Source organism: Chenopodium album, chromosome 1, assembly GCF_948465745.1.
Source record: "Chenopodium album chromosome 1, dcCheAlbu1.1, whole genome shotgun sequence".
Lineage (NCBI taxonomy): Eukaryota > Viridiplantae > Streptophyta > Magnoliopsida > Caryophyllales > Amaranthaceae > Chenopodium > Chenopodium album.
Window position 1 is genome coordinate 19,531,650 of NC_137834.1, and position 72,089 is coordinate 19,603,738.

Sequence of the window (72,089 nt, forward strand, 5' to 3'; positions counted from 1 at the left end):
TTAGTGATCGTGGCCGCATGCGGTTTCCTTAATTGTGGGGATTGGCTAAGTAGTGGGGTTAGTGGGCGGTTGAGGTAACCACCCACGTTGTACCACTCTCCCTAAAATATCGAGGCAATTATGCTGAGGTGGCACGCGGCTAAGTATGGTTCCTAAAATATAGGAGCGTGATCTTAGTGGGTTGACTAACGGTTATCTTCACCAGACCTTTGACTGAGGTGAAACAGGAACGCGGTAAGCCACCATGGAGGTGGTTCCTGCACCAGATTAGTGGGGTGTGACAAAAAATGTGGGTAGTTATTATAAGAGGATAATGCCACGTCATGTGGAAGTTACACCACTCACGTACTTAGTGGCCTTGTAATGGGAAAACTAAGGGAGTGTGTGGTTACAACTAATCAGGCGGTTGAGCGCTACATATGCACACTGATGCATGTATCCTAAAATCTAGGAGCTTGGAATTGTGGGACTTGGAGATTACCAATTAGTAAATAGGATAATGCTGGACGTGGTTAACTCCCCTAACACGTGGTGAAGGTCAGATGTATCCAAGTAAGCATGCAATTAGTGGGCGATTATTAATTCATGGGTGTAGTGGCGTAGTTGGAAGCCATCCTATCCGATTAGGATTTATTCAGTACCTATAAATAGGCTTAGGCATTCATTTGTTGGGCATCGAATTTGGGAGCTCTAGAGATAGATTCTAGAGAGAGAAACTCCTTGTAATTTTTTAGCCACAAAATTAGTAAAGTGTTTACATTGTTGGTGCTTTGTCTCTAGCTTGTGTGTATTTGTTATTTGTTGCTTGATTGTTAGGTTGGTTTAGACTTGGTCTAGGTGCCATCACGGGAACCTTCTAAGTGCTTAACTTAGAAAAAAAGAACTAGTATATAAAGTATCCTGTGACAATTTGGTCCGACTTGCCGGAAGTGCAAGTAAGTTAAGCAACAAGATGAGACCCCCTCCTCCTCGTTCTAGAAAACCATCATGGTCTGTTGAAATTCCTACGCTCAAGAAGTTCAACTTCACTAGGGACATCCCCGAGAGCATGTTGGTCAAGTCCAAGGATGTCAAGCCTCACCGTGCCATTGCTGGCGAGCCGAGCGGTTGTGTTCCTCCTCCAAGGACAAGCACCCCTCAGCCCATAAAGGAATTAGAAGATCTTCTTTATCAGGATCCCTTGTATGCTAGGGTAATTACTTACTTGGGAGACTTTGCGGGTGAGGTGATGTACTCTAGTGACCCGTGGTTTTCCCTTGTGAATGAGAATCGTGAAAGGCTCGGGTTCAACCTTCAAGATCCATGGTCCTCGTGATGGGACCAACTGAAGTTAGAGAAGATGTTCTCTATGGATGACCATCAAGCGGAAGTCATGGAGAAGTGATGAAGCCGTGTGTGGGATGTTAGCAGCAACTTCATCTCACACGCTCCTTCCCCGAAGTTAAAAGTGGCGTCCGTTACTAATTGCGTGCCTTGTAATGTTATTGTTTCCAATGTAGGTGGTTGGATCGAAGATCCACCAGTGCAGGTGAATAAGGAGAATGTGATGCCTAAGAAGAGGTCTAAGAAGCTGGCTCAGGCATCCAACCTCATCAAGGTTGCAACCAATGTGGTGGAAGTAATCAACCTCGATGACTCCGAGGATGAGGGAGTGGACGATGTTGCAACTAAGTCCGTGGGTTCACCTTGTTTGAAGGGGAACTACTTTAGCGACGATGAGGGAAACATGGTGATCCCATCACCATAGTAAAACCCTACTTGTGCATAGCCTGAGTACAACCCAAGGACCCTAGAGTACACTAAACTCAAGCTAGAGTTTGGTCTTTTTGGTCCAAGGTTGTAGAATATCCTTTGTCAGGATTTTCTATCTATTTACATTAGATGTTGCTTATAGTGTTGTATTTTTATTTCTGTTTGGTTTATGTTTACTTCATTATGTAAATATGCACTATGTAAATTACCATATTAATGAAAAGAATATTTTCTGTTTATTACATTGCTTACTTTCATGGTCAAAGTGCTTTATCAGATAACTCACTAGCTTAATTGACGGATTGATTTAAGCCAGATTTGGGCATTGGGTGCCACTCCACTCTATAAAAACTAACATGAAACTAAGCAAGTGTAATACTGCGTGACGTGGGTAATAAGTCTTTAAAAGCAACGAGGTCCCTTGCAAATCACACTTGAAACTTTGATAATTCTAACCAAAATGGGGGACACCCTACATTTCGGTTGGCAGTTAATCTTGGCGTTACACTCGATTCTTGAAGTGATCGGTGGGGATGTATAAGGAACGATTCTTATGATAAGGCAAGACCCTTCCCGACGCAACCCATACGCGAAGTTGTTTAACTTTGCAAGCTTAAATTGAAAAGATGAGCAAGCTAAGGAAAGCAACACAAGTCCCAAGTGGTTGGGCGCATGGTCGTTGAGTACCAAGAAATTTGGAATGTCAAAGTTCTTGTTTGAACTATGGGAACCTCTTGGTTTAGAGGGGAGATGGCATCGAGGCACCCCAACCTGAGCGTTGCACCCATGCTAGGCTTGAGGCTTAAGTCATAGTGAGAATGATTCTCATGCCGGACATTTTGGTTCACCCTTGAGAAGGGTTCTGCATATAGCAAATCCATGGATAGACCTTGGAGTCTAGCAAAGTAGTGCCATTTTCATGCTAAGGGCAATGCATGGAGGTGAATGTGGGCCGAGGACGATGTTCTTGTGGCCAGATATATGTTATCCTTGCATAAAAAGCCGGGATCAGGGGTGAGAGATCCCTTTAATGACCTCAAATGGTCATAGATGCCTTGGTTGAGCCTACGACTAGCCAAGGATACAAGCTAAACAACCTGTGTGCTCCATGCAAGGTTGATAGCATTGAGGCGAACAGAGTCTTAAACCTTCAGATTATGCTATGTGATAATCTTTGATCAGATAAGGGTAAATCTTAGATTGCGCAAACTTGGCAGACTATTGGAGTCAAACACTCGTGAGCTCGAAAACTCAAGCTCAAACTCGACTCATCTCGTTAGGTCAAAAGTAAGGCTCGAACTCAAATGAAGCTCGACTTGTGCTCAATTTGAGCTAGTCTCAAGCTCGATTTGATTTCAAGTTGGACTCAATAGCATGTCCCAATTTATAAAAGCCCACACTAATTATTGATTATAATATTGTATTACTTTATAACATTTCTTATTCATCTGGCCATATTCTTTTTCAAAACTTCAATGTGGAAATGCGGGCTTGTAATAAATCTAATACCATTAGTGTTCTCTTATATATCTCTCATTCTACTCTACCTCATTATAATTTTTTATATGGTACAAGTTGGGTAACATCATATTATTATACAATTAGTGTTCTCTTATATATCTCTCATTCTAATCTACCTCATTATAATTTTTCAATGAGGTACAAGTTGGGTAACATCATATTATTATGTGTAGGGAATAATTTCAAGATTTTAAATCCCACTATCTTGAACCCCACTGTGATCATACACTAAAGTACGGTGGCGTCCAAAAGGGAAGAAGATAGAGCAAAAGAGTCGCCAACAAGTTTTTTTAGGAACTTGTAAACCGTTCACGAGGTGAAGGTTACACCCCTTAACGATCCAAGAGATCGTCAACTCCATAAGGTCTTGAACCAAATAAGGGTTCGGGGATGAAGGTACAAATCCAACCTAAAAGAGATTGAACCTGCCCTAATAATAGGCCTCTACTTTATTCTGATCGTATTCATGTGCGCTTTCTAACTAAAATGCAATCAATAGAATTAACCCTAAACTTGTTTATCTATGTTGGTTGAATATTAATGCACAAATAAACTATTATTGGCGATCACTTGAAATTATAATCATATTAACCCTAAACAAGATTATTAATTATCTTATTAATCGTGATTACAGGTACCAATTTCCTTTAAACATGCATAAAAGGCGTGATCAAGCAATAACAATAAAATAATCAAGCAACATAATAAATTATCAATATCATGAATAATAAAATTATAATCATAACAATAATAATCATAAATAAAATAATCATCATCAAGATAATAATAATAATAATATTCATAATCATCATAAATTATAACAATTATAATCATAATCATGTTCATGTTAATATCAAAGCATAATAATAGCAAGATCCTAGGCATGATACTAACAAGTTAATAACAAACCCTAGCATGTCACTAAGCAATAAAAATCAAATCTTTAGCCCTAACATGATACTAACAATCATAAATATTAGGAAGAACATAGGAAGCATCACAACAATCATATTTAATATTAAAATTACCTAAGACATGATACTAGGAATATCATAATAACAACATAAACATGATTTCTACATCATAATATCAGTAAATCAATAAAGTACTTACTTTGATGCCTCGTACCTCTTTCTAATAACAAAATACACACGTTAGTAACTTCAAGGAAAATAATAAACAAACAATTAAACTAAATAATTGAAAGAGAGATTTGGGACCTAACCCTCAGAAATTAAAACCTTTCACGTCTAGGGCGAAGGCAACTTCGAATATGGCTAGGTGTTTCTAGATCTTGTGAATGCGGAATTTTGTATGAAAAAAGCAAAGAAAGAAAGAATTGAAAGAATGTTTAAGAGAGATGAATGAAATCAATTGGTGAATGATAGATGTAGATGATGATTGATGAATGAAATCCCTTGGTCCCTGAAAACGGAGTTTTTAATACGATATTTATAGAGAAAATCAGCCAAAAAGATAAATTAAACAAAACAGAGTCTGACACTCAGAAAACAGAGCTGGCGCCAACCCTGGCTAGCTGGCGCCAAGCACCAGCACTAGCGCCAGGCGCCAATGGCTAGCGTCAGGCGCCAGGCCTGGTTTCAGGCGCCAAGGCCTGGGGTTAGACGCCAAGCCTGATTCCAACGCGTTTTCGAAAATCTGATAAGTTTACCGTACTGGAGGATAAAATAATATAATTTCCTCGAAAATGATATTTGATTTTGATTAAAACTCTGAAATGTCAACAAAAGGCAATTTATCAATGCTAATTGAATTAGGAATGAAAAGAACCTTCTAGAAGAATCTGGAAGACTAAAACCATTCCTTATTGCATTAGGAATGATAAATCATATTAGGCCCTCCCCTAGATCATTGGGCGGTACATAAAGCTCAAACCGGGCCCAGTTTAGTAAATTGGCTATAAGTTCCTCAATATTCATCGGAATTGGGCTTATAATATATCGTTGGAAAGGTCTTTGCAAGCCCCATCCAACTACACTACTATTGGACCCATATCATGGAACAACCAAACTGGATTGGCTATTTTTTTTAAAACAAGTTTTCAAAAACAGAAAGAAGAGAAAAGAAATAAAAACTATTCGCAACACTAGACCTTTCCACACTTTCGTTTCATTCGATTATGATTCGATGTGAAAGGTACTCATCACTGGGTTTGGTTTTGGGGAGACACAAATCGGTGTCTACATTATGTTTATTACTTTGTACAATTATTGTATTATATATTAATACACATATACATACCATCAACATTCTGATACACATAATATTTAATAACCAACAACCCTAACATTATTTTATTACTTATACAATCTGAATTTGCTTTATTTTCTTAAAGAATTGTAATTTTTGAATTAAGTAAAGTAATAGTATGTTTTTAGTTAGTTTAGTATTCTTGTATATGATATTGTGAGTACAAAAAAAAATTATATGGTTATTAGTAAGCTAAGACTTAATTAAGAAATTAAGAGAATAAATTTTTAAAATTGTTTGAAGTATAAAAATATTTTAGAAACAAATGTTAATTATATCTTGCTTCTCGACTCGACTCACTCGACTCGGTAGAGTTCCGAGTCGAGAGTTGACCAATCCTAACCTAATATAAATTTTGAGAACTCCTAAAATGCGTCAAATAGGCGCTTAAACAGATAAATTTCTATAGAAAATCCGTAAAGCGTCAAAATCATATATTTTCCAAAAATTTGGATCTGGCGTGCCATGAGAGATATGGTACGACACGCCAGTGTTCATTGTGTGACGCTAGCTTGCGTTGCGTCAAGGTGATCTTTGCAATGTCACATCACTTTCTTGCATTACGTGGTGCACTTATTTATTACATGGCGTATGTTCAGAAATTCTATCCTATTTTCCGACTTCGATCCTATATATTTCGTGCGATGTCTAGGGTTAGATTCAAAGTTCATCACCATTTTTTTGGTTCTCACATTCTAAATTTCTCTCTTTTCTTGATCTAATTAATTATAATATTTCTCTACTCTTCCTACAATAATTGTTCCTAGACATTACTAAAATACTTGAAGCTCTGTCAGCAGTCCACAGTATGAAAGGTTGATCAAACTCGAGGGTTTCAAATCTAAAGTTTATTCTACAATTAATTCAGCAATTTTTTGTTATGCATCATGTTTAGGGATTGATTTTTAATTATTAATATCATGTTTAGGTGCTATATTTATCATGTTATTATTAGGCACAATGTCATATTAATAATTATATAGTATCATGTTTAGGATGTTGTTTATATACTAACTATACTTTATATTATAAAATTCACCTTTTGTTTCCCATCCTATTATTAAATTTCCTAAAACATTGCACAATACCTAGTGTTGTATTTATTACAAAACGTAGTGAGTACTAAGTATAAAAATGGCGCAATTAATGTGCAACTTTCTAAAAAGAAAAATAGTGCAATTTAAAAAATGGTGGCAATATGTGTTATGAAAATGGCTTAGCGATTAACAACTGTAGACACCTAATTGTGTCTCCCCAAAAACCAAACCCAGTGACGAATAACTTTCACGTCATTTGACTATCGAACAAGGTGAAATGTCAAAAGTCTTGTGATGCGGTTGTTTTAATAAAAATACTTCTTTTTGTTTTAGAAAAAATATTTCTTTTCTTACTCTATTTATGAAAAACGTCCAATATAGTTTAGTTTAATCTATGATAAGGGTCCAATAATGTTGTAGTTGGATGGGTTTTGAAAATACCTTTCCAACGATATATTATAAGCCCCGATGAATAATGAAGAAGTTATGGCAAAAATACTAAACTGGGCCCAAGCCGGATTTTACCTACGGCCCAATGATCATGTAGAGGGTCCAAAGGTTTAATCCCATTTCTAAAATAATTAGGATTAATTAGAAGCTTCTATGTGTTTCTAACATATCTTAATTATCATTTTTAGAAAAGATAAGATCAAAGAATTCGAAATTCAATCAAACTTCTATTTTTGAGAGTCCTTGTTTTGTGCTAAATGAAAGATGGTCAGAAATTATTTTCTTGCTTTATAATATTTTACCAAATTTTATATGGTTGAATAGATCTTGAAACTATCTTCCCAATGAAATATTATAATATTAATTCCGAGATAAAACGAAAAAGATATGAAAGAAATACGAAACTCTATCCAATACTAAAACTCTTCCACTATTTTGACAATAGCTTTAATTATATAAACGATTTTAATCTGATTTTAATTGGGTTGGAAAGTAGACTTCAAGAGCTTTCCAACGACATATTATAAGACTTATTTGAACTTCTGGATCAAAAGATATGATAAAAACAAAATCCACAAAAAAACTACCCCAACGCCAAATAACAACCTTGTCGCCAAACGACAGAGCTTGTCGCCATGCGTGATCCCTGTCATTTCCTGACAGACTCTGTCGCGCGCGACAGCTCTGCGACAGGAGCTAATTTTATTCCGATTCAAATTCTAACTCTTTTCTATCGTTTCCGGACTATTTTCTCTATAAATAGGAGTCATATTTCCCCGTTTTTAAGCATTTACAATCATCAACAGTCTCTTTTTTTTCAATATATAAAAGATAGAAGCTTATTCTCTCTCTATTCTTTTTCTAAACCTTTCCCTTTTACAAGATTCCACATTCACAAGTTCTAGACACACCAGCTAAGTTCGAAGTTGCCTTCGCCCTAGACGTGAAAGGTTGATAATTTCTGAGGGTTTGATCCAAATCTTATTTCAATTCTTTGATTAGATTTAATATTTAATATTTTCCTTAAAGTTACTAACGGGTGTATTGTTTCGGGGGTTTTTGTCCCTTGGGAGAGTTACAACACTGAGACTGGATTCAGCGAAGGACGCCTGTACCTGCAAAGCAAACGGACCGCCGGATGGTCGGTGCTCCGCCTCCGAAGATTAAGTTAGTAAGCGTTCGGTAAAAAACGTGCGGAAGTAAAGTTATCTGCTCGGATTCCAAGCTCAGGTCAAGTGCTGTCTGTTTTTTTAATATGACAGCTCTGTAGTAAGTGACGTATTGTCTCGTGTTGCGTGTATATTCTTGTCCCGTCATAAATGCGAGAATGTCCCTATTTATAGGGTCTTTTTGGAAGGTGTGCCCTCCCTAGGATCTGGTGACCTAGGGATTAGGTCACGCCGCAAAACGGCGCCTCAAGGTTTGGGCCCTTGAAGGCCGCCATTCCAGAGGCAATGCCTGAATGACATGTGTCACTGAGCCCAAAAGGCCTTTGGGCATCTTGTTGGGTGACACGCGTCGCCCTCTGATTGGTCCATGCTGGATCACCAGCCTTTTTAGGGCAGAGGAATGTCTGCCCTCCACGTGTCATCATCTCATAGGTCCAAATGACACCTTTACTGAGGACACGTGGCGTTTTCTGATTGGGCCACCTGGCCGGGTAAAAATACCCAAATCATTTGCCCCCCACAGGGGTCACGTGCATTGCACGTGGCACCTGTGACAGGTGTCTTCATATGACTGGGTGGATTTTAAAATTGCTTTTGGGGGGAAAAATTAGGGTTTCCCCTTTCTATAAATAGGAGGGTTTGACTTCATTTTCGTTTAGGTTAGCGATCAGCCGGTCACCGGGGACGGCTGAATCTAGAACTAGGAGTGCCGAATGCTCGTTTGAGAACTTTCCTTTAAGTACATCTCCAAATCCGACAGTCTCTGTGCATCTGTAGAACACGATGGCTTGAACAAAGCAGACAACAAGGAGATATAGGTCAGATGGTTCCTTTTACCATTCGGACAGTGAGACTCCAAATTCAGACGGCTCCATTAGGGTGCCAGCTAGTGAGATTTCTGAGCAGCCCCCAAACCCTTCTTCTGACCTTCCCCAAACTCCAACTTACTACTCTCCTTCCTCTTCAAGCGGGACCCCCAGTGATACTATACTGCGGGAAGCCGACAGTCAGTACCAGGCCGAGCCTTCAGAAGAGGCGTCGGAGGAGAGTCTAGGGGAGGACTCTGCTGGCCCTAGCCGGCAGTCCCCTAGCTCTGGGAAAAGTTCTGATGACGTTTCGGCCTCGTCATCTTCTGATAGCGCCTCTGTTAAGTTAGAGGAGGTCCGAGAAAAAATAGATACTGCAAGGGAGTCCTTGTCAGTAGAAAAGGGGGAAGGCTGGGCGGAGCCGAGTGCTTCCAGGCACTTGGAGCGCGCCCCCTACTATCACCATGTTCCGCAAAGCAAGCGGACCTCCATGACATCCGGTCTTGCCAATTTCAGGATCAAGACCGTAATGGGACATGGCTTCTCCTTGTCCGTCCCAACAAGGAGGATACTATAACCTGGCCCTCCCTGGCCAGTTATAAGGACAAAGCTTTCGGCTACTACGAGGCGGTCCTTCAGGCTGGTTTACGCTTCCCTCTCCATCCGGTCGTGGAGAGGATACTGGACGGATACCAACTGGGTATCTGGCAACTTGTCCCGAATTCATGGATAAATATCATCGGGTACGTTGCCTCCTGTGAAATGCTGGAGGTGGATCCCAGCTTTGAGGCATTCGCTCATATATACTATCTCAGCTGGAGGTGGCTTCTCCTTGTCTGTATTTTGTACAGGCGACACTAATAAAAAGACAAGTTGAAAATGAAGGCATATTCTCATTAGCAAAATTTGAAATGACAAAATTTGAGGTATTTACATTTGTACTTAGAAATAGTACTTTTTCAAGTTGTCTACATTCCAAGTTCCAGGCAGCTTCCTGTCGTCTGGTTCTTCCAGGCGGTAGGTGCCGTCTCTTACTTCCTCATATATTCGGTAGGGGCCTTCCCAATTTGGGGTTAACTTTCCCTGCTCATTCGCCCTACCGACTGCCTCCATTTTCCGTAGCACAAAGTCCCCCACTTTGAGAGGACGCTTGTGTACTCTTTTGTTGTAAGCCCATGTCATTCTCAGACGGTAAATCTCATGGCGCAAGGCAGCATTGCCCCTGCGCTCTAGAAGTGAGTCCAATGCCAGCCGCATGGCCTCCCAGTTAGCTTCTTCGTCATATAACATTACTCGAAGAGTCGGCTCATAGTGTTCAATGGGCAGGACAGCTTCTGCACCATACACCATGAGGAACAGGGTTTCTCCAATCGCCCCTTTAGCAGTCGTTCTGATGGACCAGAGGACGTGTGGTAATTCATCCGCCCAAAGACCACCAGCCCGTTCAATTTTCTTTTTTATCCCGTCTGAGATTAGCTTGTTGAAGGCTTCAACCTGGTCGTTTGCTTGGGGCCAGCCGACTGATGCAAAGAGGCTTGAGACCCCTTGTTCTCCCAGCCAAGTCTTGAGTTGAGGCGTCTCAAATTCAGGACCATTGTGAAAAACCATAGACATGGGCACCCCAAAGCGAGTGATAATATTCCTCCAGATGAAGGAAATGACGTCTTTTGTCTTGATGTTTTTGACCGCCTCTGCCTCTACCCACTTGGTAAAGTAATCCACAGCTACCAATATGTAGCGCTTGCCGCCTAGGGCCGCGGTGTAAGGCCCAAGTATGTCCATGCCCCATTTGGCAAAGGGTATTGGGCTGTGGATGGCCGTCAGGTCTGTGGCCGGACGATGGATGAGCTTGCCATAATTTTGACACTTGTCACACCTTTTGACCATTTCCATAGCATCCGACTCCAGAGTGGGCCAAAAATAGAGCCGCCTGGCCTTGGTAGCTAAAGACCTGTCGCCTATATGGGAGGCGCAGAAACCCGCATGTAAATCTTCGAGGACCTCTTTACCCTTTTCTGGTGTAACACACTTCAATAGGGGTTTCAAGAAACTAGCTTTGAAGTGTTCTCCTTGTCTCAGCTCGAAGTTTTCCGCTTTCTTCTTCAGAACAGCCGCCTCCTGAGGTGAATCAAGGAGCGTGTCGTCTGCAAGATAAGCCCGAATGCTGTCCATCCAGGTAAAGCTTCGGTCGAGAATTCCAATGGGGTCTTTATTAGATATACTTCTCTTTTCCATGACCTCCTAGAAGACCGACCGAGGCGTTTCACAATAGGCGGATGATGCTAGTTTTGACAGAGCATCCGCCTGATTATTTGAAGACCTGGGCACCTGAGTTAACTGAAACTCCTCAAGTGTACCAACTTCACTTTTGTCTGCCTACAAATATTTTATCATGGCCGGATGAGTGGCCTCGTACGTTCCATTAATCTGGGGTACGACTAGTTGAGAATCAGAGCAGGCGGCTATCTTCTTTGCCCCTACCGCCTTGCACTATCGAATGTCGGCCAGCAGGGCCTCATACTCGGCCTCATTGTTAGAGACCTGGAACTTGAACCGTAGTGCATATTCGTACTTATCTCCCTCAGGAGATTGACAGATAATCCCTGCACCACAGCCGTTCATAGTGGAGCTCCCATCCACATACACTTTCCAAACCTGGTCTGTATTGTCCGGTACAACCGGCCTTGTCATTTCGACAATAAAGTCGGCGAATGCTTGCCCCTTTATTGCCTTCCTTGGTTCGTAAGTAATTTCTAATCCTTGCATTTCAATAGCCCATTTAAGCATTCGTCCAAAAGACTCCAAGGTTGTGAGTGGTCGTTTGATCGGTTGGTCAGTATAGACTTCTACCGCATGCGCCAAGAAGTAGGGTTTTAGCTTCTTGATGGACATTTAAAGGGCAAGGCCAAATTTCTCAACCATGGGGTACCGAAGCTCTGCGTTCCTCAGAACATGGCTAATGAAATACACCGGGAGCTGGATGCCGTCTCTTTCAGCTAAGAGAACGACACTGAGGGCATGATCAGAGACGGCTAAGTACATGAAGAGCTTCTCTTTCGGCAAAGGGCTGACAAGCCTTGGCAAAGAGTGCAAATGAGTTTTCAGCTTTTGAAAGGCCGCCTCTACATCATCCCCCCATTCAAAGTTGGTGTTCTTTTTTATTGCCTAGAAGAAGTAGAGACACTTGTCGCCTGACCGACTGAGGAATCTCCCCAAAGCCACCAGGCAACCTGTTAATTTTTGCATTTCCTTCACAGTACGGGGCGACTGCATGTCGATTACCACCTGTATTTTCTCAGGGTTGGCCTCTATTCCCCTTTGGTCAATCAAAAATCCGAGAAACTTCCCAAACTCAACGCCAAAGACACACTTTTTTGGGTTTAGCATGACCTTGTGCCGCCTGAGTGTGGCAAATGTTTCTCGGAGATCAGCAAGATGATCCGCCTGTTGTTTGGATTTGACTATCATGTCATCAATGTATGCCTTTACATTCCTTCCGACTTGATTAATGAAGACCGTATTAATCGTTCGTTGGAAAGTAGCAGGCGCATTCTTCATTCAAACCAAACGGCATCACCGTATAACAGAACAACCCCTAATCAGTGGCGAATGTCGTCTTTTCATGATCTTTTTTCCACAGGGGGATCTGATGGAAACCTGAATAGGCGTCCATAAAACTCATCAAGGCATGTCCGGCTGTTGAGTCGACCAGACTGTCGATCTTAGGCAATGGATAACTATCCTTTGGACATGCCTTGTTGAGGTCTGTGTAGTCAACACACATCCGCCAAGTTCCATTCGGCTTTTTTACTAACACAACGTTAGCTACCCACTCAGGGAAATTGCACGGCCAGATGAACTTGGCATCTAACAGCTTTTTTACTTCGGCGGCTGCCGCCTGACTTCTTTCTTTGTCGTGGTTTCTTTTCTTTTGCCGGATGGGCTTCTTTTTAGGATCCACGGCGAGTTTGTGGACAACGAGATCCGGGTTGATGCCTGGCATCTCCTCCACTTCAAAGGCAAAGATGTCTTTGAATTCTCTCAGCAGCTGGTGAAGGCTTTCACCCAGCTTTGCAAATGCAACCGTCCCCACCTTAACCGTCCGCTCTGGACGGCTGTCGTCCAGAGGGATATCGATGTGTTCACCAACAGGCTGGGGACAGAGATCATCCGACCGTTCCCCGGTCAATGATTGCTATTGCTTTTCTTTTTTGACCACCACTGATCAGTCTTTCTTTTCTTTCCGACTGGTGGGGCCCGACTGGTGGGGCCGACTGTTCTTCCTCGACATCGTCGAGGTCGATCGTTTTCTTGCCCCGAGCGGATGCTACGGCCGCGGGCTTGACGTCCGAGAGGTAACACTCTCGAGCCGTCTTTTGGTCCCCATTAAGGGAACCGACTGTTCCATCATCCTTCTCATACTTGAGTAGCATGAGTGCAGGGATGATGACGGCCTTACACTCATTAAGAGTGGGACGGCCAAAGATGAGGTTGTAAGTTGTGAGCTCTTCAACCACTAGGAAACGGATGGTCATGTGTCGACCGTCTCCCCTGCTTCCCAGGCGGACTGGTAAGTCAATACGTCTGACTAGGTGCACAAGTCCTCCCCCAAACCCAACAAGGGTGTGGGAGACCTCCATCATGATATCCGGTTTGTACTTGAGATTGGATAAGCATTTGAGGCTGATGAGGTCAGAGGAACTTGCTGTGTCAATCAGAATTCGACCAACCAGCTGGTTGGCCACCTTGCATTCAATGACCACAGGGTCATCATGCGGCCGATGGACTTTGCCTTTGTCCTGCTCGGTGATGACAACTTTAGGGAAGGCGGATGTGCCTGCCGCATCCCCTTCCTCAACAGAGTTGACCATCATCCTCAGATGGTCCTTGGTGCCCCGAATGGTCGGGCCACCACCAGCAAAGCCGCCTGCTATGGTGTATATCGGCTCTTCATCAGTTTCGGCACTCACCGCAGGCTGATGAGTCTTTTTCTTGGACTGCCCTGGATTTGCCTTTGAAGTCACTTTGGACTTCACATAGGACTTCAGCTGTCCTTTGTTGGCCAGACGGTCGAGCTCCCGCTTGAGACTGAAGCAGTCGTTCGTGTCATGGCCAACATCCTCATGGAAATGGCAATGCTTGCTCTTATTCCGATTTTCAGCGGAACCTTTCATGGGAGTCGGCTTCTCAAGAGTAAGTCGATCCTTAATTTCCAAGAGGATGGAGCAGCAGTCCTTGTGGAATTCGTACCTTGGGACGTACGCTTTCCACTCTTTTTTCTTCTTCTGGGCCGGTTGATCAGAGTTATCAATGGCCCAGACTTGTTTTTTCTTTTTGCTCTCTTCTGGCTTAGGAGCCGGCTGAGCAGGCCGACTCTCTTTCTGTCGGTCGGACTTCTTATGGTCCGACTGGTTATTGGAGGAGCAGAGTTCGGTCGCCTGTATATAGGCTTCCGCCTCTCGCAAGGCTCCTTGCAGAGTAAAGATTTGTTTGCGGACGAGTTTGTACTTAAAAGTAGACCCGTCCTTCAGACCCTTAAAGAAGTCTATGAAAGAGACCTCATCAGACAGCCCATGAATCTGGATTCGGACCAGATTGAACCGCCTGACATAGGACCGCAAGCCTTCTCTATCTCCCTGCTGTACATTGCCCAAGTCAAGGCTTGTCTTTTTGGCAGGGATGTTCATAGAGAAGTTTGAGGCAAACAAGAACGCAAGCGTCTTGAAGCTGTTTATGCAACCAGCCGGTAGATTGCCAAACCACTGCTAGGCTATGCCCTTCAGGGTGGCTGGAAAGCAACGACACCATGCGGCATCATCCAACCCCTGTAGATACATGAGGTGGGTGTATGCTAGCAGGTGGTCTTCTAGGTTGAAGGTCCCGTCATAGGCTCCAACTAGAACATTTTTATCTTTAGTCGGCTGTACGACTTCAGTTATTTCCCTGGAGAAAGCAGAGGGTTGATCTCCAAGGTGTTGCAGCCTAAGCTGCCAGTCCATCGGCTGATAGCCGTATGCCGCCTGTCCTCCAAAGAGGGCATGCTTCATGTAAGGTAAAACCGGCGCCTGGTACAATGGTTGTGCCATGTACTGGGCCGACTGGATCATATGAGGACCAGACTAAACCCGTGGGCTGCTTGATGGGGTCTCATGTACAGACTAGGAACACTTCGCAGAGGTATTCCGAAAGCTATCATGATAAGTCGACGTTGAGGCCGACTCCGATAGCTGGGTCTTCTTCTGCTCAATGTATTGCCGAGCATCAGAGAATGTTTTCTTGCTACCATCCGGCTGTATGTGCCGGATGGCCTTTCTTGTGCCCGTTTATGGGAAACGGAGCCTGGTAAGATCAAATTGGGGCCGAATCTTCTCAGGGTGAGGAGTCGGCTGTCGGTCCCTGACCGACTTCTGTTTGCCAGCTGAGGCTGGCTTCTTGGCCGACTACTCCTTTCTAGGAGTAGGCGACTTCTTGGAGGCGAGTTGTTTAATTTCACCCTGAGACTGCTCAGGAGTCTCATTAGTTCATCTCGAGTGACGGGAGTCGATCCTGCCGCCTGGGAAGGATCACCCAGTCGCCCCGAGGGCTTCTTTGGCTGACCAGCAGTTTTGCTTGGCCCTGCCTGATCAGCGTGATGCTCCCGCTTTTTCTTACTGCGGATGCGTCTAGAGATGAGGGATCCGTTTGGGTCCACATAGGTTTCGACATCAGCGTCGTCACCCGAGTCATGGTCCGTCTGGACCAGTATGTCTTCTGGAGGCCGATTAGCCTCTGGATTCGGTACAGGGACTTGTGAAGCCATTTCAGAGGTACTCTCCCCACAGACGGCGCCAAATGTTTCGGGGGTTTTTTTCCCTTGGGAGAGTTACAACACTGAGACTGGATTCAGCAAAGGACGCCTGTACCTGCAAAGCAAACGGAGCGCCGGATGGTCGGTGGTCCGCCTCCGAAGATTAAGTTAGTAAGCGTTCGGTAAAAAACGTGCGGAAGTAAAGTTATCTGCTTGGATTCCAAGCTCGGGTCAAATGCTGTCTGTTTTTTGAATATGACAGCTCTGTAGTAAGTGACGTATTGTCTCGTGTTGCGTGTATATTCCTGTCCCGTCATAAATGCGAGAATGTCCCTATTTATAGGGTCTTTTTGGAAGGTGTGCCCTCCCTAAGATCTGGCGACCTAGGGATTAGGTCACGCCGCAGAACGGCGCCTCAAGGTTTGGGCCCTTGAAGGCCGCCATTCCAGAGGCAATGCCTGAATGACATGTGTCACTGAGCCCAAAAGGCCTTTGGGCATCTTGTTGGGTGACACGCGTCGCCCTCTGATTGGTCCATGCTGGATAACCAGTCTGTTTAGGGCAGAGGAATGTCTGCCCTCCACGTGTCATCATCTCATAGGTCCAAATGACACCTTTACTGAGGACACGTGGCGTTTTCTGATTCGGCCACCTGGCCGGGTAAAAATACCCAAATCATGTATTTTGTTATTAGAAAGATATACGAGGCATCGAAGTAAGTAATTACTTTAATTATTCTTTTGATGTAGAAAGCATGCTTAGATTATATTAATTCCTGGTATCATGTTAGAATGTTATTTATTGCTTTATAGTATCATGTTTAGGTTGCTTCTTATTCTATTTAATATCATGTTAGTATCATGTTAGGGATAAAGTTTTGATTTTAATTGCTTAGTGACATGTTAGGATTTGTTATTAATCTTGTTAGTATCATCCCTATGATCTTGCTAATATTATTATGCTTTGATGTTAATATGATGACGATGATTATTGCTTGATCACGCATTTTATGCATGTTTAGAGGGAATTTGTATTTGTAATCACGCTTAATAAGATAATTAATAATTTTGTTTAGGCTAATATGATTATAATTCAAGTGATCTCCAATAATTGATTTGTTTGTGCATTAATATTCAACCAACATAGATAAACTGGTTTAGGGTTATCTTATTGATTGTATGTTAGTCAAAAAGTGCACATGAATATGAGAAGAATAAAGTAGAGGGCTATATTTTTTGGCAAGTTCAATCTATTTTAGGTTGGATTTGTACCTTTATCCCCGAATATCCAGTCATGGTTCTAGACCACTATGGAGTTAGCAATCTAATGGATCGTGAAGGGGTGTAACCTTCACCCTGTGAACGGTTTACAAGTTCATAAAACTTGTTGGCAACTCTTTTGCTCTATCTTCCTTCCCTTTAGACGCCACCATGCTTAAGTGTTTTATCACAATGGGGCTCAAGTGTGGGATGCTTGAAATATTCCCTATAATTTTTTGGCGACTCCACTGGGGAGGATTTCTATTTTAATTCCTAAAATTTATTTTGGCAATAATTTAGAATGAGTGGATGAGACTCGAAAAGTTCTAAGTATTCATGTGCGTAATTTTGATTGACATTATTGACATATGCATAAAAAGGTCCGCATTAGATAGACCATCCGTAATGCGTCAAAAACATAGGATTTTTACACGTAGGAAATTTGGGAAATATCTTTCACAACTAGGATTGAAAAAACGCTACGAAAACTCTAAAAATTCAAAGAATAGAAAGCTGCTAAGGCATGTAGGCCGGAACCGACGCCGAGAAAACAATGTCAGCGCTATGCAATGGCTCTGTCACCGTGCGACAGCAATGTCATTTGGCGACAGGTTTATCCTCTGGCGATAGGCCCTTTTGTCTCGCGCCATGTTCTTCCAACACCGAGCAAGAAATCTACCTTCTTTTTTTCGATCGATTCTAGTACTGTTCGCTCGGTTCTGGTTCCTTATTGAGTTTTTCTAACTTTTTTGAACCCATATGTGTTCTACATATCGTCATAACCCTCTGAGAATTCACGCTCCATCTACCCAATCGATCGCTGATGGTAACAAAGGGTACATTCGAGTTTGTTGAATTCACCAAACCGTGGAAGCGAGATTAACTCGCGGGGTCCCATCCACTCGCTCCAACCCTTCCACAGGTAAGGCTTCTGCGCGGTGCATCTGGACTCATAACCATGGACCCTCTTTGACTAACCCTTATCCTTGAACGTTAGAGAACTAGAGCCATGGTTAGGTTGCAAACTCATTGCATCATATTGTGACTATTTGACTACTTGTGCATTATTTGCTTGTGCATACTTACATGTGATTAAACTAACCCTTTGGTTTGACTTGTGATCATAAATATGCTTAAATAAACTAACCAAGGTATAAAGGACTTTGCTTAATTAATATATTAATTAATTTGAGCTAATAAATATGTCTAAAATCGAGACATAGTTCCTTTGAGTCAACCCGGATTTTTATTCCTGTATACTGCACAAACGTCAACTTGTTTTGGTCATATCCGGAGTTATAGAAAGAGTTACGATTCTTACAGCCTATTAATATATACCCACGATTTTTATATTTCATTTGGCGTTGGTTTCGTCCAATTTGGAGTCACAGATCAAAAGTTATGACTAAAATACTACAGCCTGTCCAGTTTAGTGCACATACGTGAAGTCTTAGCTTAGTATTTGTTTCAGTCGAGTTACATGGTCATGACACGAGTCTTGAACATATCACTTACACTCACAAATATCCACACACTTTGTACATACTCTTTTCACACCATGACCATGTCTTAGGTTCATGCATGAGTCGTTCTTTCCGTCATTTGAATTGGGAGTCCGCTCGATTCCTAATTTTTTTCATATAGCTCCATCTACTTTACCTTTTTATACATATCTCACACTTTCCTTATTACACACTTTCTACATTCACGTTTATTCATCTTACATGCTTCGTCCATACATCATTCACGTCAGTACACTCTTTTCCCATCCATGCATGTTGAATCGAGTTTGAGTCATGTGATTGACAAAAAAAAAAAAAAAAAAAAAAAAAAAAAAAATGAGGGTAATGATGAAACAAATGCACAAGGCAAGCTTCTCACCAAGATTTCATGCTTTCTTCTTATTTTTTCAAACCCTTCCCCAATAAGTCTTGCATAAACACCTTTCCTTAGATTTTATTTTATAGGATTTTTCTTTTTTCTTTCCTTTTAATAAAATGAGCATTTATTTTCTTGCATATAATCATTGCATAAATAAATAAAATAAAAAAAAATTTCATGTCAAATTAAGCACAAAGTATACCTATGATTCAAGGCACTCGTGTAGCCTATCATATCACCTTCACCTTTTGAACATATAAATTCTTTCTTGGAAAGCCACTTTGAGCCTCATCTAACAATAGGCCTTTTTTTCTTCAACCCACATCTATCTAACCTTTAGGATGGGATGGTGTGCAACTTATGAAATTTCAAAAACTTGAGTGATTTCAAAAGATTAAAATAGGAATGGTAAAAACAATATAAAAGTGTGCAAAAGGGAAATTGTTCCAATGTCATTGACATAAACATGTCTTTGATAAGAACACGTCTCAGATTGCATCTCTTATCGAGTGCTCAGTACCGTGCCTGAAAAACATGAATGTCAAGTGAGTGATAGACCGCATGATCGGGATTGCCCACACTTATAAAAATAAAAAATGATAAAGCAAAAAAGAGAGAGAAAAAAATAATAAATGAAAAAGAGTTCAAAAGTGAGAAACCTCAAGCATAATAATACAAAGATTCAAAAGCAAGGTTGCACACCTTTGGGGGTTATCTAGGGTCTTAAGCCTTTATCCCATTTCTTCTTCAACCTTTAGCCTAACCACGTTACAACCCTTAAAAGACTTCTTTGAGGTATACACACACTTGTGCGAGGTTTGGTTAGAGCTACGTTCGGATTGATTCCCAACGGATACGTACGCAACCTCATAACGAGTTACGACCGTAATAAAAAAAATGCATTAATATTTACATTCATAATTGATCATATCAAGGGATCTCCGATGCTCATCCCTATCCATCTAGAGCTAGACTTGGGGGCTTGATCTCTACATCATTAGCTTATCTAGCCTAAGAGTCACCATCATTTGACTCTTCTCGAAATAATATTTTTCCACACACCTTAGCCTTTGCAGCCTAACTTTAGTATCACTTTCACACACTACACAGACACATAGATCAAGTAGCACTTCCATTAGGAATCTCTTGTCATGAAATCTTAACATAATTTTGAGGCATATCTTGGCATATTAAGGTCGTAATCATCATTGTGTCACAAAGTATGAAGTTATTAGCCTCCGTTACCTTAATACTTTCATCTAAAATCAATAATTGAGATGGACTAGGTTGTTACAATCTTCACACCCTAGGATACAACGTCGATGCATACACTTAACTAAGCTCATTCAACATACCCTCTAACACTTCATTTTTTCCTTTTTGTGTCTTTCATTTTCGGGAGAAAGTCAGTACCCTCCACAAAAAATGACAAAATTTTTTTGCTTTTTTGCATTTTTCGAGTTGCACAATCACATTATAATGTACACACGAGTCATGTCACCTCAAATTGAGTCTAAAACATGTGTCAAAACACATTAAGTCACACAAGAGTTACACACGTGTCAAAACACATTGAGTCAACCTCAAATCAGTTAAGCATTAGGTCAACCCTAAGAAAAAATAACAAGCAAAGTCTTTTGGTAATCTTTTGATTTTTACAGGATACAATCATTCAGCATAGCTCCTGTTCGCAGCCAACCGAAGGATCTCAACAAACATTCAAGTATCAAAGCTCCTTTGTTCAGCGACGCGTGGACATTTTTATCAAGCTCTTTTGCTCAGAGACGCGTGGGCATCTTATCAAAGCTCTTTTGTTCAGATACGCGTGGACATATCATGAAGCTCTTTTGCTCGGAGACGCGTGGGCATATCATTCAAAGCTCTTTATTCTGAGACGCATGGGCATCCTATCAAAGCTCGTTTTCTCAGAGACGCGTGGGCATCATATCAAATCTCTTATGTTCAGAGACGCGTGGACATATCATTAAGCTCTTTTTCTCGGAGATGCGTGGGCATATCATTCAAAGCTCTTTGTTCAGAGACGCGTGGACATTTCATTCAAATATCTTTTGCTCAAAGACGCGTGGGCATCCTATCGAAGCTCCATTATTCAGAGATGAGTGAACATTCCTAAAAAAGGAAGAAGCTCTTTTGTATAGAGACGAGTGAACATCAACAGCAGCGAAGCGCGACCACAACATCAACAACAGCGAAACTGAAGATGGCTACAAGCAGTCACCTTCAACGATGTTCTCTAGGATGTGGAGGATTGTCAGAAGCAGTTGAAGATGGTTATAAGAAACGGTCTTCGACGATGGAATTCATGAGGCACTATGGAGGTTGTTACAACACAAAAAGGCAGCAACAAAATTGGTTACTCTATAGGCGTGTACTCGACGATGCAAGATACGCATTTCTTAACTCTTTTATCTTTTTAACTAACGCTAATTTGCAGGTATTGGCCTTACAAGAATGATTTAGGATCACAGAACATTCTGAATCATTCTCCGTCCCTACCGTTACTTTACCTTTTGCTTTCGAAACATGCGTTTCTCCAAACATAGTCAAAGTCAGGGCTTTTGTAGACACCTTATTGTGTCTCCCCAAAAACCTAACCCATTGATGAATATGTTTCACTTCATTTGATTATCGAATGAGGTGAAATATGAAAAGTCTTATGATGTGGTTTTTTTAATAAAAATACATCTTTGTTTTTGAAAATATTTCTTTTCTTACTCTATTTATCAAAAACGTCCAATCTAGTTTAGTTTGGTCAATGATAAGGGTCCAATAATGGTGAAGTTTTATGGGGCTTGAAAATACCTTTCCAACGATATATTATAAGCCCAATTCTGATCCATAATGATGAACTTATGGCCAAAATACTAAATTGGGCCCAAGCCAGATTTTACCTCCGGCACAATGATCATGTGGAGGGTCCAAAGGTTCAATCCCATTCCTAAAATAATTAGGATTAATTATAATCTTCTATAAGTTTCTAAAAGATCTTTATTATCCTTTTTTGAAAAGATAAGATCAAAGAATTCGAAATTGAATAAAACTTCTCTTTTTGAAAGTCCTTTTGTGCAAAGGAGGATGGTCATATATTATTTTCGTGCCTCATAATATTTATCCAAAACTTATATGGTTAGATAGATCTTGAAATTATCTTCCCAATGATATTATATAATATTAATTTCGAGCTATAACGAAAAAGATATGAAAGAAATACGAAACTCTATCCAAAATTGAAACTCTTCCACTATTTCGGCCATATCTTTTAATCTACAAAATAGTTTAATCTAATTCTAATTGGGTTGGAACATAAACTTCAAGAGATTTCCAACGACATATTATATGACTTATTTTTACTTTTGGATAAAAAGATATGATAAAAACAAAATCCGCAAAGAACTGTCCCAGTGCCAAACGACAGCGCCTGTCGCCATGCGTGATCCCTGTCGTTTCGCGACAAACTCTGCCGCGCACAACAGCTTTGCGATAGGAGCTAGTTTTATTCCAATTCGAATTCTAACTCTTTTCTATCGTTTTCGGACTATTTTCTCTATAAATAGGGGTCGTATTTCCCGTTTTTAATCATTCACAATCATCAACAATCTCTATTTTTTCTCTATCTTAAAGTTAAAAGCTTATTCTCTCTCTATTCTTTTTCTGAACCTTTCCTTTTACAAGAATCCACATTCATAATTTCTAGACACACCTAGCAAAGTTCGAAGTTGCCTTTTCCCTAGACATGATAGGTTGATAATTTCTAAGTGTTTGGTCCCAAATCTTATTTTAATTTTTTGAATAGATTTACTGTTAAATATTTTCTGTGAAGTTACTAACGCGTGTATTTTGTTATTAGAAAGAGATACGAGGCATCAAAGTAAGCAATTAATTTAATTATTCTTTTTATGTAGAAAGCATGCTTAGATTATATTAATTCCTGGTATCATGTTAAAATGTTATTTATTACTTTCTAGTATCATGTTTAGGTTGCTTCCTATTCTCTTTAATATCATGTTAGTATCATGTTAGGGATAAAACTTTGATTTTTATTGCTTAGTGGCATGCTAGGATTTGTTATTAATCTTGTTAGTATCATGCCTAGTATCTTGCTAATATTATTATGCTTTGATGTTACTATGATGATGATGATGATTGTTATTATGTTGCTTGCTTATTATTTTTATTATTGTTATTGCTTGATCACGCCTTTTATGCATGTTTAAAGGGAATTTGTATTTGTAATCATGCTTAATAAGATAATTAATAATCTTGTTTAGGCTAATATGATTATAATTCAAGTGATCGCCAATAATAGATTTGTGTGTGCATTAATATTCAACCAACATAGATAAACAGGTTTAGGGTTAACCTGTTGATTGTATGTTAGTCAAAAAATGCACATGAATATGAGAAGAATAAAGTAGAGGCCTATTTTTAAGGCAGGTTCAATCTCTTTTAGGTTGGATTTGTACCTTAATCCCCGAATATCCAGTCATGGTTCCAGACCATTATGGAGTTAGCGATCTCTTGGATCGTGAAGGGGTGTAACCTTCACCCTGTAAACGGTTTACAAGTTCCTAAAACTTGTTGGCGACTTTTTTTCTTTAGCTTCCTTCCCTTTAGACGCCACCATACTTAAGTGTATGATCACAGTAGGGCCTTAAGTGTGGGATGCTTTAAATATTCCCTCCAACAACGTTTTTAAACTCTTTGCAAAAAAGCTCAATTATACTACGAAAGAAAAGAGTGACACGTAACACATAAGCATGTTTAGGAACATTTTTAAATACTTGTTCTATTTTCTTTAGAATGCGATATTACTCATTAAATTACACGCTTGTCAATGCATTAATTTATTTCAATCATAAATATTAATAATATATATGTAAAAATTATAAAAATATGATGTTAATCCAATACGTATATAACGAGATAAAACTCACAAGATTCCACATGTCTAAATTTTTCCTTAATTATAAATTATCTGATGGTTCTAACATAGTCGTCGACTACGGATGTCTGCAGACGACTATGGTCGACTACAATAATAGACTAAATTTAAACCATTGATATGGTTTATTGCTTAATCTTAGTCTTTGAATATTTTATTTTTAAAAAGTTAAAAACTATAAATTACACATTATTTAAGTCATGACAAGACAGTGACCAGTCAACAAAGTGTTGTTTGTTTTTCTTGTTTTAAAGGGTAAACTAGTATAGAACCTATGCACGGTTTTAAAATTTCAAATTCTACATGAGTAAATCTTATAAAGTTAAACTACAGTAGTTATTATTTTAATCTACAATAGTGACTCTCTATATTATTCATTATTTTGTAACAATTGTTATCGCAATAATGTGTATTAGTTTGTATTCATGTGTATGTTTGTCTGAATCATGCAGGTCAAACCTAACCCGCTGACCCGTTTTAATGGTTCATTAAGTTTATTGATTGAATTTGGTATTTGAAAATTAATATCTGCTTAATTAATTGAGTTTGACATTATTTGTTTATATCATTTATCCATCTCATATAACTCTTACACAAATCCATAACAACAAACTCTTACACCAACTATCGATCCACACTATTGCATGCATTCACATAACCCACATTATTGTCATGCATGCCACGTTAGGCTAGCCTAGCCCAGCCTCCTCCTTTAATTTTGTTTACAAGTTTTTTTTTTCCTATTATCATTTTTTATTAGTTAGGGATAGATGTGCTTTATGGCGATTTAAATTATGTAGCAAGCATATAATGGATGAAAATAATATTATTGAAAATATTCTATTCCAAAACTGAAAAAAAAAACAAATAATAGCAAAGTAAATTTGAAAATCATAAATTTTTAAACATTAACAAAAAATAAATTATATAATAAAATTGTTTTAAACCGTTAGATTGACCTAAAACTTTGGGTTAGAGGCGAACACATCTCAACCCGTGAAATGAAATGACCTGACCTGAAATGCCCATGGTTTGGAATGATCCGACTCAAACCCGACCCAATTGACAGGTTAACGAAATTGTTCTAAACCATTGGGTTGATCCAAAACTATGGGTTAGAGTTAAATATTTCTTGACCCGTGAAATGAAGTGACACGACCTAAAATGACCCGTGGTCCGGAACGACCCTACCCGACCTCGACCCGATTGACACGTCTATGTCCATCTTTTTGTCAAAACGTATATATGATTTTATTTTAAGTATATGTATATTCTTATATATAATTTTGTGTGAAATTTAACAACTGTGAAACAATGCAAGTTACATTTTTTTTTTCCAACAATTTGACATGAAATCAATATTTTGACAATTTATAAAATATATTACAAAGTATATTTACAATGTATATTGACATGATATGATGCAATTTTGTAAAACACTATAAACTTAAGGAATTTTTTCAATATGTAAGAGTTGTTAATAATAGTACGTTTTCAACTTATTTAGTTGATATTTGGTTAAGTATACGTAAATTAATATTATTTGATCAAATATTTTCGTTGATAAATTGTAACTTACTAAAAATCTAAAAAAACAGGATGTCTAAAATATTTACTAAAAAGTATCCATATATAAGATTTATAGAAGACATATAGGTTTTGAAAAATATTTTGACAATTTATAATTAAACTCTTTAATTTATTAAATTAGCGGAAATGGCCAGGATTGGAGAGTACCACATTCTAACAATTCTCAATTTGATATTTCAATTTCCTTTAAGAGAGGTGAAATCATTAATCATGTCATACGCCATTTACAAATAAATTATAAAGCTGTAAATTTAAGTTCTTTTGTCTTAGGGTGATATATTATGTCACTATGTGTATGTAAATATGTAATAAGATCAAATTTTTAAACTAGCTTAACGCCTATTGACTTCAGCTTAATTTCAGTTAAGTTCAGATCCAATCAGTTCAGTTCAGTTCGCCTCAGTTCAGTTCAGCTCCAATTAACTCTGCTCAGTTGAGTTTAGTTCTGTAAATATGAATAGAACCTTAGTCACTATTAATTGAATCACTATTATAGAAATATTATATCATAATTTAATTTATAATAAAAGATATTGTGCAATCTATATATACTGTGATAATATATTTTCTTATACTAATTGATCTTATTAGTATAAGAATATTTTTTTAATTGTATGGTTTATGAATATACAAATTTATAGTGATTAATAATATCATAATAACATTAAGTTAATATTTGTAAGGTAAGAAAAATAAGTAGAAAAATTTTTAACCGCGGAGTGACATGTATTAAGTTGTAGATTAAGTGTCCTCTGTTTTAGTGTATATATATAGATAATTTAATTTATAATAAAAAGATTTTGTGCAATCAATATATAATGTGATAATATATTTTGTTATACTAATTGATCTTATTAGTATAAGAATATATATTTTTTTAATTGCATGGTGTATGAATATACACATTATAGTGATTTAAATGGAGAGCGAGAGTGAGAGCGAACGAAAAGCAAGAGAACTCTCTTCTGAGGAAAATGATTTGCTTCGTCGATCGAATATTAAAATAAAGAGAAATGTCCAGGAAATTTCTTCTTCTACACAATCTCTTGATATTGAGATGGAAACCTTTGTGGAAGATTTTCTGGCAGAGATTCAGAGGAGGAATCAGGGTTGCCCTGTTTCATATATTCAAGCGAGGGCTAAGGCAATAGGTTACAAAGAAATGAAGAGGAATTAGAATGCTTTGAAGAGGAAGAGGTTTCTGGTGACGACATCCCTTTGGATTGTGATTCGGATGATGAGAGTTGCTCAACCATTATTTTAACCAAAGAGGAGAAGAAGCTGCTGCGAGCACCTTGGAGAAATGCCCTACTTATCAAGCTTTTTGATAAAAGAATTGGCTATGCAGTTTTGGTGAAAAGGATGAAATTGAAATGGCAACCAAAGGGGGATGTTGCTTTGACTGGTGTCGGACGTGACTACTATATGGCTAGATTCAATAACCTGGAGGATTATGATTGGGTCTTGTCTTAGGGACCTTGGATGATTGGGGATAGCTACTTGACAATCAGGAAGTGTGAACCGAATTTTGTTGGGGATGAACCCCCAATCAAGAAATTGAATGCGTGGGTACGTATACCTCAGCTATCGGTGGAATACTTCGACAAACAATTCTTGTACAAGATTGGCTTGAAAATTGGAAAATTTATAAAGATTGACCGAAATATTGAGTCTAGAGACCATAGCCAATATATCAAATGCTATATTGAACTTGACTTGATGAAACCCTTGCTGTCGAATTTTCATTTAAATGATCGAGTTTGGAAGATATAGTATGATGGGCTACGTCAGATATACTTTAAGTGTGGACACCTTGGACACAAGGAGGATGGCTGCAATATATTCAAGGCAATAGTTAATGCGAAGGAGGAGACTAATGCTCCTGGAGTTCCTACTCAGGTGGCAAATGATAGACAACAACAGAGAGTGTGCCCTGAAGAACTTGACAAGTATGGCACTTGCACTAATACAAAACTAACCTTAAGTAACACCCAAAAAGTGTTACATAATGTGGCAAAAGTAACACTTGTTACCTAAAACTTCCGCCCATGTTACCTTAGGTCTTATGTATCACTTTGGGTAACGTATGGTAACACTTTCAAAAGTGTTAATATAAACCCTCTTATGTAGCACTTGTTATATTATTAGCATCATTTTTAAAATGTTACACTTTATATCTTATGTAACACTTACTTATCATTGGTAACATTTTTCAATCATATAGTATCACTTATTCCGAATTATGTATCACTTTTTCGAATTAATATAACACTTTGTTGATTATTAGGTAACATTTTAAAATCATCTTTTGAAATACAGTATCACTTTATTAGACATTATGTATCACTTTTTGCAAACTAATGTAACACCATTATTATTTAAAATATTCAATTTTTTAGTTTAAAAATAAAAATTATATTAACATATACAACTACAAATGTGAAATTAATATATACAAGAGAATAATTTGAATTGGTATTATTTCATAGTTTCATTACAAAAAAAAAAAAAAAAAAAAAAAAAAAAAAAAAAAAGCATAAACACCAATTTTTTTTATTTGTCTAAATATTCTAAACAAAAAGATAGTTAAATTTGGTCTCTAAACAACCATATTCCAAAATACTCCGTAGAAAGAGAAAAATAATAGTCAGTCTAGTAGCAAGCAGTCACCAGTAGACCAGTAGTAATAGCAGCTAGCAACAGCTAGCGATAATAGCAAACAACAGCAACTAGCAGTAACATCGAACAACAGAAGCTAACAGTACTAGCAGCTAGCAGCAGACATCAGTACTAGTAGTTTACAGCAGCGGAAGCAGTTTACAGCAGCATATAGCAGCAGATGCAGTTTACAGCAACATACAACAACAGACAGTAGTAATAGCTGTATTAGTGACAGCAGTAACAGTGAGAGAACCAACACTACTAGATGTCTGCTACAAATTCTTTAAGGGAGGCTAATAATGTTGATTTGGAACTAAAGTCAACTTGCACAATAAGAAATAAAGAAACAGTTAGTGAGTCATTTGATCCATTCAAAGACTATAGCTTTAAAATGATCTAGGCTGCATAAAGTGTAGGATTTTTTTATTGAACTAAAAAAGGATAATGTATTGCAGGATTAATGAAAAGTAGACTATTAATGTTAATTTTGAGCTATTTGGCTTAATTTCTTAGAGCTTAAGCTTGCAAAAGCCATTCAAACCAAACCATTGAAACACATAACTCAAAAATGATATAAGGGTGTGTAACTTATTTATAGATTAAATTCTGATAAATTATTGCTGACGTATAGAGTGAAATTCCAATAATATAGCATATGAATGTTATTTTACTACTGCCACATTGCCAATATCTATCTAAAAAGGTGAAATTTTCTTTTAAATTAAGAAAAATTCTATCAAACTGACCAAGATTCGTAAGTGTATAGATGATAATATGAAGGGAGCTATTGTCAAAACAACAAATTAATGTCATACAATTAAACTTCTATAAATTAAGAACAACATACAATAGAAATATAACTAACAAAAAAAGACCTTGAGAATGGGGGAAAGTAGCAGTCACATTGGTGGCGTTACAAATTTGTTTAGCTAGGCAGGCCGTATAAGATAAATCACCCTCACCAACCGCAAGTATCCTCTGCTTACTCCTGTCATGCATTTTTGTTTATCAGTTTAATCACTGATAATAATTTGTTTTTTCCTAAGTATTCACTGCCCTTTTTCTATGCGCCCCTAAATTTGTTTTAGGCAATGGATATTTATTCTTATCAATCATAACCACTAATATATATAAGAGCTTTTGGCAGTTGTAAAGATCCGTTTTTCAATTTCCGCTCTAAAGTAGTGGAAGTTTTATTTATATAACTGTCAAATGAATTAGTCACCCTTAATTCTAGGAACATGGCTGTTAAGAGGACAGAGAAAATCTTTGAAATAGAGAAAGAAGTTCCTGTTATTGTGAATGTGACCATGGTGACAACAAAAATGATGTTGAAGAGGTGCTTGGGGTGCTTCAGATCTCCATCAGACAGAGTAAGATGAAAAGTTATGCCAGAGTAACTGATAGTTGTAGAAGTGAAAGAGGTAAATAAAGAAGTAAACTCATATCAGTCATATGATTTACACGTGAGGGTAAATACGTAAATAAACTTTTTGAGGGGTATTAAAGTCCTCACACTATTTCTTATATTGCTGAGGGGCTATTGATACTTAGTGTTTGGGATTTTGTTTCTGCATTTCACACCACCCTGCATCACATTATCTGATTTAGAGTACCTATATAGCTCTGAACTGTCAAGTTGTGATGTGCATTGAAACACAAGAGAGGTATTGATTAATTTAAGCATCACTCACCCAAAGACCAAATCTGAACAAGAATTTTCAATATAATAAGCCCAGATTTGTGTTTGATAATGCATATCCTTAGCTTGTAAATAACTTCCATATAGCTATTGTAAGTCACTAAGTTGTAACAAAAGAATTCTCACACCTACATAAACACAACAGTTCCAAGAATCAAGAGACACCTACCCGATCCATATAAAATCCACCCAAGTTTCTGAAATCATGAGATAACAGCCTTAGCAGTCCTAGATGCATCCTTTTTCGTTGGCTTGATGATACTCCATGACCATTAAAACACAACGTATCAGTCATAATTAGGAATTTTGCAGATAAACCATGCCATCTAACCCAAATTTATGACTCAAACTCATAATGGGCAGACAACAAAACCATATAAATAAAGAAGCACTGCTTGAATACGTTCAAATTGGTAATCACATAAGAATTTTACATATATCAATATATAACCAATTATTGTTCCACAATTATCAACATATATAATTATTCATAGCAATTAATAGAAGATGCAATAGCCCAAAGATAGATTGTATTAATATTCAGTGTGAACTCAACACAATTTCCTTTTTTCAAGAGGAAGGAATTCTCTTCCAAAACTTCTACTTACAACTTTTCTGAATGATCTTACATTCTTACTACCCTTCCCTCCCTTCAATTTATTACAATATTCCCTCATAATATATAACAAACTAATAGTGATAACAAAAATAACAAACTCCCCCATATTACTTAATTATTCTTCCTCTAACAAATCTAGTAACAGAACTCCACATCAGCTAACAAGTTTTGCTGCTGGTTTGGGATTTATCCCAATTAGTTAGAACACTTTTATTTAGGGATGAACATACTAATAACATAAACATTTTTTATTTATGCTTTTAAAGATTAAATTTAATCAATAATAGCCAAAGGTAAAAATAACTTAAAGCAATTGAAAGTGCAAATTAGTAAATATTCAATCATCTATTTCAGATTAACCATCAAAGTGCTAATTAAATGAAAACATAAATTTAAGAATCGAAATCAGAAAAATTTATCCAAAAAATAAGAAATATTTCCTCTTGGAGTCTGAAATCTACAGCAACAGTAACCCACATGCATATTTCGAACACTTAGGGCAGTAATCAAGTTTACAAGCAATAGTTCAATAGAAAATTAATTATAAGCAATATTTTAATATTATAATCGAGTTTATAAGAACTCTAAATTGAATATAATTACAATTAACTTAAGAATAAACCCTAGATTACGAAATTAAGATTTGATAATTGCATAAAGAATCAACTTGTTACCTGAGATTCATCTCAATGGATATCAGAATAGGCGTCAATTGATTTCAGAATTCGCCTCAAAGGAGAACGTTGAGTGCGCTTCAATGGGAAAGAATGAGAGACGAGGAAATGTATGTGTCAGAGGGGGACTTCGGTGGAGGAGGGCTCTGGTGGAAGAAGGTTACGGTGGAGCACCGTGAGGAGGGCGGTTGCGGTGGAGGGGGGCAATGGTGGAGGACGTAATGCTAAGAGGGAGCTAATGAAGAAAGGTCGAAATGCCAAAATAAGTTTAGGGAGGTAATGAACAAAGGTCGTTTTTTTTTTTTTTTTTTTTTTTTTTTTATGGTACCTTTATTCAGGGAGCAATAATTAGTAAAAGTGGTACAATAGAGTGTTACTTAATATCAAAATGTTAGTGTGTTACAATAAAGTGTTACTTAATATCAAAGTGTTACAATCAAGTGTTACCTAACGTTAAAGTGTTACAATAGTGTTACCTATAAAGTAGTTCAGTTTCTAGCTTTTAAAGTGATACCATGTGATGTTACCTTAGGTCACTTTTGTAGTAGTGTTGGATGTTGGTGCAACGTCCTCAACGAAAGCCAATAAACAAGAAAGTAGACCATGGGTGCAAGCAAAATATGGAAAGTAAAGTTAATAAACAGGGAAGTGGGAATCAGGGGAATGTAAAGGGAATTACTAAGGGACTGAAAAGTGGAAGTTCCTCAGAGAAGAGTGGGCATGGAAATAAAGGAAATAATCAAGGACCCAGATTCGATGTCTTGAATCAGGAAGGTGACGTGGAAGTAGATGAGTAGAATTTATAAAGAAATAATACTCGTGAGGTTGGAGATGAATTTATGGAAGACAATAATTCTGTTTTGGAAAAAAGTGTGGTTAATTTGGGAGATGAAGAAATCATAGTGCATAACAAGGGGGAGAGGGGAATTCTTTTATTCAAAAGAAAGTGGGAGGAAATATGGGAAATATTGATTTGAGGTGGGGTCTTCAATGGACTTAGGAAAGTCTTTAGAGGAAATCAACAAAAAGATTGAGAATAATATCTCAGAGGCGAATAAAGATAAAATTGGTTCAAAAGATATGGCAACTAAATCTTTGGAGCAAAATTCACTAGTAGAAAATATCAAAAAGGCACCCCCTAATTGGCACCGGTTCAGTCCAAACCGGTGCCAAAAATGGCCTACAAAATTGGTGGGAAGCTGAACCAGAGTAAAAGGCACAGGTTCACTTCAAACCGGTGCCAAAATCATAAAGGCCGCCGGTTTGAACCGGTGCCTTTGTGAACCGGGCCTTTAATTATTAAAAAAAAAAAAATCGGCCTCTTCTTATAACTCGGCCTCTTATAAACCTAACCCTAAAATCAGTTGTCCTCTTCTAACTCCTCTCACTCCGCCTCTTCTTTCTCCTCTAATCTCCCTTCTCCTCTGCTCTCCCTTCTCTCTCCTCTAGCTCTCCTTCATTCCCAATCTCTTTTCTTTCTCTTCGAACATCTCCGCAACAACAACAACAACACCACCGCAACAACAACAACAACACCACCGCAAAGCAGCCGCCGCCATCTTTTCTCTTTAATTTTTTATGGGTTTCATCAAAAAAATTTTGGTTTAATCCACCACGAACACATGCATGAGCAAGGTTAGGGTATAATTTCTTGATTTTAATTCGATTTTTTTGTTTTCGATTTCTGGGTTATTTTGTTTCCGAATTCAATTTTGATTTTTTTTTTTTTTCTGATTTTTGTTTCTTGTTATTTCAATTTTAATACATTGTGTTTTCGATTTTGATTTCTTGTTTTTCGATTTCTTGGTTATTTTTTTTCTGATTTCAATTTTGATTTTTTTTTCGATTTTTGTTTATTCGATTTTAATATATTTTGTTTTCGTTTTTGATTTTTTATTTTTCGATTTTTGGATTATATTTTTTCTTATGTTTGATTTTGAATTTTTTTCGATTTTTGCTTTTGTTTATTCAATTTTAATATATTTTGTTTTCGATTTTAATTTTTTCTTTTTCTGATTTTTGTTTCTTGTTTATTCGATTTTAATACATTTTTTCGATTTTGATTTTTTGTTTTTTTGATTTTTTGTTTTTCGATTTCTGGGTTTTTTTAATTTATATTTTTTATCTGGGTTTTTTTCGATTTCAATTTATTTCCATTTCAATTTTGATATTTTTTTTCGATTTCAATTTATTTCCCTTTCTGGGTATTTTTTATCTGGGTTTTTTTTTATTTCTGGGTATTTTTTGATTTAATTTTTTGGCGATTTCAAATTTTTTTGCGATTTCAAATTTTTTCTGGGTTTAATTTTTTTGGAAGCTTAATTATAGTAATCGTTTTTTTTTTTTGCTTTAATTGGTGCAGGTATCTTGAGTTAGATCTTAAATGGAAGAATCAAGACTCAAGAATATTGAGTTTATTTTTTTTATTTATATTGTAATTTTTTTTTTTATATGTTGTAATTGAACTACTTTTGTATTGATCTATATTGTAAAATTGTTTTGATTAAATATTGTAAATTTTTTATTATGTTGATTGAAATTCGATCTATATTTTGATGTTCTAAATAATTTAAGTCGATTTTTAATTGTTTGATGTTCTAAAAAAAAAAAATAATAATAATAATATTTGGCACTTTTGGCACCGGTTAACCGGTGCCAAAAACAATTCCAAAAATTTTTAAACCCATTTTTGGCACCGGTTAACCGGTGCCAATTTCAAGTTATGGCACCGGTTTGAACCGGTGCCTTTTTAAACCCCTTTTTGGCACCCCCCACATTGGCACCGGTTCAAACCAGTGCCTTAGGCCGGGTTTGAACCGGTGCCAAATTCATTTTTTCACGTAATGATTATATCGAGAGAAATCATAAAAACCCTTTACAAATCAATGATTCTATAAATAATTTAGATCCTCCTATAAGGTAAGGGATCTTGAATTCTTCCTCAGACTCGAGAGCAAATAGTGGGAAAGAGAATTGGTTTGAAGTTGCAACCTCGATACCCATTGAATTGAGGGGAGATAAACCAATTTCGAGTGAGTGGAATGATGAGTCCTTATCAAGTTCCAATAACTTTGGTCACAAGGATTCCCAAGGAGTACAAAATCTTCATCGACTATCCAATAAAGGGGCCGGCATTGATTTGCACGCATCCTCTAGTGGACATGATGGAGATGGAAGTGAACACATTACGTTCACCATAATTAAACCTGACAGAGATGTTGGCAAGGTTTCAAATTCATTTAAGAACAAAGGGGCCAATGAAGGCGTTGAGTGAGGCTTGTCTAAGCATGATGCCTAATGTGCCTTTAGAAGTTTATGATAGGTACCCAAATTTTCCAAGTTTTAATATGTCGGTAAATCTTTTAATTTGGAATGGGCAAGGTGTAGGGAACAAATTGAGTTCCATTAGAGAATTAGTGCGTATTAATGATCTTATGGTGTTGGCTCTTGTGGAGACCCACTTATGTGGTGATCAAGCAAATAATATTTGTGCTCGTAATGGTTTTTCGGGGAAAAGAAGGATAGAAGCACAGGGATTTAGTGGAGGTATTTGTAGGGATGGCAGTGGGTCGGGTTAAATGGGAGACCCGCTCCATCCCCGCCCAAGTGGGGTGGGTACGGAGGGAGGTTTGGCAGGTGATAGGGCGGGGATGGGTATAAAATGTGTACACGCCATGGGTGATGGGGCGGGTATGGATTTTAGAGTAGACCCGCCCCATATCCGCCCCACCCCGCACCTACCTTATACCTACACCGTATTTCTTTTAGAAGAGTTGAGAATTAATGAAGCTTGATACCCCCTAAGACCCAATACGCTTGAATAGTGAAAGTCTCAATTTTCTTAACCTAATTGGATATAATTGTCATTAATGCGATACAATAGAGAATCGTGGCAAAGGGTTTCAAACAAATTTGGGGTGGGTATGAGGTAGGTATGGGATATGTCCATTCTATATAGTGTTTTAGCCCCGTCCCATGGTCATAATTGGTAGTGATTTTGGCTCTTTAGAGCCACTTTTAGTACTGATTGGTGTTTTCTAGTGTTTTCGTAGTTTTGGTTTACTTCTGTAGGTATTTGCACTTTGGGAGCATTTTACCGAGATATTATGGAGTGACTACGAGCATTGGAGGAGCACGATAAGTTTTTATAGCCCAGGGCTGGTTTGAGTCATCGAACCGGTGATTAAGGGCTTAGTATTTGAGATTCCGAGGCCATTTGACCGAGTATTCAAGACCAAAGAGGAAATTTGGATTGGGCCTAAGAATCGAAGCCCAATCAAGAAGTCCAAGCTTGCCAAAGTGTCTAGGCCTGGCCAAAGTAGGCACCGCCCGAAGGCACGCCCGGCCGGGCGAGGAAGAGTAGTTCGCGCCTGGACAGGCGTGAGAAACGCTTATATTGGAAGTAAGGCCCTTCGCCTGATCGGGCGCGAGGTTTTTAAGAGCTGACTTCGGCGATTTATCTTAGTTTTTATTTAGGAGTAATTATTTTTGGTATAAATACGATTTTAATGTTTTCGATTAGGACCTCTCTTCTTAGACTTTCTCTCTCTACTTAGTTTTAGATTAGTTTCTCTCTCTACAACTTTGTTCTCTATTTTTGGTCTTAATTCAACTCTTTAATTCAGATTACTTTGGTAACTATTTCTTCTACTTTAATCTCAGTTATTTACTTTATTTCTTCCATCATGTCTCCTATAATTGCTTTGTTTAGTTTATATTTAATTATGTCTGAGTAGTTTTCATTCTAGGGTTTCTAGGGATCCACAAATAATATGAAGGGGTAATTTATTGTTGTTTATTGTCAATTCTAGATTAATTTCCTATTGATTGATTTAATTCTCTGTGACTAAATTAAGCCTGATCTTTTATGCATGAGTTTGACAATATAGATTCGAGATTCGAGAGATGAGAATTGATGTTTAGGTCTAGTTTCAATAGGTAGGTTAATTTATAAATGGTTAAGTCGAGATTCAAGAGATGAGATTTAATACAGGTAAATTAATTATGTGATTGTAATAAGTAGCGAGAGCCCTTTATGATCTGATTAATTGATGCATTGATGATTGATTGTTATGTTTTACCCTGGAATATTATTTATTGGTGAACCTATGCCCTAGGTCTTTTATCCCTTTATTTTCTTCCTACTTTTATTCCTTCCCACTTTTACTCCTAGTAGTTTAGTTCCACTTTTGAATAACAAATTGGTTACTTAATAATTTAGATTGCTTTAATTAATTAGGAATAGAAAGACCAATTTCTTTGTGGATTCGACCCTACTTCCTTATCTGCATTAGTTAGAGGATTTAGGAATTACTTTTGATTGGGTGATACGACTTTAGCCTGTCAAAATTTGGCGCCGTTGCCGGGGAAACAATTTTATTTTTATTTCTGATTGTTTTCTGTAGTCTAGCTTATTTCTTCTTGTCTCATAGAACGTTAGTTCTTTGAGGCAAGTCTCACATTTGCTTTTTAGTTCTTTGTTTATGCTTAGGTGTTCCAGATCAGGTTATATCCCATTCGATCCTGAGATCGAACGATCTTTCCATAGACAAAAGAATCTTTACAGGTAAATCCTGGCGGGTTCTGGTGATAACAATAATCGCCGAGACCCTCCAACTGATTCTAGTGATTCAGAGGTATCTTCTGATCTAGAATTAGATATGGCAATACCTAACAACAGTGATTATTCGCAGTCGACGCTTACAGATTCTCCAATCCTTACTCCCACTCCGGCTCTTGATGGGGTACAATTCGAGATTAAATCCCAATTTATCGCGATGATAGAAAGGAAGCAATTCGTTGGAGGTAAGGGTGAAGACCCAAATCTTCATATTGCAGACTACTGTCAATATTGTAATACCATCAGGCAAGCTAGGGTCACACAAGACAAAATCAGGGAGATTTTCTTTCCTTTCTCTTTATGTGAAAAAGTCAAATTATGGTATAATGGATTAAATAGAACTGCACTTGGTATAACTAACTGGGAGACTCTTGTTTTGAATTTCTATAATAAATATTACCTTGTAGAGAGGACAACTTTACTAAGAAGTGCAATTCAAAACTTTACCCAAGAGCCAGATGAGACTTTGTATGAGGCTTGGGAAAGATTTAAAGATCTGCAGAGGGAGTGTCTTCACCATAATTTAGCACAGTGCAGTTAATCCAAGCCTTTTACAATGAGATTGGAAATTCATCTAGATTAATATTGGATTCTGCAGCTAGTGGGAGGTTTATGAACCTTAATGTTGATGATGCAGGTCAAGTTATTGAATATTTGACAATTCATAATTCCCAATATGGGAATCCTAACGGCTTTCCTAACAAGGGGAAACATAGTGTCGACTCTGTATCCTTTTTACAAGCTCAATTAACCTCTATTTGCCAAAAATTAGATAATCTTAGTACTGCAAATATAGCTAATGTTTCAGCAATTAATAATAATTCTAATGAGGCTTTCTGTGAAAATTGTAGAATTGTAGGTCATTGGGAGCAAGATTGCAGGAGTTCCGTGGAGCAAGTCAATGCCTTTCAAGCTTATATGCAGAATGACCCATACTCCAACACCTACAATCTTGGGTTCCGGAATCGTCCATGTCTTTCCTTCCGGAGCACTAATGTACAAAATCTGCCACCTCCATAACAATCATATGCGCCACAACAACCACAACAGAAATATTACCACCCCAATGCTGGCTGATAAATCACATTTATATAGAGTGTATAGGCACAATTATGCTAGTTTTATAGTTGCTTTTTGAGTCTTTTATCGCTTTTAAGGTCGCAATTGCATAAAATGTCCTTTTTGTGCTCTACTACATTTCGTTTGTGTTTTTCTTAATGTTTAAGGTAGTTTCTATAACTATTTGGACGTTTTCAAAGTGGTTTTGGAAGAATCGGACAATGAAAGGGTGAAAAGTCGATGAATTGAGCTTGTTCAATGAAGGAAATATGTTTATGCAATATTAATTTGAGATTTATATGCATGAGAAATGAATATAGCATCCATAAGGGTCGCTATGCACTTTTCGGAAATGAATTTGAGCTAGAAACGAAGGAAAACGATGGTAAACAAACTGGCAAAATAGAACTTTGATCATAACTTGAGGTCTACATGTCGGAATGAATCAATTCAAATTGAATTAAAAACTGGACTTGAAGATATTTCCATTGATAGGTCGCACGCCCCTATAGAATTCTTATATCTCGAGATACAAGCCTTTGAAGTTGACCATGCGAAGCTGCCAATCCATCACCCAGCCATCGGGTGATGGACGTGCTGTGCGATCAGCCGTGAGCTGCTGGTTGGGGCAATGGAAAACCAGCGGCCGCCGGTTGAACTCTCCTTGTGCAGTTCATCCAATCATTGGCCACCCATCGCCCGACGGGTGGTGCTCGCATTTGATGATCGAGGAGTCCTATGTGGACTACAACTCTTAAATTCGACCAATCATTAAACTTCTTTTGTTATTTTTATTTTTCTTTTTTATTGAGGTTTAAGATAATATAAATACTCAAGGGATATTATTTTTCCCTTATGCCTTTTATATCTTTTATTATTTTACGTTCTTTTTAGAATTCTCTCGAACCCTAGTTTCTCATGGCATCTCCATTGATTCTTCTAGGGATGATTCTAGGGTTTATTATTTCAATTCATTGAGGTATTTTATTTCTATTTCGTGTTTTTAATTATGTTTTATTTCTTAGATCTAGTTTTAATTATTTCTTCCATGTTTGAGTAGTTTATTTCTAGGGTTTGGGAATCCATAATTATATGATGAATCTTGATTGGTATTTTTAATATTTTGATTATTCATTTCTCTAATTGATAGTGTTATATTGTTAGTCTTGCAACCTGATCAATTGTTAGATTAATTCATGTTAATAAGAGTTTGAATCGAAAGATCTTACTTTTAGAGGCTTCCCTACAATTAGCAATTATGATAATGTTAGCGACCGTACTGCATATGTTGAATTGAGAGCATTAAGACCCGACCGTAGGCTTAGCAATTTCTCTAGATAATTGATTGATTGAATTGTTATTGATATTTGATATATTTAGAGCTATAAACATGGTGAACCATAACCCTAGGTCTTTTTATTAATTGTTTTATTTCTATTTTAATTTAGACTATTTTTCTATCCCAATTTCGTGAAATAGTTTAGTTTTTCCATACCTTAGAAGTTAGATTTAATAACCATCTCTATGTGGATTCGACCTTACTTACCCTACTACATTGTTAGTTGGTTTTGTTAGGAATTTATTTTTGACAGGTTTACGACAACCTATCAAAATTTGGCGTCGTTGCCGGGGAGACGACTCTATTTTATTTTACTTTTATTTTTGGTTGAACTAAACTTGTATATATTTCTATTTTTTTTTTTGTATATACCTCCTTTTTATTTTACTCTGATTTTTTCATCATGGAGTGGTATGATTATAATTCGTTTAGGATGAATGATCATAATTGTCGGGGGCAATATGATTATAATTCCGGGTACTGACAGAGTAAAGTCGTATCCCCTAATCAAAAGTAGTTACCTAAGTCCTCTAACTAAAGTAGATAGGGAAGTAGGGTCGAACTCCACAGGGAAACAAGTCTTTCTATTCCTAATTAATCAATTATAATCTAAATTATTAAAGCAACCATTTTGTTGTTGTTAAAGGAATTATACTACGAAGAATAAGTTTAGGGAGAAAAACAATAATAAGAAGGCCTAGGGTCACAGGTTCACCAATAACTAATATTTCGGGATAAAACATAATAATTAATAATTAACAGTGCACAAATAACATGATTAACAGGCTCTCGCAATTTATTAATCAACATAGATCTAACAGGCTCTCGCAATTTACTAGATCTCAGTTCCTATTAAAAATAGCCTTTAATATTAAATTAACATCTGCTCGATTCATCAATTCAATATTGCTAAACATTCACAATCAAATTACATCTGCTCGATTCATAATCTAATTGCAAAGAATTAAAACAATTCAATAAGAAATTATATCATGAAATACCAATAATCAATAATAACAAATTATCCCTTCATATTAATTATGGATCCCCATAAACCCTAGAATTAAACTACTCACACATAATAGAAACTAAACTAATCAAAGCAATAGAGCAAGACATGATTAAAGGAATGAAAATAAACAACTAAGATTAAGAGAAGAGAAATCGTTACCAAAATAAATCTGGAATTAAGAGTAGATTAAGAACAAAGGTTTTAGATTAAGAAATCTAAGAAAACAATTAAGAGAGTAAAAAAGAGAGAGAGAGAGAGAGAGTAAAATCGTATTACGGAGGAGTATTTATACTCCGTTCAAATCCTAAACTAAAACAAACTAAAACGACGCTAATCGTCTCCTAACAATAACACGCGCTCGATCGGGCGCGCCTTTTTGCTCTTTAGTACCAATCTTGCGCCCGGCCGGGCGCGTCACCGGGCGCCGACCTTAGCTTCTCCCGCCCGGCCAGGCGCGCCTCCTGGCGCCAGCCTCTTTGGCCTGGCGGATCTCTTGGGCCACTATTTAGACTACGATTGGGCTCCAATTCTTCGGGCCAATCTGGGTTTCCTCTTCGGGTCTTGAATACTCGGTCCAAATGCCCCGGTATCACCTATACCGATCCCTTAATCACCGGTTTGATGACTCTAATCGGCCCTGGGCTATAAAATCTGGTCGTGCTTTTCTAGTGCTCGTAATTGCTCTATAATATCTTGGGAAAATACTCCAAAAGTGTAAATCCCTGCAAAAGTCAACCAAATCTACGAAAACACTAGAAAACACCAATTAGTAATAAAAGTGGCTCTAAAGAGCCAAAAACACTACTAATTATTACCAAGGGACGGGAGTAAAATACTATATAAAATAGACACATCAAACTCCCCCAATCCAAACCTTTGCTTGTCCCTAAGCAAAGATCTCATCAATGAAGCAATAAATATGCTTCGCCCCAAAGGTAAAAATCAAGCACAAATGATTCAGGGTAAATCAAATAAACATGCATCAAAATCAACCAATCAAATCCATCTAACTACCAATCTTCCCTAACAATTGTCAAATAGAGCAAACCACAAGAGCATATAGAATTCAAGACTAGTGCTCACACACTCAACTCTCATTTATGTGGCGAGTAAAAGATGTACCCGATCGCTCTCCAACCAACCCTTTATATGAACAATGACCTCCCAACTCACACTCTCGTGTGTATAAAACAATGAACGCTCATCCTACTACACGACTCGAAATATGTCAAATCATAACTTGCATTGATAAACAACACTTTCACATTCATACAATTCTATGCACAAAGGTCGGAAGGTCTTTAAAGTTTTTAATGTAAGGCTAGGGTAAAGGGTAGGATAAATTTGGGAATAAGTGAGAGTAAAGCTATGCTTAAGGGAGCAAATACTAATAAAGCCCATGATCAAAATAAATAATGATCAACATCTCCTACATAACCAATTCCAACAAAAACCCACCAAATATACTCCCAACAATATAAACAATCCCAACTCTTACAAATTCACTCATAGAAATATAATAATGAAGAAGTGGAGTGAATAAACAAACTTTCTTTCCAAACTTAAATTTTTCATTGAAGCTCTTATTTTTTCCCTTTTGATCAACCTCCAACTAGAACATTTGAACACCTTTTTTTTCTTTTTTTTTTCTATTGAAGTTCACTTATTTTTTTACATTTTTTTTTTCTTGAACTTCTCTTTTTTTTCATAACATCATGCTTTATTTTTCAAGAAAATATAACTCTCAAACTCATCAAAAATAAACATGATAAAAAACAAAACTACTTCTCAAAAACCCACCCAGATTGTGCAAAAAATAAGCACACTACAAACTCCCTCACCTCACTCACTAATAGATCCCCCAAGCCAAGCTTAGGACTAGTAACTAATGGAGCAAAATAGGCTTGTAATGTGGCTAATAAACAACAAAAAGTCAAGGCAACAACATGGGTAGCAAGAAGGGAACAAATGTATCTACAATCATCTGGAGGCTACCTAGAAGAATGAACGCCTTCGTCCTCCACAATGTGCATAATAATGAATCATATAAACATTACTAATAGTTGCAAATCAATACTCAAATTCATTGACATACCAGGAACTAACACACATTCCTAATCAAATCAACTAGTCAAGCACTATATTCACAAGTAGTTGGGCAAAATTGACGCATGTTAAGGTTTCAAGGCAATCAAACATCAAATCATGATCAACTAATTCACAATGCTTATCATCAAATACCAAGAATCAAAACAATTTTCTCAAGTAAGGGGCACAAGGAAGCATAATTTACAAATCATTGGAACGTATTTTTGGATTTTTTATTTTTCAATTTTTTGTATTTTTCATAAATAAGAAAGCAATAAAACAAACCTAGAAAGCAATAAATCGAACCTAAGAAAACACACCAAAAATAAAAGAAAAGAGAAAAACAAATATACGAAATCCAAAAACTCCCCCAAGCCAGAATTAGACAATGTCCTCATTGGCTCGGGAACTAGCCCAGCATAGCTAGTCCTGATCATCCTCATCCATGGAGCCGAAACCTGCACCTCCACTGCCACCTGCACCAGAAGAGCTACCACCAAAATAATCAACATGAAAACTCCCCCCCCCGCCAATCCCCCGAAAGGAATGTCCTGGCCGTACCCATGGAAGGAAGAATAGTCAGTGTAAATACCATGGGCAGTGGGATCCCTATCGTATCCCTGGGGTGGAGGTTGAAACCAGTCAGGGTGAATAGCGTCGTCGGGAATGTTGCCCCGACGAGCATAATCATCGTACATAGGGTAGAGAGCTCTACCCTAGTTCCTCTCTAGGTACCCTAACCTATGGTCTATGGATCCTACCATCCTCCTAAGGTCAGTATGGGAATGCTCGAGACGTCCTAAGGCTTGACCTATACTCTGAAGGTCCCAAACTGGGTCAGAGTCAACATGAGGGACGGAGTGAGACATGGGAGGTGGAGAGAAAGCCACCTCGGGCTGAGGCTGAGGCTGAGGTTGTGGGACTGGTGGTGGTGGTGCTTGCCCCCTAGCTTTGGCAACCAGAAGATCATATGTATAGGATGGTTGCCCAGGGGGAAAGGCGGTCAAGTCAAGACTGGGTAGGTGAAAGATGGGCAAAGGTTGCTCGCTCCCAGTCCTAATACACCAAAAGGTTGTCTGCTCGCTATCCGGTCGTACCCACCCCAACTCCTCAAAATACCTAGCAGTCATATAAGTATCTGGTCCATAGTTGGTCAGTTGGTGGGGTCCATCCACTACAAAACCGACCTTTTTCACTGCTATTCAGGTGATAAGGCCTCCTAAACGAATGGGGTGCGAGATGTGGTGCTGGCCGTGGCATGCCTGCTCAAATGGTGAATAATAAACCTACCTATGTTTAGTTTCCCGAACCCATACACATAGTGTCCTATGACAGCTAGTTCGTTAGATTGGGCATTATGGTACTAGCATGTTGGGGGTCAGGAGTAGGCAAACCAGTCAAAGCATGATATATGTCACCCATTTTATAGTCTGCATGCCATTGGTGAGGTAATTTAGAATTTAATTCAAATAATTTACAAAATTCTACATAAGTTAAATTAATATTCCTATTGTTCAACCTAAAAATTAAATTCGGCCCATTTCAACTACTAACTACTAGTAAAGAAGAAAAGAATTCATAAGTAATTTCTCGAAATTTAGGATAGTGCATATCAACAAATTTTCTCATGCCAATGTCATTTAAAAATCTTTTTACAAAATCATACAAACCAAATGATTCTAGAGTAGGGCGGTGTAACCACCGAGAAGGAATTACCTCACGCCCGATTAAGTGTTCTAGCCGCTCCTTTTGCTCTCAGCTAGCAATACGGATCGTCGACCAGTACGGGAGTTGCAAATCCGGGTCGTATTCCTCCCTCGAACTAGAGCTCCTACCGAAAATAGACCTAGCCCTCTTTGAAGCCATGGTAGAAATGGGTTTGAAAATTTATTTGAATAAAATCTGAAAATTTTTAAATGGAAATGTAGAGGATGAAGAGGGGATTACAAATATGTAACAAGTTTTGAATTTGGTTGAGGAATGAAGGAGAAATCTTAGAGAGAAGGTAGAGAGAATTTGAGTTTAGAGAGAGAAAGTTATGGAAGAAGGAAGAAAGAATGAGAAAAAGGGACGAAGAAAGAAGAAGAAGGGGAAGTCGGGGCGTCGCGCCCGGTCGGGCGGGGGCTCGCCTGGTCGGGCGATCTAATTTGTGAAATTTGCTCAGCTCTCGCGCCCGATCGGGCGATCTAAATGCCCGATTTTCTCAACTCTCACGCCCGGTCGGGCGCCCTTCGCCCGATCGGGCGATCTAACGTCTAATTTTTCGCCACTTCTCGCGCCCGGTCGGGCGAGGCTTGCCCGATCGGGCGGACAATTTTGTCCGTATACGACGAATTTCGCGCCCGGTCGGGCGAACATACTCGAATAAAAATCCTATCTCTCGCGCCCGATCGGGCGAGCTTCGCCCGGTCGGGCCCGAGGCTAATTATCAACTTTTGAATTTTCTTATTTTCTTCAAAATTGGCTAACTCATTTCCTACAAACCTGTATAAGCACTCATAAAACTCATTAAATTCCCTCATCTCTCCTCTCATAAGAAAAAAAGGAAAACTAGTCTAAAAAGCATTAAAAATACGGATTGCCTCCCGCAAAGCGCTGGTTTATCTAGGTCCCGAACGACCTTCTTACCAAGTACAACAATTAGGATCCTTGGCCTAACGCTTGATCGGGCAGTTTCTCACCCGGTCTAGCGGTGTTTTGGCTGCGACGCGGCTTCTTGACATGCCCTGTGGGACGCCAATTCACTTTGTCTGGTGGATCCTCCTTGACTTGGACTGGGAGGTCTTCAATGCTTTGCACCAAAGATCCTCCTTCGATCGAGGGTTGCTTCAAATTGTTATTGGATTCAACACTTGCAACTCGATCTGGCGGAACACTTACCGTAGGCTCAAATCGCACAACTTGCTTGATTGATTCCACCTTTTCGTCCTCAAAACCAAGACCAACGGTGTAGAGGGCTCTTTCTATTGCATCGACTTCCTTCTGCCATTTGTTTATCTCATCTGAAAAGGATGCAACACAAGATACCGCCTCCAAGGGATCTTTTTCAAGAGCTTGGGGCTTGTTATAATAATTCTCAACCACATTAACACTAAAACATTTCACCTCAGTCATGGGGCTTTTAGGGGTATTATTAAGATTGAAAACAATTTTATCAACCCCTACTAATAGTGTTAACTTACCACTTCTCACATCTATGATTGCTCCTGCAGTGTTAAGGAATGGTCTACCCAAAATAATTGGGGTTTGCATATCCTCAGCCATATCAAGAACAACAAAATCCACAGGTATATAAAATTTACCTACTCTAACGGGGACATCCTCTAAAACACCTAAGGGGTATTTGAAAGAACAGTCGGCCATTTGTAGAGTTATATTGGTAGCTTTTAATTTATCCATATTCAACTTGGAACACACAAATAATGGCATGACACTAACGCTAGCACCCAAATCACACAATGCATTATCAATCATTAGATTGCCTATATGACAAGGGATAGAAAAACTACCCGGATCTTTTAGTTTAGGTGGAGACTTATTTTGAAGTACGACACTACACTCTGCAGTGAAAGCTACTTTCTCTACCTCACTAATAGACCTTTTCCTTGTCAGTATTTCTTTCATAAATTTTGCATATGAAGGAATTTGTGTGATTAATTTAGTGAAGGGAACTGTTACCTTCAAATCTTTTACCATCTCCAAGAACTTACCAAACTGCTTATCCAAATTTGTCTTCAAGTGACGATTGGGGAATGGAAGTTTGATAATTGGCTTTGGAGAATTGTTGCTCTTATCTGGAGTAGCCACCTTCTCTGGAGTCGTACCCTGCAATGTAGAATTAGATATGTTAGTACTATCCTTTAGCCCTGCAGGGCTATTAACTACATTGTTTGGTTTAACGGAATCAAGATTAGCATTATTTAATAAATCAGGTTCATCAACTCTGGGCATAGGGGGCCCTTCATAGTTTGAACCACTCCTTAGAGTAATTGCGTAGGCTTGATCCGTAGGCCTGGTCGGCTGTGCCGGCAGAGCTCCCTGTTGGCGGGCTTGTAGAGTAGCGGAAAGTTGCGCAATTTGATTGTCTACAATTTTATTGTGCGCTAGAATTGAATCAATTGTCGCATCTCTACTCTCCATGTGCTTCTTCATGTTAACCAACATCGCTCTAATTTCCACCAAAGAAGGGTCGGAAGATGAGGAGGGTTGTTGTGGTTGGTTCTTCTTGCCAGCATTGGGATGGTAATATTTCTGCTCCTGTTGTTGTGGTGCCTATGGTTCTTGTGGTGGTGGATTTTGAACATTATTACTCCGGTGGGAAAGATACGGATGATTCCGATACCTTGGATTGTAGGTGTTGGAGTATGGGTTATTCTGCCTATAAGCTTGAAAGGCATTAACTTGCTCCACGGAACTCCTGCAATCTTGTTCCCAATGACCTAAAATACCACAATTTTCACAGAAAGCCTCATTAGAATTATTATTATTAATCACAGAAACATTAGCTACATTGGCGGTGCTAAGATTATCTAATTTTTGGCATATAGAGGTCAGTTGAGCTTGCAAAAAGGATACAGAGTCAACACTATGTTTCCCCTTGTTAGCAAATCCTCTAGGATTCCCATATTGGGAATTATGTATTGCCATATCTTCAATAACCTGACCTGCATCATCAACATTAAGATTCATAAATCTCCCACTAGCTGCAGAATCAAAAATTATTCTAGAAGAATTTCCAATGCCATTATAGATGGCTTGGATTAACTGTCATTGTGCTAAATTATTGTGGGGGAATTCTCTTTGTAGGTCTTTGAACCTCTCCCAAGCCTCATATAAAGATTCATCGGCTTCCTGGGCAAAGTTCTGAATCGCACTCCGTAGTACGGATGTTCTCTCTGCAGGATAGTACTTGTTATAAAAATTCAAAACCAGAGTTTCCCAGTCAGTTATACCAAGTGCATTTCTATTTAAGCCATTAAACCACAATTTAGCTTTTTCAGTTAAAGAAAAGGGAAAAAGAATCTCCCTGATTTGGTCTTGAGTGACCCCGGCTTGCCTGATGGTATTGCAATATTGACAATAGTCGGCAATGTGAAGATTTAGGTCTTCACCCTTGGCTCCACTAAATTGCTTCCTCTCTGTCATCGTTATAAATTGAGGTTTAATTTCGATTTGAGCCCCATCAAGAGCTGGAGTGGGAGTGAGATGTGGAAAATCTGAAAGCTTTGGTTGTGAGTAACCACTAAGCTTCTTTGGAACCGCCATCTCTGATTCTACGTCTGATGATACCTCTGAATCACTAGAACTAGTTGGAGGATCACGGTGATTATTATTATTATCACCGGAATCCGGCAGGATTTGCTTGTAGAGATTTTTCTCTCTATGGAAGGAACTTTCGATCTCAGGATCAAATGGGATGTACCCTGATCTGGAACACCTGGGCATAAACAAAAAACTAGAAGAAAATGTGAGATTTGCCTCAAATAATCTAGACTACAAAAATAATCAGAAATAAAAATAAAACCGTTTCCCCGGCAACGGCGCCAAATTTTGACAAGGTAAAGTCGTATCCCCTAATCAAAAGTAATTACCTAAGTCCTCTAACTAAATTAGATAGGGTAGTAGGGTCGAACTTCACAGGGAAACAAGTCTTTCTATTCCTAATTAATCAATTATAATCTAAATTATTAAAGTAACCAATTTGTTGTTGTTAAAGGAATTATACTACGAAGAATAAGTTTAGGGAGAAAAACAATAATAAGAAGGCCTAGGGTCACAGGGTCACCAATAACTAATATTCCGGGATAAAACATAATAATTAATAATTAACATTGCACAAATAACATGATTAACAGGCTCTCGCAATTTATTAATCAACATAGATCTAACAGGCTCTCGCAATTTACTAGATCTAAGTTCCTATTAAAAATAGCCTTTAATATTAAATTAACATCTGCTCGATTCATCAATTCAATATTGCTAAACATTCACAATCAAATTACATCTGCTCGATTCGTAATCTAATTGCAAAGAATTAAACAATTCAATAAGAAATTATCATGCAATACCAATAATCAATAATAACAAATTATCCCTTCATATTAATTATGGATCCCCATAGACCCTAGAATTAAACTACTCACACATAATAGAAACTAAACTAATCAAAGCAATAGAGCAAGACATGATTAAAGGAATGAAAATAAACAAATAAGATTAAGAGAAGAGAAATCGTTACCAAAATAAATCTGGAATTAAGAGTAGATTAAGAACAAAGGTTTTAGAGAAAGAAATCTAAGAAAACAATTAAGAGAGTAAAAAAAAGAGAGAGAGAGAGAGAGAGAGAGTAAAATCGTATTACGGAGGAGTATTTATACTCCGTACAAATCCTAAACTAAAACAAACTAAAACGACGCTAATCGTCTCCTAACAATAACACGCGCCCGATCCGGCGAGGCACCGCCCGATCAGGCGCGCTTTTTTGCTCTTTAGTACCAATCTCGCGCCCGGCTGAGCGCGTCACCGGGCGCCGACCTTAGCTTTTCCTGCCCGCCCGGGCGCGCTTCCGGGCGCCAGCCTCTTTGGCCGGGCGGCTCTCTTGGGCCACTATTTGGACTACGATTGGGCTCCAATTCTTCGGGCCAATCTGGGTTTCCTCTTCGGGTCTTGAATACTCGGTCCAAATGCCCCGGTATCACCTATACCGAGCCCTTAATCACCGGTTTGATGACTCTAACCGGCCCTAGGCTATAAAATCTGGTCGTGCTTCTCCAGTGCTCGTAATTTCTCTATAATATCTCGGGAAAATACTCCAAAAGTGTAAATCCCTGCAAAAGTCAACCAAATCTACGAAAACACTAGAAAACACCAATTAGTAATAAAAGTGGCTCTAAAGAGCCAAAAACACTACTAATTATGACTAAGGGACGGGGGTAAAATACTATATAAAATAGACACATCAGGTACTGTAATGCTAATGTTTCTATGTTTGATACATCATATGATTATCAAAATTCACATAATATATGCAAGAATTCCTGTGAAATTTCTTATTACCATAGTGAGTCTTATATGCCTGATTTTAATTCCTTTTACCAACCTCAAGTGGATAATTATGCTCAACCCAATTCACCGGAGTGTAGGGAACTTTTTAATATGATGAATGAGTTTATTGTTTATCAGCATGGAGAGCTTAATGAATTAATGCATGATTGTCAACGTATTTCTAAATCTATTGAATTACTTGTTGTGCAACAATATACTAACCAACAGGTGATACATGATGATAATGATATTGGTTTTGAGGATTGGATTCCAGTGGAGGAAAGTGCTAATTTAACTCATGATATTTACTCCCCGTCAAATGAAATTATAATAGAGGAGAATAATTTCCCATCTATTAATGATTCTAATGGTGAAATTTTTTGGAATGACGATATAGAGGTAGTGGAGAAGGAAGAACAACCAATTATCGTGAAGTCATTGGTTGAGAAACCAATGGTTTTGGATCTTTTGGTAGTCGAAGATCTTTTTGACAAGAATATTCATGAGGATGAAGTTGAAGGTAAAAACATTTATATTAAGCCTAACCCATCTCCCCTCGATATCCCGTTTTCCCATAGGCTTGATCTAGTTCCTTCATTCAATATGTCCAATCCTCCATACTTTCTCAAAATGTCTCCATTTCATGATACACTTGGTCATGTGGACCTTGATGATTATTCAAAAAGGTCTACATTGCCTAAGGGGCAAGCAGGGGTAAGATGTATACATTCTTTTTCTTTTTATTTTAACTTTTCTTTTTCCGATTATTTTTCTCTTATTTTTTCTAACCCCTTGTATTTCAAGAGTAGTGTAATTTCTATCAAGACATATGGGGTACTCAATGATATGTTTGCAGGGGCATATGATAAGTTACTCAAGGCATTGGATTCTTCCAATTGACGAATTGAGTAGGGTCGTGCGGGACTTTAAAAACCAGTGCTAATTGGGAGGCAACCCAATTTTCTTTTTTTTTTTTCTACTTCCTTTTTTTATTTCATTTTTACACTATTTAAATAATAATGCTAATGTGTGTTCAAGTGATGAACTTTGTTGCTAGGTACAAACATAGCTAAGTTACTTGGTTATGTCGGCTACCGTATTACAACAACCGATTGTGGTGGAGGTGCCTATACCTTTTGACGCTCCCTTCGCTTACCCACCCCTTTGTGAGTTGTACCTCTCCCTAATTTATGCTTTAGTTCCTCTTTGTTCACATTGAGGACAATGTGATGTTTAGCTTGGGAGAGGATGTTATAATCATCACTTTGTGCATGTTAGTTGTGTTTAGTTTTTTTTTTATTGCTTTTTAGGTGTTATATGGTTTGTACCATTCATTAGGAGTGGGAGTTTACATAAAACGAAAAACAATGTATTGCTTTCTTATTTTTTTTTAGTTGTTTTGATAGAGCATACTTGTCTCTATTTTTCATATTTTTGACTTCGAACCGTGTGCGGATTTGTTTGACTCTCTTGATCTTCTTTTGATCTTAGTTATAATTCTAAAATTCATTCGGTCTGTGCTATACATTGCTAACCGCTCGACATTATGGTTTGTGGAAGATTGGTTTTCCCATATCAAGTATAGCTAGCTAATTCTCTTGCTAGGTCACCTTACTTTGTGTTTGTGTGATTGATGCAATTTGTTATTTCAATAACTTTGGCTTGAGATTTATTAGTAATTTGATTATGATTCACGCATGCCGCATATGATAAAGGCCATGTTCTTTAGGTAGCCTTCAGATGATATTTAGATAAATATATTCCCTTTATGCTCACCCATGTTGTTGCCTTGACCATTCATTGATATATAGCTACATTACAAGCCTTTTTAGCCCCATTGGTTACTATTCCCAAGTCTAGCTAGCTTGGGGAGCTTATTGATGTGATGTCGTTGTTTAAGTGTTAAGATTTAATTTATGCAAAACATGGTGGGATAAAGATTGAAAAAAAAAAGTTGTATTTATAGTTAAAAAGTGTTACTTGAAGATGTGACGAAAAAAAAAGAAAGAAAAAAAAATAAAAAGCTTGTTATGTGTACTTCATGGAAAAAGCCAAAAAATTGAAAAAAAAGGCAAAGAAAAAGGAAAAAGAAAGAAAAATAATTGTTCATGACGTTGTATAATTAATTCCAGTCTTGGTTCAATATAATGTTTTGGAGAAAGTCGGTGATATCAATCGGAGTTAGATCATTATTTGATCGCGTTTATGTTCTTGCTCCCAAGTTGGCTTTTTACTCACATTTTCCTAAAATATTATCCTACCTCTTTACCTTAGCCCCATTACAAGCTTATAAAGTCCTTTTGATCGGCATGTATGTTTTGTGATTGAGTGAACATTATCTCTTGCTATTGTCAAATTACCCTATGTTGCATCAAATATTTATATTCTACAAGGTGTGCAGCGAAGACTAGCTTATTGGGAAATCGTTTGTGGCCAAGTTTTGTTTCAATTGTGGATCGTGATGTTAAGTGGTTCTATTTGTATCCGAGCTAGATTTTGGTCTTAATAACTTTGGTTTGATTGTTTGCTCGAGAGTCAGGTCGGGCTTATTCAGGTTCCCTGGAAGTCTTATTTGTCTTGTTTCTCCTTCTTGAGTCTAGTGTTGCTTGGGGATAAGCAACAGTTTAGCTTGGGGGAATTTGATAAATCACATTTATATAGAATTTATAGGCACAATTATGCTAGTTTTATAGTTGCTTTTTGAGTCTTTTATCGCTTTTTAGGCCACAATTGCATATAATGTACTTTTTGTGCTCTACTACATTTCGTTTGTGTTTTTCTTAATGTTTCAGGTAGTTTCTATAACAATTTGGACGCTTTCAAAGTGGTTTTGGAAGAACCGGACAATAAAAGGATGAAGTCGATGAATTGAGGTTCTTCAATGAAGGATATATGTTTGTGCAATATTATTTTGATATTTATATGCATGAGGAATGAATATAGCATCCATAAGGGTCGCTATGCACTTTTCGGAACTGAATTTGAGCTAAAAACGAAGGAAAACGATGGTCTACAAAGTGGCAAAACAGACCTTAGATCACTCTTTTGATCATAACTTCAGTTCTACAGATCTAAAAAATCAATTAAAAGTGCATTAAAAACTTGACTTGAAGATCTTTCCCTTAATAGGTTGCACGCCCCTATATTATTCCTAGATCTTGAGATACAAGCCTTTGAAGTTGACCCTGTGAAGCTGCCAATCCATCGCCCAGCCATCGGGCGATGGACGTACTGTGCAATTGGCCGTGAGCTGCTGGTTGGGGCAATGGAAAACCAGCGGCCACTGGTCGAACTCCCCCTTGTGCAGCTCGTCCAACCGTCGGCCACCCATCGCCCGAAGGGTGGTGCGCGCATTTGATGATCGAGGAGTCCTATATGGACTACAACTCTTTAATTCGACCAGTCATTAAAACTTCTTTTGTTATTTTTATTTTCCTTTTTTTTAGGTTTAGGATAATATAAATACACAAGGGATATTAATTTTTCCCTTATGCCTTTTATATCTTTTATTATTTTACGTTCTTTTTAGTATTCTCTCGAACCCTAGTTTCTCATGGCATCTCCATGGATTCTTCTATAGATGATTCTTGGGTTTATTATTTCAAATCATTGAGGTATTTTATTTCTATTTCTTGTTTTTAATTATGTTTTATTTCTTATATCTAGTTTTAATTATTTCTTCCATGTTTGAGTAGTTTATTTCTAGGGTTTGGGAATCCATGGTTATATGATGAATCTTGATTGGTATTTTTAATATTATGATTATTCATTTCTCTAATTGATAGTGTTATATTGTTAATCTTGCAACCCAATCAATTGTTTGATTAATTCATGTTAATAAGAGTTTGAATCGAAAGATCTTACTTTTAGAGGCTTCTCTACAATTAGCAATTCTGATTATGTTAGCAACGTACTGCATATGTTGAATTGAGAGCGTTAAGACCCGACCGTAGGCTTAGCAATTGCTCTAGATAATTGATTGATTGAATTGTTATTGATATTTGATAGATTTAGAGCTATAAACATGGTGAACCATAACCCTAGGTCCTTTTATTAATTGTTTTATTTCTATTTTAATTTAGACTATTTTTCTATCCCAATTTCGTGACATAGTTTAGTTTCTCCATACCTGAGAAGTTAGATTGAATAACCATCTCTCTGTGGATTCGACCCTAATTACCCTACTACATTGTTAGTTTGTTTTGTTAGGAATTTATTTTTGACAGGTTTACGACAACCTATCACTGGCCAGAAGAACCAACCATAACAACCCTCCTCATCTTCTGACCCTGCTTTAGAAGAAATTAGAGCGATGCTGGCTAGTATGCAAAAGCACATGGAGAGTATAGATGCTCAAATTGATTCGATCATAACACATAATAAAATTGTAGATAATCAAATTACGCAGATTTCTTCTACTCTACAAGCCCGTCAACAGGGATCCCTGCCAGCACAGCCAACCAGGCCTGCGGATCAAGCTTTTGCAATTACTTTAAGGAGTGGTTCACACTATGAAGGGCCTCCTATGCCTAGAGATGATGAACCTGTTTCAATGAATAATGTTAATCTTGATTCCATTAAACCTGAAAATGTTGCTAATATCCCTACAGGGCTAAAGAGTAGTACTAATATTTCTGACAAGAGCATTAATGCTTCAAAGCCGGTTATCTAACTTCCATTCCCCAATCGTCACCTAAAAACAAATTTGGAATAGCAGTTTGGTAAGTTTCTAGAGATGGTTAAAGATTTGCAAGTAACAATTCCCTTCACAGAATTAATTACACAAATTCCTGCATATGCAAAATTCATGAAGGAAATATTGACAAGAAAGAGATCTATTAGTGAGGTAGAGACAGTCGCTTTTACTGCAGAATGTAGTGCTGTACTACAAAATAAATCTCCACCTAAACTGAAAGATCTAGGTAGTTTTTCTATTCCTTGTCATATTAGCAATCTAATGATTGATAATGCATTATGTCATTTGGGTGGTAGTGTTAGTGTCATGCCATTGTCTGTGTGTTCCAAGCTAAATATGGGTAAATTATAAGCTACTAATATTACTCTACAAATGGCGGACCGTTCTTTTAAATACCCCTTAGGTATTTTAGAGGATGTCCCTGTTAGAGTAGGTAAATTTTATATACCTGTGGATTTTGTTGTTTTGATATGGCTGAGGATATGAAAACCCCAATTATTTTGGGTAGACCATTCCTTAACACTGCAGGAGCAATTATAGATGTGAAATGTGGAAAATTGACACTATCAGTAGGGGACGATAAAATTACTTTCAATTTGAATAATACTCCTTAAAGCCCCATGATAGAGGAGAAGTGTTTTAGTGTTCTAATAAGCCCCAAGCTCTTGTAAAAGATCCGTTGGAGGCGGTATCTTGTGTTGCATCTTCTACAGATTAAATAGACAAATGGCAAAAGGAAGTTGATGCAATATAAATAGCTCTCTACACTGTCGGTCTTGGCTTTGAAGATGAGAAGGTGGAAATAAACAAGCAAGTTGTGGAAACTAAGCTTACAGTAAGTGTTCCACCAGATCGTGTTGCAATTGCTCAATCTAGTGATAATTTGAAGCAGACATCAGTCAACCGGGGGGGGGGGGGGGTCTCTAGTATGTAGTAGTAAAGAACCCCCAATTCATGACGAGGATCCACCAGATAAGGTGAATTGGTGTCCCACAGGGTATGTCAGGAAGCCGCGTCATTGTCTAAACACCGCTCGACCGGGTGAGAAACCACTTGATCAAGCGGTAGGCCAAGGGTTCTAATTTTTAAACTTGGTAAGAAGGTCGTGCGGGACCTAGATAAACTAGCGCTTTGCGGGAGGCAACCCGTATTTTCTTGCTTTTTAGTCTAGCTATCTTTATTTTTCTTGTGAGAGGAGAAATGAGGGAGTTTAATGAGTTTATTGAGTTTTTGTACAAGTTTAAAGGAAAAGAGTTGTTCAAAATTTGAAGAAAGGAGAAAAAAAGTTCCTCATACTATTATGTCTCGGGCCCGATCGGGCAAAGCACCGCCCGATCGGGCGAGAGAATTGACGAAGTATGGAACTTTTAATTGCCCGATCGGACGAAGGGCACCCGACCGGGCGCGAGGGTCGAAGAAAATTCGAGCGTTTTGTCGCCCGACCAGGCGCAAGAGCTATACATTTTCTTAAATTTTAGTCGCCCTAAAAGGCGTGAGCCCGCCCGACCGGGCGTGAATATGTCTGCTTAGCATTTCTTCTTCTTCCTTCTTTCTTTTCTCATTTCTTTCTCTTTCCACCATTCTTTCTCTCTCTAAAAACCTTAAACTCTCTAACTTCTCTCTAAGATCTCTTCTCCATTTCTCATCCAAATTCAAAAAATTTTACATATTTCTAACCCTCTCTTAATCCTATACTTTTCCATACCAAAATCCCCAAATTCCAATCAGAAGAAAAATCATACCCATTTTTTAAATATGGCATCAAAGAGGTCAAGGACGATTCTAGGGAGGAGTTCTAACTCAAGTCAACAATATGATCCGGAATTGCAACTTCCGCAATGGCCAACCATCAGAATTGCTACCCCGGAGAAAAGAGAACGACTTGAGCAACTCTACGGACATGAGGTAATCCCTTCACGGTGGTTACACCGCCCTACTCTTGAATCCTATGGTTTATTTGATTATGTGAAACGTTTTTTGAACGATATAGGAATGAGAAAATTTGTAGATATGCACTACCCTACTTATCGTGAATTAAGGTGTGAATTCCTTTCTTCGTCTATTGTTAATAGCAAAAATGGTCTTAAATTGATGGTTAGGTTAAATAATAGAAATATTGTTTTAACCTTTGTTGATTTTTGTAAGATTTTTTATTTGAATTCTGAACTACCCATTCAATAGCATGAGCAATATAAAATGGAAGATATATATCATGTTTTGACTAGTTTACCGACGCCTAACGCCCAACATGCTAGTGCCAAACCTATCCATCACCCTGTACCTAAAATCTAGCAAAGATTTGCAGGTGTTTGTTTGTTAGGTAGGAATGAGTTGCACAACGCCCAAACCAATGAACTAGCTGTAATTGGACATTATGTGTTTGGGTACGGTAAACTAAACCATTGCTAGATACATCATCTTTCACCTTGGTAGACATGCCTCGGCTAGTAACCATACTGGCACCCCGATTCGTTAGGAGGCCTCATTACCAGGATAGTAGTTAAGAAGGCTAATTTATAGAGAGTGGACCTCACGGTCTCACTAATTGCGGACCAGACACTTACATGAATGCTAGGTACCTAGAGGATTTGGGTTGGGTACGTTTGGATAGCCAGAGAGTCCCCCACTGGTGCATTAGGACAGGGCCGAAACAACCATTACCTATCTTTCCCCTGCCTAATCCCGAGTTGACCGCTTTTCCCTTTGGGCAAGAGTCTTACAGATATGACCTTTTAGTTGCCCACTCTAGGGGGCAAGCACCACCAGTTCCGCCACCACCCCAGCCTGAGCCCGAGGTAGTGCTTTCACCACCTCGCATGTCTCATACAACCCCACCTCCTCCCCATAGCGACTCTGATACAGTTTGGGATATTCATAGTATAGGTCAGGCCATAGGACGCATAGAGTATTCACATAACGACCTTAGGAGGATGGTAGGCTCCCTTGACCAGCGATTAGGGTACCTTGAGAGGAACCAGGGTAGAGCCCTGTATCCTATGTATGATGATTATGCTCGTCGGGGCAATATTCCCGACGATGCTAATTACCTTGATTGGTTTTAGCCCCCACCCCAGGGATACGATAGAGATCCCACTGCCCGTGGTATTTATACTGACTATTCTTCTTTCCACGGGTACGGCCAGGACATACCTTTTGGGAGACCGGTTGGGGGGGTTTTCAACCTAACTATTTTGGTGGTAGCTCTTCTGGTGCAGGTGGTAGCGGTGGAGGATTCGGCTCCATGGATGAGGATGATGAGGATTAACAAGTTGGGCTAGTTCCCGAGCCAATTAGGACATTGTCTGATTCTGGCTTGATGGAGATTTTTGGATTTGGTTTCTTTTTCCCTTTTCTTTTATTTTTGGTGTGTTTTCTTAGATTAGATTTATTGCTTTCTAGTATACTTTTATTGCTTTCTTATATGAAAAATACAAATAAAAATAAAAAAAAAATCCAAAAATATGTTCCACTGAATTGTAAATCATGTTTCCCTGTTCCCCATACTTGGAAAATATTGTTTTGATTCTAGGTATATGATGATGAGCATTGTGGATTTGTTGATCATGATTTGAAGTTTGATTGCTTGGATGCCCTAACATGCGTCAGATTTGTCCAACTACTTGTGAATATAGTGCTTGACTAGTTAATTTGGTTAGGAATTGTGTGATAGTTCTTAGTATGTCAATGAATTTGAGTATTGATTTGCAACTATGATTAATGTTTGTATGACTCATTATTATGCACATTGAGGAGGACGAAGGCATTTATTGTTTTAGGTAGCATTTAGATGATTTTAGATACATTTGTTCCCTTCTTGCTACCCATGTTGTTGCCTTGACCTTTTTGTTATTTATTAGCCACATTACAAGCCTATTTTTCCCCATTGGTTACTAGTCCCAAGCTTGGCTTGAGGGAGCTATTAGTGAGTGAGGTGAGGGAGTTTGTAGTGTGCTTATTATTCGAACAATTTGGGTGGGTTTTAAGAAGTTATTTTGTTCTTGATCGTAGTTTATTTTTGATGAGCTTGATTGTTTAATCTTCTTGAGAAAAAATAAAGTATGATGTTATGAAAAAAAAAGAGAGAGAAGTTCAAGAAAAAAAAAAAGTAAAAAAAAAAGAGCAAAAGAAAATAATTGTTTAATGTTCAAATGTTCTAGATGGAGGTTGATCAAAATAAAAAAAGAAAAAAAAAATAAAAAAAAATGATGAGTTGCAATGAAAAAATCAGAGTTTGGAAAATAAAGTTTGTTTATTCACTCAAGTTCTATATTATTATATTTTTTTGAGTGATATTGTAAGTGTTGGGATTGTTAGTTATGTTTGGAGTTATTTGGTGAATTTTTGGTGGAGTTGAGTATGTTGGAGATGTTTGGTCATCATTTATTTTTGATCATGGGTTTTATTAGGATTTGGGTCCCTTTTAGCATGGCTTTTCTCTCACATTTTCCCAAATATTTCCTACCCTTTTACCCTAGCCTAACATTACAAAATTTAAAGACCTTCCGACCTTGTGCATAGCGTTGTGTGAATGTGAAAGTGTTGCTTAGCTTATCAATGCCAGTTATGACTTGACATATTTCGAGTCGACTATTAGGTTGAGTGCTAGTCTTTTTAAACACACGAGAGTTGTGAGTTTGGGAGGGCATTGTTCACATAAAGGGTTTGGGATGGAGAGCGATCAAGTACATCTTCTACTCGCCACATAAATGAAAGTTGAGTGTGTGAGCACTAGTCTTGAATTCTATATGCTCTTGTGGCTTGCTCTATTTGACAATTGTTAGGGAGGATGAGTGATTAGATAGATGAGATTGGTTGATGTTGAAACATGTTTATTAGATTTTCCATGAATTTTTTGTGCTTGATTTTGACTATTTGGGGTGAGACATGTATTTATTTATTTATTCATTGATGAGATATTTGCTTAGGGACAAGCAAAGGTTTGGCTTGGGGGAGTTTGATATGTCCATTCTATATAGTGTTTTACCCCCTCCCTTGGTCATACTTGGTGGTGTTTTGGCTCTTTAGAGCCACTTTTATTACTAATCGGTGTTTTCTAGTGTTTTTGTAGTTTTGGTTTACTTTTGTAGGGATTTGCACTTTTGAAGCATTTTCCCGCGATATTATGGAGTGACTACGAGCATTGGAGGAGCACGACCAGTTTTTATAGCACAGGGCCAGTTAGAGTCATCGAACCGATGATTAAGGGCTTAGTATTAGAGATTACAAGGCCTTTGGACCGAGTATTCAATACCCGAAGAGGAAATCCAGATTGGGCCTAAGAATCGGAGCCCAATAAAGAAGTCCAAGCTTTCCCAAGTGTCCGGGCCCGGCCAAAATCCAACTAGCTTTAACCCCACTGTGATCATACACTAAAGTACGGTGGCGTCCAAAAGGGAAGAAGATAGAGCAAAAGAGTCGCCAACAAGTTTTTAAGGAACTTGTAAACCATCACGAGGTGAAGGTTACACCCCTTAACGATCCAAGAGATCGTCAACTCCATAAGGTCATGAACCAAATAAGGGTTCGGGGATGATGGTACAAATCCAACCTAAAAGAGATTGAACCTGCCCTAATAATAGGCCTCTACTTTATTCTGCTCGTATTCATGTGCGCTTTCTGACTAACATGCAATCAATAGGTTAACCCTAAACATGTTTAATCTATGTTGGTTGAATATAATGCACATATAACCCATCCAACCTTTCCAATCATAGCAAAAGTCGTCGAAGACTGCCCATCTCGTGCTGTCTTCTCAAATCTTGGGTGACAACCTCCACAATCTTAGCGAATGCCGTCGAAGACCGCCCATCTCGTGCTATCTTCTCAAATCTTTGGGTGACAACCTCCACAATCTTAGCGAATTCCATCGAAGACCGCCCATCTCGTGCTATCTTCTCAAATCTTTGGTAACAACCTCCACAATCTTAGCGAATGCCGTCGAAGACCGCCCATCTCGTGCTATCTTCTCAAATCTTTGGTGACAACCTCCACAATCTTAACGAACGCCGTCGAAGACCGCCCATCTCGTGCTATCTTCTCAAATCTTTGGTGACAACCTCCAAAATCTTAGCGAACGCTGTCGAAAATAAATTTACTTGAAGTCATCCTCAATTGTTGCGATAATATTCCAAAGAAAATTACCGAAGACCAACACTTGTCGATCTTTAAAGCTCGCTCGAACTTTGCTTCCGCTATGCTTGTACGTCGGCGCTTTCGTTGCTTTAAACCTATACGTCGGTACCTTTTCTGTTTTTGAGCCAATGCCTAGGCGCTTTAAGCTAAGTGAGACGATCTTTCATCAGGTCGATCACTTATTGCAATTGTAATCCAACTGACTACTTAATCATGTCAAATTGCTTATAGGGGCTAACAGACGTACCAAGGAACCCGAAATTGCTGTATGAAGTCGAAATCACCTTTCTGGGAGGCTTCGAGCTCTGTCGTTGCTGAAATATTTCTGGAGCCAAGAATTGACTCTGTCGCCGAATGCTGTGATAAGGTCTTCCATGTTCTGCTGCACCTGTGTTTATTTTTGACTATAGAACTTTGCCAATCTTTTTAATCATCTTAGGGTTGACCTAAGGCTTAACGTTGCTTGACTCATCGACTTAACACGACTCAAGCTATAAACTTGACTCGATATGTTGACTGACTCGAGGTGAAATGACATGTGTTAGACTCAAATCAAAGTTATATGACACGACATGACTCAATGTGTACATGACTCGTGTGTGCATTGTAATGTGATCGTGCGACTCGAAAATGCAAAAAAGCAAAAATTTTCCGTCAATTGTGGAGGGTACCGACTTTCTCCCGAAAAAGAAAGACGTGAAAAAGAAAATCAAAAGTTTGAAGATGCATGTTGAATGAGCTTAGTCAAATGTTGTTTGATACTATTTCTCAAGGTGCAAGGATTAATCCATCCTAGGCTATCTCAACTGTTGACTCCATGATGAAAGTATTTGGGTAACTTAGGCACGGAGGCTAAGCACTTCATACTTCGTGATGCAATGATGATTACGATTGATGAGCGATTTTGATATGATAAGGCATGCTTCAGCGTTGTATTAAGATTTCATGACAAAGGGTTCCTAAGGGAAGTATATTTGGTCATGTATCTGTGCAGTGTGTGAAAGTGACACTAAAGTTAGGCCACAAGAGCTAAGTGTGTGGAAAAATATATTATTGAAAAGAGTCAAATGGTGGTGACTCTTAGGCTAGGTAAGCTAATGATGTAGGGATCAAGCCCCCAAGTATAGCTCTAAATGAATAGGGATGAGCATTGGAGATCCCTTGATATGATCATGGTGCAAGTGTGTGAATGTTAATATGAATGCATGTTTATTACGGCCGCACCTCGATGTGAGGTTACCTACATATCCGTTAGGAATCAGGCCGAACGTAGCTCTAGCCAAACCTCGCACAAGTGTGTGTATACCTCAAAAAGGTCTTTTAAGGGTTGTAACGTGGTTAGGCTAAAGGTTTAAAGAAGAAGGGGATAAAGGCTCAAGACCCTAGATAAGCCCCCAGGGTGTGCAACTTTGCTTTTGAATCTTTGTATTTTCATGCTTGAATTTCTATTCTTTTTTTAGCTCTTTTTGCTTTAGCATTTATTTTACTTTTGCAAGTGTGGGCAATCCCGATCATGCGGTCTATCACTCACTTGGCATTCATGTTTCTCAGGCACGGTACCGAGCACTCGATAAGAGACGCAATCTGAGACGTGTTCTTATCGAAGATATTTTCATATCAAAGACATTGGAACACTTGCCCTTTCGTACACTTTTATTTATTATTTTGCTTTTGCTTATTTTTGCTATTTTGATTTTCTGAAATCACTCAAGCTTTGTTCTTTGAAAAATTGCATAAGTTGCACACCATCCCATCCCAAGGTTAGGTAGATGTAGGTTGAAAAAAGAAGGGTCTATTGTTAGACGAGGCTCAAAGTGGTTTATGAAGAAAGTATAATTGAAGGGCGAAGGGAGATATGATGTGGCTACAAGAGGTGCCTCAAATCATTAGTATACCTTGTGCTTAATTCGACATGGTTTTTTTTTTTATTTTATTTTTTTGATGCAATGTAATGTGATGATCATGTGAAAGGACATAGATGCTCATTTTATTAAAGGAAAATAAAGAATCTACAAAGTTAATCTAAGGGAAAAGAAAAGATGCTTATGCTAGACTTATTGTGGAAAGAGTAAAAATGAAAAAGAAATAGAAAAAGAGGTCATGAAATCTTTTCGTTGGAGCTCGCCTCTTGTCTTGTGTTGTTTCCTTTATCATCACTCGCTCTTCTTGTTAACTGGAGGCATGGGAAGCTTGTTATTATCAATCAAATGTTGGATAGCCTCCTTTAGCTTCCAACAGCTCTCAGTAGTATGACCCCTACCTTGATGATACTTGCAGTGTTCGTCTGGATTCCAACTAGGCAATCTCTTTTCAGGTGCGGGATCTTGAATAGGTCCAATGGGAGTAATGAGTCCTTTGGCATGGAGTCGATCGAAGGCAGTATCGTAGCTCATCCCAATGGGGGTGAAGTCTTTCCTTAGTTGCTTCTTAGATCGTTGGTTATCTAAGGCTAAAACTTCATTGAGATCAAAGGTACTAACATTGTTACTAGAGTAGACGTTTTCGGAAGAAGAAGGATTGTCGCTCTTCTTTCCTTTCCAGCCACCGTGGTTGCTATTATTAGTAGCTTTTTGCTTTGCGAGGTCATCTTCGATTTCAATTCCGATGTCATAAACGGCCTTGAAAGTATTCAAATTGTGTTGATATTTTAGGTTCTTCGAATACTTTTCTTGGAGATTCTTGATAAACATCCTCACAGATTCCTTTTCGGTGGGGACTTCAATCATCTTGGCGGAAGTTTCCCTCCATTTATTAAAGAAAGAAGTAAAGCCTTCATTCTCTTTTTGTCTTAGTATCTCAAGTTGTCTATGATCGGTTTCAACTTGAATATTGCACTTGTACCTATCAACGAAAGCGTTTACTATCGATTCCCAGGTAGAGGTTTTCTCCTTGTCAAGGGAGAAGAACCATTGTTGGCAAACGGTTTCAAGAGATAGTGGGAACAGAGAGGGGAACACCTTCTTATCAATACCCTTAATGGTCATTATAGTTTCAAAAGCTTTTAGATGGAAGTAAGGATTATCTGTTGCCTTGAATTTTGGGATGTCGTTGGCATTGAACTTATGCGGAAGAAGTTCTTTATCCAGCGAGACCCCTTGCGAGCTCATGCCCTAAAATTTATAGTCACTAGATAACTTGCTCAGACTCTCTTGCATGAGGTCCATCCGTTGTTGCTTCACGGGATCATCGACCTTAAGTGTGAGGAGTTTCAGTGTCTCAGTCATGGTAACCAATTGATTCCTAAGCTCATTGACTTCTTCTTGAGTTGCCATTATCTTCTTAGCCTTTCTCTTTTGACGAATCGGTTTATCAAAAAGTAAGACTTGAACAAAGGTGTTGTCCTTGATTAATCGCCCTTCTCTCCTCGACCAAGTACTGTGGGAAAGGAATTTGGGGATACTTATCATTAATTATTTAACTCAAACTTTATTCAACATGCAATGGATGGAGGAATGAAGGAAAATTGAAATAAAATGTGAAAGAAGATTTAGATGGAGGGATATGAAGAATTAGGAATAGAATGTACCCCCCAACTCAAATGACGGAAAGATCGACTCATGCATGGACCTACGACATGGTCATGGTGACGTGTACTCAAAGTGTGTGCTAAGATTAGTGAGTGTAGATGACATGTTAAGGCTCGTGTCATGACCATGTGGCTAGACTATGTGACTAGACTCAAGCAAAGACTAAGTTAAGACTTCACGTATATGCATTAAACTGGACAGACTGTGGTATTTTAGTCATAACTTTTGATCTGCGACTCAGATTGGGATGAAACCAACGCCAAATTAAAGATAAAACTCGGGACTACAGATCCATAGGTTTTACGACTCGTATTTCTTTCTAGAACTCCATCTATGACCAAAACAAGTTGACGTTTGTGCAGTATACGGGAATAAAAATCCGGGTTGACTTAAAGGAGCTTTGACTCGATTTTATGTTTATTTATTAGCTCAAATTAATTAATTAATTAATTAAACAAAGTCCTTTTGTCATTAATCAGTTTATTTAGTCTTAACACAAGTCAAACAAACGGTTAGGAAAAATCACATAGAGTATGCACAACAAATAATGCACAATTAGTCAAGTAGGCACAATATGATGCAATGAGTTTGCAACCTAACCATGGCTCTAGTTCTCTAAAGTTCGGGATATGGTTTAGTCAAATAGGGTCCATGGTTAATTGTCCATATGAACCGCGTAGAAGCCTAACCGTGAAGGGTTAACGCGTGTGGATAGGACACCGCAAGTTTTTAGAAAAAACTCACTTCCATGGTTTGGTGAATTCAACCTCTCAGATGTACCCTTTGTTGCCAGGAGCGTTCAATCGGGTAGATAGAGCATGAATTCCCAGAGGGTTATGTCCATATGTAGAACACATATGAGTTTCAGAAAAGTGAGAAAAAATTCAATCAGGAAGTAGGATCGAGCAAACAATACGAAAAACCGGTCGAAATTAGAACGCATATTTCTGGCTCGGTATTGGGGGAAATTGGCGCCAGCAAACAGAGACTGGCGCCAACTTTTAACTGTAGCGCCTGGCGCCAATATTGGCGTCTGGCGCTACGGCTAAAAGTGTGGCGCCAAGTTCTGGCCCCTGACGCTACTTCCCACATGCCTCAGCAGCTTTCTGTGCTCAATAAAATCATCCAGTTTCGCGTGGTGTTATTTCAGTCCTAGTTGTGAAAGACATTTCTCAAATTTCCTACGTGTAAAATCCTATGTTTTTTACTCATTACGGATGGTATTTCCAATGAGAACCTTTTTATGCATATGACAATAATGTTAATCAAAATTACGCACATGAAATACTTAGAACTTTTCGAGTCTCATCCACTCATTCTAAATCATTGCCGAAACAAATTCAGGAATTAAAATAGAAATCCTCCCCAGTGGAGTTGCCAAAAACTGTAGGGAATAATTTCAAGCCTTTAAAATCCCACTAGCTTGAACCCCACTGTGATCATACACTAAAGTACGGTGGCGTCCAAAAGGGAAGAAGATAGAGCAAAAGAGTCGCCAACAAGTTTTTAAGGAACTTGTAAACCATCACGAGGTGAAGGTTACACCCCTTAACGATCCAAGAGATCGTCAACTCCATAAGGTCATGAACCAAATAAGGGTTCGGGGATGATGGTACAAATCCAACCTAAAAGAGATTGAACCTGCCCTAATAATAGGCCTCTACTTTATTCTGTTCGTATTCATGTGCGCTTTCTGACTAACATGCAATCAATAGGTTAACCCTAAACCTGTTTAATCTATGTTGGTTGAATATAATGCACATATAAACTATTATTGGCGATCACTTGAATTTATAATCACAATTAACCCTAACAAGATTATTAATTATCTTATTAAGCGTGATTGCAAATACCAATTCTCTTTAAATATACAATAAAGGTGATCAAGCAATAAAGAGTAAATATCAAGCAACATAATAAATAATCAACATCATTAATAATAATATTAATCATAATAATATCAATCATAATCATGTTAAAGCATAGCAAGATCCTAGGCATGATACTAACAAGATTAATAATAAATCCTAGCATGTCGCTAAGCAATAAAAATCAAATCTTTAACCCTAACATGATACTAACATGAATTAATATTAAGAAGAAAATAAAAGGCATCATAGCAATCATATTTAATATTAAAATTACTCTAGACATGATACTAGGAATATCATAATAACAATATAGACATGATATCTACATCATAATATCAATTAATCAATTAAAGTACTTACTTGGATGCCTCGTACCTCTTTCTAATAACAAAATACACGCGTTAGTAACTTCAAGGAAAAATAATAATCAAAGCAATTAAATTAAATAATTGAAAGAGAGATTTGGGACCAAACCCTCAGAAATTAAAACCTTTCACGTCTAGGGCGAAGGCTACCTCAAATATGGCTAGGTGTTTCTAGATCTTGCGAATGCGGAATTTTGTATTAAAAAGCAAAGAAGAAAGAATGCATGAATGTTATTGAAAATTGATGAATGATAATTGTAGATGAATGAATATGGACAATCCGTGAATCTTGATCCATGAAACCGGAGTTTTTGATACGATATTTATAGAGAAAATCATCCAAAAAAGATAATTTATCAAAACAGAGTCTGAAGACCACAAAAACACCTTGGCGCCAGCCCTGGCTCATTGGCACCAGGATCAATGGCTAGCGCCAGGCGCCAATGCTGGCGTCTGGCGCCAATCCTGATTCCAGGCGCCAAGGCCTGGGGTTGGACGCCAAACCGGCTTTCAACGCGTTTTCGAAAATCTAATAAATTTCCCGTACTGGAAGATAAAATAATATAATTTCAGTCGAAAACGCTATTTGATCTAATTAAAACTCTGAAGAATCCTAATTGAATTAAGAATGATAAAACCTTCTAGAATGTTCTAGAATACCAAAACCATTCCTAATTACATTAGGAATGATAAATCATATTAGGCCCTCCCCTAGATTATTGGGCCGTACTTAAAGCTCAAACCGGGCCCAGTTTAGTAAATTAGCCATAACTTCCTCAATATTCATCGGAATTGGGCTTATAATATATCGTTAGAAAGGTCTTTGCAAACCCCATCCAACTACACCACTATTGGACCCATATCATGGACCAACCAAACTGGATTGGCTGTTTTCTTAAAATAAAGTTTTCAAAAACAGGGAGAAGAGAAAAGAAAAGAAATAAAACTTCCCGCAACACTAGACCTTTCCACACTTTCGTTTCATTCGATTATGATTCGACGTGAAAGGCACTCATCACTGGGTTTGGTTTTGGGGAGACACATTTGGGTGTCTACAGTGAGCGGAATGGGAATAATAATTCGGAGATGCAGCATCGATGTTTAGAGTTATTAAATTGGGTGGAAAATAATGGCCTTATTGACTTAGGTTGCTCTGGTCCAGCACATACGTGGTTTTGTGGTCTAACTCTGACAACTTTCAAGTTTGCTCGGTTGGATAGGGGTTTAGCAAATGAAGAAGGGAGGATGTTATTCGAGGGGGGAGCTATTCAAAATTTGCTTAAAATTAAATCGGATCATTGCCCGGTATTAATTAATACTAATGGTTTTGCGCTAATCTCGATGGTTAATAGACCCTTTCGTTTTCAAGTGGCCTGGATTCATCACAAAAAATTTGAGAGCTTTGTCCATTCGACATGGAATAGGGCAACCCTTATGTAGACACCTAAAAATGTCTCCCCAAAACCAAACCCGATGATAAATAACCTTTCACCGCCACTGTTGGTCGGGTTTAGTATTTAATCCCGAGAGTGCTTAAAAAATCGTATTTTATTAAATTCATATTTTTGAAAGGTCCATGGATTAGTCTTGATGTTTGGTAAAAGCATAGTTTTAATTTTAGCCCAAGCTTATTAATTAATTTTAAGCCCAAACCTTTTTATTTTATTATTTTATTATTTATTTTTGGCCCAAACATTTCATTATTTTAGCCCGAATAATAAAAGTCAGAAAAAAAGCCCGAAATTATCAATCGGCACTTAAAAAGCCGAAAGAAATTAGGGTTAAAAATGAATTTAGACGGAAAAATGGACTGGAAGTGACCGTGTCACGGTACAGTCTGATCGTGTCACGGGAACCCTTCCCGTCTGACGGTGGGACTTCCTGTGACACGGGAGGTCTGCCGAGACACTCCAAAACTGTACCGCGTCACGGGAAAGTGTACCGTCTGACGGTACAGTCTGACCGTGTCACGGTACAGTCTAACCGTGTCACGGGATACTTTTTTAGGGTTTTTATCATTTTAGGGTTCCGTGTGCTCCCTCAGCACATTTCCCTGTAAATACCCCCAAATTTCTGATGAACGGGGCAACCAGAATTTTATTATTCTTGATTTCTCTCTTCTATGCTATTAACCTAAACACTAGCCTCCCCTTTTCACTTAAAAATTCCTTCTTCAAGCACTCAAAGGAGTCCATATTTCACTCGAGGTTCTGTCCTTAAGCCAAGGCGTGAAAGGTAGAATCGTTTGAGGGTTTGGCCCCAAATCAACCTTATTTTATTTAATTTAATTTAGTTATTGTTTTATTATTTCCTTGAAGTTACTAACTCGATATTATTTTGTAGTTGCAAGCAAACAGATTCAAAGTAAGGATCATGCTCTTTTATTATTATTATTATTATTTTTCTAACAATTTTGTGTTGTTGGAATTGTGATTAAATTGGTTTTAATATTAATGTTGTTCTATTATTTTTATGATCACCATATTTCATGTCTAAAGGGAATATGTAATTGAAAATCACGACTAATAAGATAATTTGGACAACCGGTTTAGGATCCCTTTTAATCTTGTTATTAATTGAAGTGATCATCAAATTTTTAGAATTATGTGTGCATTAATCTTAAACCAATTTAGTTAAATAATAGTTTGGAGCAAATTGAATATTTTGTTTGTATGCCTTTGAGATCGCAGAAATGCTTTTCAATATAAGAATCGAGTAGAGGCCAATACGGGCGAATGTGACTCCATGACTCACTTCGTACCATCATCCCCGATCCTCCTTTCGTGGTTCCGAACCATATGGAGTTAGTAATCTCATGGATTATGAATGGGGTGTAACCTTCACGGGTCAATCGTTGTTGCCTATCGTTGTCCCTTATCGTGGTTGCCTTTTTGTGATCCGTGGATGGTTTACAAGTTCCTTAAAAACTTGTTGGCGGCTCCCTACTTTATTTGTCCCTAATCGTATTGTGTCAATTCCCACTTCCTATGAGTGCCAAGCATATTCACACATGCTTAACGTAGGCGCACTTCGAGCGACGCCTACAATTTGGCGACTCCACTGGGGAGGATTCTTAATTATTTATCGATTTGAGTGATCGGTATTTAATTAAGATGAGTGGATGAGACTTGAAAGATTCTTGAAAAAATATTCCTGTGATTAATTTGGCATTTTTGCATCTGCATAGACGTTTTAACGTCGCATTCAGGTCTGTCCCGTAGGAAAAATTGGATAACTTGGTTGCGCGCAAAAGCAAACAGGGCACCAGTCAGATTTTCTGACTGCCGTGTCACGGCAGTCCTAAAATCAGTCCGGTGGCCTATTTTTCTTTTCTCACAGTCGACTTCCTTCGATTTTTCTGAAAAAAAGTATGTGTTCTACATGCGTCTTAGCCCCGGGGGATTTAAGCTCTATCAACCCAAAAACGCTCATGGCAATAAGGGTCCATCCGAGTTATTAAATCCACCTAAATCATGGAGTCGAGTTCGATTTCATCACGAACTCGCGTAGCCGCCCGTTGGCATACACCCTCAAGGGAGGCTGCCTTGCTAACGCGTCCAAACTCTTAACCATGGTACCCTTTTGACACCCAAAGCTTGACCAATAGTTGAACATAGATCTTGACTTTAGGTTGTGAACTTTTTTTATATCATCGTGCCTAAATGCTATGTGTTTGTTTGGTGCTAACCCTCACGCGTTTGCTCTTTTTGTTTAACCCATGACCGAGGGTTTTTATTCTCATATAGTAATTAGTACGGACTTAAAATCGATTAAAATCTGAAAAATCACAAAACTGACCTGGAATTGCGCACCGTGTCACGGCATATTCTGCCGTGTCACGGTGAACAGTGCCGTGACACGGGAAAGACTACCGTCTGACGGTAGACTGCACCGTGTCACGACAGTCTTCACCATGACACGGTGCCCAAGAAAGTGTCCTGTCAGTCTTTTTTCTCGATTTTTGTGTCTAGTATTGAGTCGTGTCTAGCTATACGGTCAAAACACGCGTCTATAACCTCAACTAATCACTCATATGTTATGTCCACACACTTTTTTAGTCGTGCACCACTTTTGACTGTATTTTAGGGAAGTCTCGTTTTTGTGTCGTGTTTTTTTCGAAGTAAGTCGGATGGTATCCTCCCATGTTTTTCTTTTTTTTTTTTTTTTAAAAATATTTCTTTTTTAATCCGGATAGGTTAAGGTCAAGTTTGGTCATTAAAAGTGTGTTTGTTTCGGTGTCACAGCGCTTGGGCAAGAAGCAAGGGTAGATTGTTACGGTTCGAGTCCATACCTCAACAACCTCTTGTACCAAAGAGGCGTACAAGGAAACCAAGCATGTCGCGACCTGGGAAGATGTTGCTGAAAGCTTTATGAACCGGTACAAGTGTAACATCCAAGCCAAGACTTCTGAACGTGAACTCTCCATTCTCAAACAGAAAGAGAATGAAGGCTTCACCACTTACTTAAGCAGGTGGAGAGAAACAGCTGCGCTCTTGGTGGATCCTCCCATGGAGAAGGAAATGGTTTGCTTGTTCATTGCCAATCTGACTCATAAGTACAAGCAACACCTGAAGTTTCTGCCTCTAAGTACCTTTTAAGCTGTATACAATATTGGAATCAATATCGAAGACGAACTGATGAAGTCTGTTGGTAGCAACAATAACAACAGCACTTGGAAAAACAAGAAGAACGACACTCCTTCTTCTTCGTCTTCTAAGCTCAATAATGCTACCAACAATATCAACATCAATGATGTGCTGGCCCTTAATGCTCCTCCTCAAAGATTCCAAAGGCAAAGGAGGGTTTATACGCCTTTGGGAATGACTTATGATGCTGCTTATGACCGTCTTCATGGTCAGGGACTGATTATGCCAATCAGACCATTTCCAGAACCTCGACCTGAGAATAGGACCGCTAACTATGACCCCAATGCTTATTGCAAGTATCATCAAGGCAAGGGTCATAACACTGAGAAGTGTTGGAGGCTGAAAGACGCAATCCAAGACCTGATTGATGCTAACCAACTTCCTGTCCCTCCAGGGGGCAAGAAGCCTAACATTCAAACAGGTCCTCTTTCTGATGCTCTGGCTATCATGGGAGATGAAGTCTCCTTTGTTCCGTCGATACTCATTCAATCTGTGAATGAACCTCTGCTGGAAGTTGTGTTTAACTCAAGCACTGAAGAAGTGAATGGGATCTGGGATAGCGATGATGAAGACGTCTATCTCAAAGACATAGCCTGTTCATCTCTCGGCACCAGTGAAGATGTTTGGGGGGGGACCTTGAGGTCAAGGTTCTCACCAGAAGTGGACGGTTGCAACAACCTAACCCACCTCCACCTCCACCACAATCAAATCCGATAGTTGATCCCATCGACCCTGTGAATAGCGATGTGGTCAAACGGCTGCAAAAGACCAAGGTGGAGATGAATGTATGGAAGCTTTTGGCCACTTCCCACGAGCATAGAAAGGATGTAATGAATGCTCTGGTGAAGATAGGAGTTGATGATGACATGAATCCTCAAGGGTTGGTCAACTTTCTCACTACTGAACTGCCGAGTACTAGCAATCTGATTTCCTTTTCTGATAAGGATCTACCCCCGGAAGGGGACCAACATAATAAGGCCTTACACCTCACTGTAGTGTGTAGGCAGATGAATGTTCCTATGAGCTTGGTTGATAATGGTTCTGCAATCAATGTGTGCCCACTCCGTGCTGCAAGGAAGTTGGGTATAAAGAATGAAGAGTTGATTCCCTCCACTCAAGGGATTCGAGCTTACGATAATACTCGCCGTCAAGCCGTGGGTACTATTGTACTGAATATAACTACTGGGGTTATTGAACGTCGCACCAAATTTCAGGTGGTGGACATTAAGGTCTCTTTCAATTTGTTATTAGGACGCCCTTGGCTTCATGATCTAAAGGCGATTCCGTCATCGCTCCACCAGAAAGTGAAAGCCATAGTTGGAGGGGTCCCGATTACCGTCGACGCTTCTCCTATGCGCATTCAAGTTATTGATACTCCTATCGTCCATGTTGAACATGACGAGGAAGATGAAGATTTGTGGGGGTTTTCACTAGATGATGTTCTTGTGATCGAAGAAGAGGAAAGGTGCCATCTCGACTTCGATCCCTACTCAAATACCAGTATCAACGCCATTCTGAAGAAGCAAGGTCACTTCCCTGGAATGACCC

General features: G+C 38.3%; 1 long non-coding RNA gene across 1 annotated transcript; it reads right to left on the reverse strand.

The window, feature by feature from the left end:
• Window positions 1-28,954: 28,954 nt before the first annotated feature.
• LOC145570912 (uncharacterized) lies at window positions 28,955-32,019 on the reverse strand. The gene is made up of 3 exons (XR_014096558.1): window positions 31,143-32,019; window positions 30,019-30,110; window positions 28,955-29,135 (listed from the first exon to the last, which is right to left on the reverse strand). It is a non-coding gene; the product is annotated as an uncharacterized LOC145570912 (long non-coding RNA).
• Window positions 32,020-72,089: the final 40,070 nt, after the last annotated feature.